This window comes from Glycine soja, chromosome 19, assembly GCF_004193775.1.
Source record: "Glycine soja cultivar W05 chromosome 19, ASM419377v2, whole genome shotgun sequence".
Lineage (NCBI taxonomy): Eukaryota > Viridiplantae > Streptophyta > Magnoliopsida > Fabales > Fabaceae > Glycine > Glycine soja.
Genome location: NC_041020.1, coordinates 19,660,070 through 19,732,158, shown reverse-complemented (window position 1 = coordinate 19,732,158; position 72,089 = coordinate 19,660,070). Strand labels below are relative to the sequence as shown.

Genomic DNA, 72,089 nt, shown 5'->3' with positions numbered 1-72,089 from the left:
GAGTCCACTGGCACGCGAAAACCCTCATGGTCATATGTTTTTCATTTGATTTCAAGACTATTGTAGTCTCTGTTGCTATCTAGAGACAATCGAGTCCGACGGCATGCGGAGACCATCATGGTCGTCCACTTTCATAACTTTCAAGGCCCCAAGGTTTTTGTTGACATACCTAATGCTTCATGTGCTCTTTCTTTTGACAGGTTTCACTAATTAAGCTAGTGGTTAGTTAGGTGAAGGGATCGCTCGAACGAAATTAGTGTCTTATCTTTACTTCCTTTTTATCTCCAATAAAAGATAAGTAAAGAGGGGCAACTGTCATACCCTAATTTCGTCTGGGGGCGATTGTTTGCCAACATGTGGATTTTTGCCAGCCGAGTTGAGCTGCTTAACAACAATTGCCACACAATCTGTAGGGTTTCGCGACGTTTCGGAAAGAAATGAGCAAAATACTCAAAATAGGGGCAAAATGGTCAATTTAGGGGCATTCTTCAGCCCCTGGGCCCACCTGGGCCCATTAAATAACTTAGAGGAGAAGCAACCAACTCACTCGGGCGAGCTATGTTGCAACCTCCTCCCCCTATTTTGCTATAAATAGGTGTGGCGGTTTGTAGGGAAGGGGTTCAACATCCTTAGTAAGCATATTTCACTTAAATTAGTGAGAGGAAGGAGAAAAAAGAAGAAAAATCTAGGTCGAAGAGCTTCTGTAATGCTTCTATAACGTTTCCATGATCAATTCCGTGGATGTTCTTCACCGTTCTTCGTTCATTCTTCATTGTTCTTCAATCTTCAACTGGTTAGCTTTCGATTTTGAAGCTTTGAATTCATTCTATGCACCCTTATGGGTTCATTCTTGCTTTGTATGTCTTCATCATCATTCTTTTACCATCGATATTATTTTTCTTTGTTTTAAGCGAGTTTCGACCAATCGTTTAACCCGTAACCTCACTTAATCAATGTTAAAATGAATTTCAATCGATCGTTTATGTTGTAATCTCGTTTAATCACCGTTAAAATAAAATTCAACTGATCGTTTATGTTGTAACCTCAGTTAATCATCAAAAAGGTAAGTTTCAACGGGTCATTTGCTTTGAAAGTTCGCTTTTAATGAGTTGATAAATAACCAAGTGAAACCAAAGCTAAAATCAACTCACAAATCAAGCTTTGTCCACAAGAAAATCATTTGAATTCGTTGAAAGGTCCAATGCCTTAATGGTTTCCCCTTTTTACTTTTATCGGTTAAAATGAACCGTTTAAAAGTCTAAAATCAACACCCCGCATAACTTTCTCGCTTTTCAAAGAACTACGTAGGTCTGAGTTCCTCATTGCAATTGAGGATACCTAGGAGCGAGAGCCCCGCTCTTGTCGACCCCAAAAAGATAAAAAAAACATAAAAAAGGAAAATAAAATAAAGATTGAAGTCATGATTTTGCATATTTTGATTAAAGATTGTCGTCCCTTGTGACGAACGCATGGGGTGCTAATACCTTTCCCGTGCGTAAACTACTCCCGAACCTTTTATTCTTAAAATTCGTAGACACTTTTTTGGGTTTGCTCGACGTTTTCCTCGAATAAACGTTGGTGGCAAATCCGCGTGTTTTTCCTTCCTTGGAAGACGTACCTATGAGCCTCGTGCCGCCCTCCCTCCGAAGGGTAGGTTGCGACAGTGGTAGGCTGGTTAGTGGTGGTTGGATGGCAAGTGTAGTAGTAGTGCTTAACATAAACATATTGGCTTGTTGCAGATTATGTAATAGCACAATGCTAAGATTAAATAATTGAGTGTTTATGGTGTTTTGCATTGAAAGCCAAAACTGCTCATTCTCTTGTCATTGTTTTTCCAACAAAATTATCCATTACCGATCATCTCTTGAACATGATCTTCAGTCAAGGAAACTGAAGGTGCATAGTTAATAGGCGTTGGACCAAAATTAGTCAAGAAGATGACTACCTCATCTAGTAGCACGTGTTCCTTGGACATAACTTCATGAGGTTTCTGACTGCTTGGACATAGGTTCAGATTGAGTTGAAGGAATTACCTCATTAGTTTTCTCTAATATAGGTTCATCTGCCACATTTTTAGTGGGAACCTCATTAATAATGGCATCGTCCACAACCTTTGTTGCATACACTTTAACTTGTTCTTTAGTTATTTTCTTTGTTTCAGCTCTTTGAGTAACTTGTTTGGCAACGAGTTATGCTTCAAACTGCTTCCTTCTTTGCTATTGAGTCTCATGGAGTTGAATCATGTGATCTCTAAAGACCCTTCATCCATCTTCCTAGTCACAAATAATAACATTGAAGATGATGGGAAGGTTTGTTAATCTACCAATGAAGTCATCATCTTCATCATCCTTAGTAAAACACATGTAGGCATCACCAAAATGATACGTCTTCACAGGATGTAGCACTTGAATGGAGTCCTAGCATCATAACTAGACGATGAGGCTTTTTTAGTGTCATTCTAAACCAAATGGTTCCAAAAGTCTTGACGTCAAACACATTCGAATCTTTTACTAACCTCTTTCAACTGAATAAGGAACTCCAATTCCTTGGGTAGTTTACCACTTCTTGAAGTACCTAATACACACTAGAAGGAGGGTTGAATAGTGTGATGGATAAAACTTTGTCTTTAAAAAACTTTGAAGACTAGTTCAATAGACGTTAGGTTTCATCCAAGGGTTCGAAATTACTTTGTGCTTCAAAACTAGCTCACAAAACCTGGACACAATAGTGTAGAAGTACACTATAGAAAGGAACTAGTTACATAGAAGCAGTACAGAAAACACAGAGGTTTAATACTTGTTCACCCCTACTCTTGGGCTACGTCCAGTTCTCCTTCAAAACTTGAAGGGTTCCATTAATCAAGTCTTTGATTATGACCAAGTATTCTTTATGCCACTTTTGGCTACAATGAGTACTCTCTAGGCCACTCTTGGCACTGCTCTTAATCTCTCCCTGAGATTAAGACCCAAGTATCTTTTGTCACGAACCCACTCCTGGCTTTCACAAACCATAGATGTTTGACAAAAAATGTATTCTAATAACTCAAAGAATGTGTACACAATAAGCTCGAATACAATGAAACTTGCTAACTTGGCAGAGCTAAGGTTTACTCAATTCGCTCAAGTTTCTTTCGTCAAATATAAACTGACAGCGCTATAGCACTTTATTCGTTGTGAGTCTAATGATTCTCTAGTGATTTGACAACTTTGTGACAAACATCCTCAAGCTTTATATAGACTTCAGAGCTTTGATCCATTGAGATAGTTACTTAATAGCTTGGGTGTTTTACATGAGGTTGTTACTATGTAGAAAGAGAGTGTGGGGCCACAAACATCTTCTGCATCATATCTTCAGAGGAGTACAACATGCCAGTGTCGCTTAGTGCTCAAATCTAACTTTTAGTGCACAAATCAAATATAACATTAACAATATAAGGCAAAAGGAATTAAGAATGTCAAGACAAGACAATTCAAAACTTCTCTTTTGTGTGCTATGGCACGAATTGCTTATTGAACCTATGGATGTTACTTTCTAATGATTACTTTGAATACTTGAGGATTAGGTAATTGTTCCATTGCCTTTGTACTGTGAGCCAAGTGCTAAAGCACTTGTCTTCTTAGGACTAGACGCTGAGGTAGTATCGTCCAATGACTGGTACTTTAGCTATCGTATAGAGCCTTTCTATTCATGCTTTTTGCTGGTACTCCATAGAGATAGACAAACCTATAACTTAAGCATGAAGGGTTAGCACATAAAATTTATACTTCATTAACATCAAAACCTTAGGGATTTAATTGTTTGGTACAATCCAATGTGACTTGGATTTAGCCAGTCTTAACATTTTCACCTTCATCTTTCTTCTAGGCATCTCAGCATTGTGATAGATCTTGAAGCCTTTTTTTTTCCATCATCTCGTATAGGTAGACAAGGTGATAGAGGGCTTGCATCACAAGAGCAGACTCTGTCGAGTACAATCTTTATATCAATGACCCTTGTTATATGAAGCTCAAGTGGATATGCAATTGCTTGATTTTGTGCTTACATTTGTGCATGGATTCCACCTATCATTTGATACTCAGAAAGATTAAGATCTAGATTAGCTAGATTAACTGGGAAGAGTCTTGTTGGGGATGTTGAGATACTAATCTTCTTCTGCCACTTAATCTCTGGAGGTTGAACTTCAAGAGATGGATCCAAATTTCTTCTATAAAAAAATCTCAAGAGATATGTAGTTTAGGGAATTCTTATTAAGCTTTTCTTCATCTTTCTTCTTGCCTCTTCAGGTGTTTCTTTTGTTGATGGACGCACACACTATTATGTATCTAGGTCCAACCAGTGTGGTTTCATTTTGACGAGATCAGGATACACTGACCTTATCCCTGAAGAAGTCTCAAAAGACTATATCATATAAAAGAAGAGCCAAGTAGGCTTCTGAAGGAGTATGCTAATAGTCAAACTTCGTCCAATCTGCTGTGAATGTAAAGGAATAGAGTCTTTAGACGAGTTCCTTGAACACCATTTCACTGGTTTCACACTTCCTATCCGTATTCTATGGATTCATGGAAGTGAAAGCTAGAGGAAATATTTGTTGATATGTTAGTGATGCCTTATGTGAATGTATATCATGCAGGTTTTGATGATGTAAAAAGTTTACTTGATGAGCACGGATTGAATCAAGTCAAAGAACAAGATCAAGAAAATCTAAATAAGGACTTAGTAAATTTTTTAAAAGAACCTCAATTTGATTGCTATAGTTTGGCCTCAAAATCTTTACTATCAAAATTCTTTTATTAAAATTAAATCAGTTCAGAAATCTCTTTTTCAATTGGTAAACGATTACCAGGTTCGTGTAATCGATTACTAGAGAGTTTGTAAAAATGGCATATTGAAAATTTTGAACTGATGAACCAACGACACAAAATTATTTGAATTTTGATCTGAGTAATCAATTACAAGAGTCATGTAATCGATTATCAGCGAAGAAATTTCAGAAAAACTATTGAAAAGTCACAACCCTTCAAAGATATAACTGTGTAATTGGTTACAATTGTCATGTAATCGATTACCAGTGAAAAAGTTTCAGAAAATCTTTTGAAAAGACACATTTCTTCAAACTATTTGAATAGGCACAATGGGCCTATATATATGTGTCCTTACTTCGAAAATAAGAGAATTCTGAGAGAACTTAACTTTCAAAACCTCTCTAAACATCTTTGGCCAAACTCTTGCAAATTATTGAGAATTCTTCTAGGAACTTCAAGTTGTATCATCTGCTTTAAAAGAGAGAAATCATTATGTTCATCTTATAAAACTCAATTGTAATCAAGAGATTGTTTGTCTCTTGGTGTGTGAGAAACTCGAACACAAGAGTGAGGGATCCCAAGGTGTGTTCAATGATCGTAAAGGATTTACAAGGATAGTGGACAATCTCAAGTGGGTTACTTGAGGACTGGATATAAACACAGGAAGTGGCCAAACCAGTATAAATTGAGTTTGCAATTCTCTTTTCCCTTATCTCGTTTATTTTATTGCAATTTACTTTGTCTTGTACATTTAAAGAACATTATTAAATTGATTGTTGCTTCTTCTACATTCTAAATCTATCACATATCATTTAAAAGGGGATTCAAACTTGTTAGTCGAAAAAAATTTAAGACTTAATTCACCCCCCTCCCTCTTAAGGCCACTTGTTCAACAAGTGGTATCAGAGCAGGATTCTTGTTTAAAGTTAAAAAATTTCAAGGATAATTATGGCCTCATCTAACTTTCTGTTTCCCGAGGAAAACTCTATTAATAGGCCTCCTATCTTTAATGGTGAGGGTTATCACTATTGGAAAACCTGTATGCAGATTTTTATAAGAGCCATAGATTTGAATATATGGGAAGCCATTGAAATTGGTCCTTCCATTCCTACAATGGTAGCAGGAAATGAAACTATAGAAAAACCTAGAGATCAATGGGATGAAGATGAAAGAAAAAGAGTTCAATATAAAACTTAAAAGCCAATAATATAATTACTTCTGCATTAGGCATAGATGAGTAATTTAGAGTTTCAAACTGTAAAAATGCAAAAGAAATGTGGAATACATTACAAGTAACACATGAAGGCACAACTGATGTTAAAAGATCTAGAATAAACACTCTCACACATGAGTATGAACTTTTTAGAATGAATCAAAATGAGACTATACAAGAGATGCAAAAGAGATTTACACATATAGTTAATCATCTTGTATCATTAGGAAAAATGTTTCCTAATGAAGATCTCATTAACAAAGTGTTAAGATGTTTAAGTAGGAAATGGCAACCAAAAGTAACTGCAATTGCGGAATCAAAAGATCTCACCAACATGTCTCTTGCCACTCTCTTTGGGAAACTTCAAGAACATGAAATGGAACTTATGAGACTCAACCAACATGAAGAGAATCACAAAAAGAAGAAAGAAATTGCATTTAAAGCCTCATCTTCTATTCATGAAGAAAGTGACAAAGAAGACATGAATGAACAAATTAATTTAGAAGAAGATGATGATTTCAGTCTCTTTGTAAAAAGATTCAATAAATTTCTAAGGAACAAAGGAAATCGAAGGAGATCGAACTTCAATCCAAAGAAGAAAGGAGAAGGTTCCTCCTCAGTTCCAAAATTCCATGAACGCGATCAACCTGGGCACCTGAGATTTGATTGTCCTATCTTTAAAAGAAGAATGGAAAAATTTGACAAGAAAACTTTCAAAGATAAGAAAGGAAAGAAAACATATATCACTTGGGAAGATAATGACATGGATTCATCAAGTGATTCAGAAAATGAAATCATAAATCTAAACCTCATGGCAAAGACTATGAAAGCGAAGAAGAGGTAACATCTTCTAACTATGATTTATCTATTTCTTTTAACGAACTTCAAGATGCATTCAATGATTTGCATAAAGAATCTATCAAACTTGCCAAATTAGTTTCATTTTCTAAGAAAACCATTTCAAATTTAGAAAAGGAAATTTTGAAATTAAATGAAGAGTTAGAAAATCTTATATCTGAAGTTAAAACATTAAAATCAATAGATAAAAACCAACCTTCTACAAAATGCTTAATACAAGAAAACAATGAAGCATCTCATTCATGTGAATGTTGTAATAAATTTAAAGAAGAAATTGTAGATTTAAAAAAAAGCTCTTGCCAAATTTACTCTTGGTAAAAATAACTTAGATATTATATTAGGAAGACAAAGAGATGCATTTCATGCTTTTAAGAAACTTGCCAAAGTCATTCAAAATAAGAAAAATCTTAACATTGCATCCATTAAAAGTGATCATGGAGGGGAACTTGAGAATAAAGACTTTGAATTATTTTGTGATGAAAATGGAATAGAACATAATTTTTTTGCACCTAGAACCCCTAAAAAAAATGCAGTAGCTAAAAGGAAAAATAGATCATTAGAATAATTAGCAAGAACCATGCTTAATGATACAAATCTTCCTAAATACTTTTAGGCCGAGGCTATTAATATTGCATTTTATATAATGAATAGAGTATTAATTAGACCTATTTTAAAGAAAACACCATATGAACTATATAATGGGAGAAAACCAAATATTTCCCATCTTCAAATTTTTGAATGTAAATGCTTTGTGTTAAATAATGGAAAAGACAACTTGGGCAAGTTTGATGCAAAGTCAGATGAAGGTATATTTCTTGGTTATTCTTTGAATAGTAAAGCTTTTAGAATATATAATAAAAGAACTATGACTATTGAAGAATCAATTCATGTTGTTTTTTATGAGACTAACTCTATTAGCCCAAGAAAGGATATACTAGATGATATTATAGATACTTTAGAAGATACACATATGCATGAAGAAGTCCACAAAGACAAAGAAGATGGAAATAGTAGAGATTCTCAATCCAAAGAAAATCAAATAAACGTGGATCTTCCAAGGGAGTGGAGAACTTCAAGGTATCACCCTCTTGATAATATCATAGGTGACATCTCAAAAAGGGTAACAACTCAACACTCTCTTAAAGATGCATGCAATAACATGGCTTTTGTCTCTTTAATTAAACCTAAAAACATAAATGAAGCCATAATAAATGAAAATTGGATTATTGCTATGCTAGAAGAACTAAATCAATTTGAAAGAAATCAAGTATGGGAATTAGTTGATAGACCTAATGATCATCTAATTATTGGAACTAAATGGGTATTTAGAAATAAATTGGATGAACATGGAATAGTCATTAGAAATAAGGCTAGATTAGTGGCTAAAGGATATAACCAAGAGGAAGGAATAGATTATGAAGAAACTTATGCTCATGTAGCTAGACTAGAAGCTATTATAATGTTACTTGCCTTTGCATCAATAATGGATTTCAAACTTTATGAAATGGATGTTAAAAGTGCATTTTTAAATGGATTTATTCAAGAAGGAAGTGTATGTTGATCAACCTCCTAGATTTGAAAATTCAGATTTGCCCAATCATGTTTTTAAATTGAAGAAGGCTCTATATGGTTTAAAATAAGCCCCTAGGGCTTGGTATGAACGATTGTGCAAGTTTTTTTTAGAAAAGGGCTTTACAAGAGGAAAGGTTGATACCACATTTTTCATTAAAAGAAAAATGCATGATATTCTCCTAGTTCAAATATATGTAGATGATATAATCTTTGGAGCTACTAATCATTCCTTGTGCAGAGAATTCTTTAATGATATGCAAAGTGAATTTGAAATGTCCAAGATGGGTGAGTTGAATTTCTTTCTTGGACTACAAATAAAACAAACCAAAAATGGAATCTTTATTAGTCAAGCAAAATATTGCAAAGAATTTCTTAAGAGGTTTGGAATGGAAAATTCTAAACAAATGGCCACCCCTATGAGCACTGCTTGCTACTTGGATAAAGATGAAGTCGGTCAATCAGTAGATATAAAGAAATATAGAGGTATGATTGGATCTCTTCTTTATTTATCAGCAAGTAGACCAGATATTATGTTTAGTGTTTACATGTGTGCTAGATACTAAGCCAATCCCAAAGAATCTCACTTAAGTGTCGTCAAAAGAATAATGAGATATTTACTAGGCACAATAAATCTAGGCTTATAGTGATGCAATCCTCCCTAGAAAGGGACCAGTCACTAGAGCCATGAGCAAGAGGCTCCAAGAGGATTGGGCTAGAGCTGCTGAAGAAGGCCCTAGGATTCTCATGAACCTCAGGGTAGATTTCTGAGCCCATGGGCCAAGGTTGGGTCCAATTATCTTTGTACATATTAGACTAGGATGTCATTATATTTGATCCTTGTATTTAGGGCTCCATAATGTAGGTAGGGTACCCTAGAAATATAGGATTTTTCAGCCCTTGTATTTTAAGGCACCTAGACTAGTTTTTGTATTAGAGGTAGTTTTGTAATTTCACATGAACTAAGTAAATATTTGATGTGTGTGTTGGGAAATAAAATTTAATTGAATTGGTAGAAGCCTAATCCAATTAAATTTTAGAGGGGGAGGTGAGCATTTGCTTACTACACCCCATTGCTACATCATATAGTCACACTTTGTGCATATCCTTCATGCTTTACATGCCTCATGACATCTAAGCACACTTAGTAGAGAATCTTGGAATTGATCTTGGATTAGTGGGCTGAACCATAACTAAAATTCACTAATCATAATTAGTGAAATTTTGGCTCCAAAGTTTGGCTCCACAAGTTCAATTTCAAATTCAAGTGAAATTTGAATTCAAATTCAAATTTCCCTCCAATTTTGTGGGACACTTAGGCTATAAATAGAGGTCAAGTGTGTGCATTTTTTCAACTTTGATCATTTGAATATTAAACTTCAGATTTCAGAGCTATTTTAGAGCACAAAATTTTGTGCTCTTCTCTTCCTCTCCCTTCATTCATCTCCTTCTTCCTCCAAGCTCTTATCCATGGCCTCCTATGGTGGTGAGCTTCTTCTAGACTCATCTTCTCCTTGAAGTGGCGTCTCCTCTCTCTCTTCCTTCTCCATTCTGCTGCCATTCATCTTCCAAGAAGCAAAGGAATCCATTGATGAAGAAGATCCTAGGCCTACAAGCTCCAATGGAGCTTACATCATATGGTATCCTAAGAATTCTTCTTATATCTTAGTAGGATACTCTGATTCTGATTTTGCTGAATGTAAAATCGATAAAAAAAAAAGCACTAGTGGGACTTGCCACTTTATTGGTTCCGTACTAGTATCGTGGCATAGCAAAAAGAAAAATAGTGTTGCCTTATCGACTGCAGAAGCGGAATATATTTCTGATGGAAGTTGTTGTGCACAAATCCTATGGATGAGACAACAACTCTCTGATTATGGTTTAATGCTTGATCATATTCCTATTCGTTGTGACAATATGAGTGTAATCAACCTATCCAAAAATCTTATTGTGCACTCTAGAAAAAAAAACACATTGAAATTAGGCATCACTTCCTTAGAGATCATGTTCAAAAGGGTGATTGTGTACTAGAGTTTGTTGAAACAAAAAATCAATTGGCCGGTATCTTTACAAAACCTCTACCCAAAGAAATTTTCTTTACCATTAGACGAGAATTAGGGATTATTGAGTAATCTGACTTAGATTCCTAGCCCATAAAATTATATATAATATTTTCCTCTTATATATTTAATGATTTGAGGGAATGTAATTGATTACATTAAGTCTGTAATTGATTACCAGGGAACAATAATGGTGTAATCAATTACCATAGGTTCGTAATCGATTACCAGTCATCCATGTCTTTAAATATGACTTTTCTCTCTCTCTAAGTTCAAAACACTCATCTCTCCTCTCTCTCTCTAACAACACCCCACACCCTAAAAACATCAAATCCTCATATCTTCTTCATTTCTTCACCAAATCGCTTCAAACAAAGTGCGAAATTCTTCTCTTCGAATCCTCTACAAAACCCACTGATTGAAATTTTCAGAAACTTCACCAAATGGCAGAATCGTCAAAGAGGCACAAGGGCTTATCATCCTCCTCCACCACTGCCGACCTCTGCTGCCACAGTCCTTCCGGTGACCTTCCGGCACCACCCAATCCATCTTTTTCCTCACTGCACTCTCTCACTCTATTTTCCACTGATGTCCAACGTGAGAGATATTACTCATCATTCTCAAATCGTGATATTATTGACCCTAAATACCTTGACTCTAAACTCTTTGAGGGAGAAAACATTGATTGCTATCAAGTGTTTCAAAATTCTGAACAAGTGGATTTCATGATTAAGAAATTGCCCTATTACCCTGAATTGGTTCGAGTGTTTTATAACAACTTGGAAATTCATGAAGGAGTGATATTTTCTTAAGTGAACAAAATACCAATTGTTGTTGATCAATCCTTGTTTTACTCCCTAACCAAACTGAGTAGTCAAGGTGTTCCTTTTGAAGGAACTTTAGTTAATGATTGGAAACCAATTTATTCTAGTCTTGATGCTTGTAAAATGGTTTATGTTGCAAATGCTGATATATTTGGTCACTTACTTGCTGGATCCTTTACTTTTGAATGTTGTATCATGCATTACAATCTCTATCGTGTGTTACTTCCTCGTTCTACTAACCTTGCTCAAGCCACTGGGGAAGATGTAATTTTGATGTGGGCACTGCAAACTGGATGCCAAATTGACTGGGCACATCTTTGTTGGATCAAGTGGCCTTAGAATAATTAAGAAGGGGAGGTTGAATTAATTATTCCTAAACCTTTACTAATTAAAAAATTACTCTTCTAAGGCTTTTACTAAGTTGTTAAGAGAATAAGGAGTAGAAGAGAAACTTAACAGAAAGTAAAAGCGGAAATTAATTGCACAGTGGAAATTAAAAGAGTAGGGAAGAAGGAGACAAACGCACAAGAGTTTTTATACTGGTTCAGCAACAACCCGTGCCTACATCCAGTCCCCAAGCGACCTACGGTCCTTGAGATTTCTTTCAACCTTGTAAAAATCCTTTTACAAGCAAAGATCCACAAGGGATGTACCCTCCCTTGTTCTCTTTGAAACCCTAGTGGATGTACCCTCCACTAGAACTGATCCACAAGAGATGTACCCTCTCTTGTTCTCAGTCAAACCCAAGTATATGTACCCTCTACTTGTACCACAAAGGATGTACCCTCCAATGTGTTAAGACAAAGATCTCAGGCGGTTAAACCTTTGATACTTTGTTAATGGGGATACAAAAGAATTCTCAGGCGGTTAGTCCTTTGAATACTTTTGTATAAGGGAAAAGGAAGAATCAAAAGAATTCTCAGACTGTGTCGTTTTGAATTCTTTGACAAGGGAGAAGGGAGACATAAAAGAATTCAGGCGGTTAGTCCTTCGTTCTTTTGGAAAATGGAGAAGAGAGACACAAAAAGAATTCAGGCGGTTAGTCCTTGGCGAATTCTTTTTGGCAAAGGGAGAAGAGATGAAAAGAATGAATAGCACAAGTTTTCAAGGTTTAGAAAACCAGAAAACTTTGGAAAGCTTTTGGCACAAAGAAGAAGAAGAAGTTCAAAGAGATTCAAGGCTTGTAAAGGATTGTATTGGATTGTTAGAAAAATTGATTGAATGAATTAATAAAAATACAAAACAAAGTCTTGCTTTTATAGACTCTTCATGTTTCGTCAAGAGGACCATTTTGAAGAGTTATAACTTTTAGAAAAACTTAAAACCAATTTGAAAAAGTCAAAAACCATTTGAAGAGTTACATCTTTTGATTTACTCAGAAACAATCACTGGTAATCGATTACCAAATTAGTGCAATCGATTACACAAGGCTTTTATGTGAAAGGATGTGACTCTTCACATTTGAATTTGAATTTCAACGTTCAAAGGCATTGGTAATCGATTACCAAAACATTGTAATCAATTACAACTTTTTGAAATTAATTGGAACGTTGTAAATTCAGTTTGAAAACTTTTTCAAATCCGTTTTGCTACTGGTAATCGATTACAATAATCTGATAATCGATTACCAAAGAGTAAAAACTCTTTGGTAAACATGTTTTGAGAAAAATCCATGTGCTACTCAGTTTTTGAAAAAAACCTTTTCATACTTATCTTGATTAAGTTTTTTCTTGATTCTTGAATAGCCTTTTCTTGATTCTTGAATCTTGAGTCTTGAACCTTGATCTCTTGAATCTTGATTCTTGATTCTTGAATTCAACTTTCCTCTTGAATCTTGAAGTGTTCTTGATTCTATCTTGAATTCATTCTTGTCATCATCTTTTTTTATCATCTTTGTTATCATCAAAACATCATTGAATCACTCTTGATTCACCATGAAGCTTTGCTTCTACAATCTTGTTCGTTACTGTATGCCCCTCTACCATATCCCCACCTGGTTACTCTATTTTTTAAGCACTTCAAATCCCTCTTACTAATGAACCATCTGTCAAGGTTAAGCGTTCATTTACAATAGGAGCCACTGCAGTTGCTTCTTTTGGTTATAAGAAAGATCTTGATGGACAATGGATTCGCAAATAGGATTACCAGGAAAATGCTCCTGACGAATGCACTCCATCTCCACCACCTTGGGATCCCTCCTCTGCTTTACTGAATGATGTTCTCAACGAGATTCAGGATCTTTGCGCTTTTTGTTGGCGAAATGTTTGATTCCATGCATTCTCGCATCACTCGTCTTAAGGATGACATGGGATTTATCCGTTGTTGCTTTGATCCTCCAATTGATCCTTAGCATTACAATTAGTATTAAACTTTCAGACTTGTTTAAAGTTACATTTGGATATTTAGTACTTTAGACTTTCAGACTTATTGCTTACTATTATTCTGCTTGGATGGTACTCTGAACGATAATATCTTACCTATTATAATCGTTGTATGCTTTTCTTCTCGCTACTCTTAATTTGATTTTGATATTGCCAAAGGGGGAGAGATAGATGAGATAGATGGTAAGGAGAATTATAAAAGACTCATTATTCATTTTTCTGTCCAAAGTATTGAAAAAATTTTATACATAAATTTTTCATCAAATCTTAAACTTTTTCACATAAGCAACCATTGAAAAATCAAGGGGGAGTGAACGACACAAATGGATATTATTATTTCTCTCTTTACTCCTTACCTAAAGATGGTTGTCATCATCAAAAAGGGGGAGAATGTGAATGTATATCATGCAGGTTTTGATGATGTCAAAAGTTTACTTGATGAGCACAGATTGAATCAAGTTAAAGAACAAGATCAAGAAAATCTAAGATAAGGACTTAGTAAATTTGTTAAAAGAATCTCAATTTGATTGCTATAGTTTGGTCTCAAAATCTTTACTATCAAAATTCTTTTATTAAAGTTAAATTAGTTTTGAAATCTCTTTTTGGACTAGTAATTGATTATCAAGTTCGTGTAATAGATTACTATAGAGTTTGTGAAAATGGCATATTGGAAATTTTGAACTGATGAACCAACGACACAAAATTATTTGAATTTTGATCTGTGTAATTGTTAGTCGATGAGTACGACTAACTTTTGTATATGAAAATTGTGTAAATTGTATCAAACTTCCCCCAATTTATGGTTGTTTTGTATTATTATAAGTACTTTCTGTTAAGTATAGGTAATAGACACTTAATACTTCTATTTTGTGTATTTAATAATCAATTTCTCTCAATTTCAGGTGAATTAGGTGATTTGGCAAAGTGTTGTTTTTCACCTCTTCGCTAAGCCAGCAGATTGGCTTAGCGAGCGTTGGCTAAGCGCAAGGAAGGATCTGAAAGAAGATGAGTTGTACAGGTTCGCTGAGCGCACTGCTTCATCTCATCAAGCGCACCACTTCAGTCCATCCGCTAAGCAAGAAAGGCACGCGCTAAGCCAAAATTCACTAATGTGCGCTAAGCGGTCCAGAATTGCGCTAAGCGCACGAGCACGAACAAGGCCACCTATTTAAGCCTGAAATCAGATTTTGTGAAGAGAGTTTAGGTTGGGATTCAGAGCTTTGCATGTCTAGAGATTCTAGAGAGAGAAAGGTCCAAGTTCTAGAGAGTTTTGAGAGATTTTGCTGTGTGAAAATCTGCAGAGACTAGAGCTTGAAGCAGGAGCCATTCTGAGAGCTTGAGATGAGTTTGTGAGTGATTGTGAGATCCTAGAGGTGAAGGAGACATCCTCACCACTTGTATTTTTGCAATCTTTCATCTTGTTCTTCTCTTTGTTGTAAAGAAGGCTTCCTGGTTATGGAAAGCTAAATCCTCTGTTGGATCTTCCTTGTAGGTACCTGATGTAAATATATTTCTATCTATTTAATGATGTTTTGTGTGTTCTCTATGCTATCTGCTTTTCACTCCAGTATGCCTTTACCTTGATCACGTAGATGCATGCTTTGTTAGGGTCATTAATAGTGGAAACTGGTCTGATTCTAAAGTCCTTGATAGTACAGGGCTAAGTTGTTGTACTATCACAAGGAATCGGGGTGCGATAATTTAGTTGTGTATGTGTGTCTTAATGCGGTCCTGGGAGTTTAGTCCAACAAGAGGAATTTGCGGATGATGCTTGATCAGGATTAGGCTAAACTATCATGAGAAATCGGGGTTTAGTATCTCAGGAGACACCATAGGAACACATGAGCATTGTTAGATAGAGAATATCTTTTTAGCATCAGACACCTATTAGGAAGGCCAACATGTTTTCTACTTGTTTTTACACATCATTTCTCTCGCGTGATTTTCCTTTTTGCACAGATAGTTTACACACCTGTTCATATTCACACTTTTTTACACACCAGACACCTATTTGCTGAAATAGCTTACCAAATAACACAAGTTCCCCAAGAGTTCGATACTCGGTTCTTACCGTTTTATACTACTTGTGCGATCCAGTGCACTTGCCAGAAGCGAACAGTAATCGATTACAAGAGTCATGTAATCGATTACTAGCGAAGAGATTTTAGAAAAACTATTAAAAAGTCACAACCCTTCAAAGATATGACAATGTAATTGATTACAAGTGTCATGTAATCGATTACTAGTGAAAAAGTTTCAGGAAATCTTTTGAAAAGACACATCTCTTCAAACTGTTTTGAACAGGCACAATAGGCCTATATATATGTGTGTCCTTACTTTGAAAATAAGAGAATTCTCAGAGAACTTAACTTTCAAAACCTCTCTAAACATCTTTGGCCAAACTCCTGCAAATTATTGAGAACTCTTCTAGGAACTTCAAGTTGTATCATCTACTCTAAAAGAGAGAAATCATTTTGTTCATCTTATAAAGCTCAATTGTAGTCAAGAGATTGTTTGTCTCTTGGCGTGTGAGAAACTCGAACACAAGGGTGAGGGATCCCAAGGTGTGTTCAAAGATTGTAAAAGATTTACATGGATAGTGGAAAATCTCAAGTGGGTTACTTGAGGACTGGACGTAGGCACGGAAAGTGGCCGAACTAGTATAAATCGAGTTTGCAATTTTCTCTTCCCTCATCTCGTTTATTTTATTGCAATTTACTTTTTCTTGCACATTTGAGGAACATTGTTAAATTGATTGCTGCTTCTTCTTCTACATTCTAAATCATTCACATATCATTTAAAAGGGGATTAAAACTTGTTAGTCGAAATTTTTTTAAGACTTAATTCACCCCCCCTCTTAAGTTATTGAGGTCACTATTTCAACACCTTAATCTTCTTATCTGACTTAAATTTCCCCAAGTTGATAGGAGATGGAGTTAGATGTTGATGCGGGGGAGTGGATGGACGAGTAGGTGGTGGTGAATCTAATGTTGTGGCTTCACTTGATGATTTAGGAGGAGATGATGGAATCCATTCATTTCCAATCATTTAGGGATTGACCTTTGTTGCCCTAGTTTTTATCTTTCTTGGTATGTTGGATGAAATGATTGGTACCTTAGTTGTTAGAGTTGCTTTGGTTACCTTAAGCCTTCTTTGGAGCAGGAGAGGCTCCCTTTTGAATAACAACCTTCATTTTTCCTCTACATCAAGGGAGCATCATCATCTTCACATTCACTCATGTCCTCTAACTTCTGATTTGTTATTTTTGCTTCATCAATCTTTGTTGGCACATCAGTAGGTTTTGGGATGTGTTGATCAACAGTGGATGTACTTGCTTGTTCATGCTTCCTAGTTATGTTCTCTTTGGCCAACAATTATTTTTCTTCTTCATCCCTTTATGTTTGCTTCCTCATTTTCTTTATTTTCTATTGTGTTCTAATGATCTTCTGAATCTTGTTGGCAATTTCGAAAGAGCTCAAAGCTTTATCCTCATCAACAATGGCTTTAGCAAGCCTTTTCTTCTATCTTATGCTTATAGTGTCCTTGTCCACCTAAGGTGTTTCTCTCTGAGCTAACTAAAGTTCAAGTTTCATAGCTTTTAGGTTTACCTTACTAAACCATTGTTGTTTAGCCATGATAGAGCCTTTTGACAATGATGTTGTACATGGAGTCCTTGTCCATCTTTTTAAAAACATGATAGACTCCATGATCCCACAATATCTTGTTTATTAGCACTGCATAGAAAATGTTGTCCATTCCTCCTAGATTTTTCAAATTTCAGAGAATGTTGATGTAGACTGTGTGTGGCATATCAAATGGAATATTTTCCATTAAGTGAAAGAGAGTGAACTTGTGAAGGTTAGACATAGTAGTCTTTAATTTAAGCTGACTTTGTGAAGAACACTCTTGTTGAGAATATTGACCCATATCGTTTCCCTTTCACACAAAAGGTGATATACCATCTTTTTTCGACTTCTTGCTTTTTCAATATTTTCCTTATATGTGTGAGTCATAAGTCTTCTCCCAATCTTCATGATAAGTGTTGCCTTCATGAAGACATGTCATTGCCCTTGTGATAGTATCCATGGAAAGAGTCACAATGACCCCTAAAACTTTGGACACAATAGCCTTGCACCACAGAACAACAAAGTCTCGTTGAGGTTAAGCCCAACATTTTCCAATGCGATGATGTCCAAGGGGTTGTGTATCGGGCAAGTAGTTTAGAATCTACGACCATGCGAGAGCTAAAGTAGAATACATTAGTGAATTAAGGATGGGCAAGATAAATGAGTAGAGAATTATGAAGTTACAGTGGATCAAACAAATTTCAAGTCCAAACCTAGACATTCATTCATTAAGATTGATGTCACCATCCAAATCTAGTATTTCTATCTTAATTATTTTATTGTCATTTAATTTTGTTGCAAATTATTTTATGTTATTTAATTTGTGACCATCACAAAACAAAAATACAAAAACCTAGTCTTAGTTAAATAGTTACATGAAATCCCTTGTTTATTCCTTTGGGAGATGACCTAGATGATCATTCGGTTATTACATCATGATTAGGTTACAAAAACACTTATTTTATATTTTCATAAGGGATGTCCAATGAAGTTTGAAAAGATCGTGTTAGCTGTAAAGGGAAGTGCATGTACGCCACTTTATTTGAATGTCATGTGTCTTTCTTTATTTGAATTACTAACATTTGAAATTAAGGTAAGGAATGACTAGAAGGGAATATAAGGATTTTGCTGAATATTCCTCAAGGATTGCTTTCGCAGAAGTAGGGCACATGCAATTATTTGTATCTTTATTCGAATCCTCTCAAATCAGAGTGTGCCACGTTGCACCACTTCCTTTAGGGAGACAATAGTCATTTCAAGACTCAGAGCTGATCTTATAACGAATCCTTTACTAAGTCTATAAAAAGGAGTCTCATGCTCACAATTTCAACAAGTAAATATATGAAGTGAAAATGAGCAAAAGATCTTTGAAGCGAAGTGCTCTAAAATCAGTGGCTGATACACCTTGTACTTAAACTTTTTTAATCTTTGCTAAGCAAAGTTATTTGTATTTGAACTTTATTGTTTATCCTCTCTAAGAGTGTTACTGAATCATTATATTCTTTCAAACTATTGTTTGTGAAGTTAGGAGTGACTTAGTGTCAAAGAATACTTGAGAACTCTTAGATTCAGGGGAAGTCTAGAGTGTGTCAGTAGTGGCTTTAAGAATACTATTGTAGCCAAGAGTAGCATATTTGAATACTTGTTTGTGGAACCCTTTGCAAGTTTTGTAAAGGAGAACTGGACGAAACTTTGTTTGAGTGAACCAATATAAACTAAGTGTTTCTACCTCTCTCTCTCTCTCAAGCTATTTAAATAATATTCCTTTAAGCTTAATTTGCCACATTTGTTCATCAAGTATTTGTTTATGAAAACCTTTGTGAAAACACTTATTTATCTTTCACTTGACGATAATTTTATGTTTTCATCAAAATTGTTATCTTCATCACTGAACAACACAGTCAATTCATGTGCTTTATATATTTACTTGTAAAAGAGTTTCTTTTGAGAAAAAATATTATATTTTGATGAACACACTATTCAATCTCTCTTTCTATGTGATATTTGATATTTCAAAGATAAAATGCAAGCAGATTCAAATTGAAGTTAAGGCTGCGAAACAAGGGATAAGATCAGTTACGCACTTGAAGTTTGAAAAACCCCATGATCTAGGAGTAGTTCCTAAGAAATAGGAACGTGGGATATGCATTGATCTCTTGGCCTAACCAAAATAAGGATAAAGTAGCCAAAACAATTAAGAATGAGTTTATAGTGGCTGAACGTGGTAGAGATGAGATCTGAATTAATTAGTTTAGATTTTATAGTATAAATACATGTTTTAGAAATGTTTGTAGGACCTTCAGGCTTCAACCAAAAAATCAATCATTGCAATTATTTTTTAGTCATTGTTCTTACCGAATTTATTTTTTTCTTTCAAATTTAGCTTTTATTTTAGTTATCTATTCAAATTTCTTTTAAATTCACCTTCTATCAAGGGTTTTCTTTAGTAACTTGAGAAGTCACACAAGATTAGGAGATAGATTTATCCTCTTGGCAATTAGATAATTTGATTCAAACATTCAAATTTTGGAATTATATTATAACTATTTTAGCCGACTTCTATTCCACTAAGTTTCAATTATTCACATGATAACAATATTTATTATGTAAAACATAAGAAAATAAAAAAAAATTATAAACAACATAATTTATACATTTTAATAATTTTTTAAAAAAATTTCAATGCCAAAATAATACTTATTAATATTTGTCTATTTAATATTGATCATCCATGAGACTACTTCGAAGACTTATCATTAGAAGAATAAAATATTACGGTATCCCTCAGCCGCAGCAGCACACAGGTTCGTAGTTCGTACCCGAACCTACCCAAATTGTGGGACCCATTCGCAGAGCGGCTTTAGCATGCCACATAGAACAGCTCACACGTGGCGTCACTGTGAATCCTTAGCTGTCGACAAAGAACAGAACAGTGATGAGGTCGAAGTTGGTAATTACACAACACAGGCACACCAACAACAACTACGTGGACGCCACTCTCCCTCCTCCTACCCCCTCCTCTTTCTTATAAATCCACCTTCTCCTCTCTCACCAACAACCCATCACACCACACGCCCTCAGCCGTCGCTCTCTCTCTCTCCCCCTTGTTTGTTCCTTCCTACTCAGTCTTGGTATTGTGTCTGCAACTTACGCGACAACCCTTTTGCGATTCGAATCTCTTTTAAGGTTTTAACCTCTTCAAAATTGTTACCATTTTTTCTCACAACCCCGTGGTTAATAAGCCACTTCACCCAAATCCGGATCTTATTAGAGCAATAATAAACCCAGATCTGTTTCTTTTAATGTGAAAAAAACCCCAATCCTTCTTCATTTTCTTTTTGGATATATTTCTTTTCTATTTTTACTTTTTCTATTTTAGGCGGTTGTAAGTTGTAACAGAATCTGGACGCTGAAATAAGAGTTCCCACTTCCCACAAACACTCTGAACATATTAAGAATTATTATTGTTATCGCAAAAAAAGAAACCCCAACACCAACAACAAGGCTTTTCCTTTTCTTTCTGTCTTTCTTTTTTTCTTGTTGTTGTTTTCTTTAAGTGAACAATGTCGAACGCGGTGTCGTTTACGCTCCCTTCTCTCAACAACCCTCAGCTAAACGCTCTGAATAGCCCTAACAAAGCGCGTCTGCGCCTCGGCCTGAGAAGCCGGGTCGTTGCGTCGTGCATAGAGAGGAAGAGGTTTCTGGGAACCCGGTTCCGACCGATCGGGTCGGACCGAATCCGGTTACTTCAATCGTGTCGGTTGCCGAAGCCGAGGGTGGCGGTGCGGTTGGCATTCTCGGCCGTGCCGGAGAAGCCACTGGGGCTGTATGATCCGGCGATGGACAAGGACTCGTGCGGGGTTGGGTTCGTGGCGGAGTTGTCAGGCGAGAGCAGCCGCAAAACGGTGCGTAGCGGGTTGGGTTGGGTTTGGTTTGGTTTTTGGTGGATGTGGTGTGGCGTGGCGTTTATGAATGAAGGTTAAATTGGTTTTTTTCTTTTTCTTTAATTTATCATTTATGTTCAATTTGATCTTTTTAACTTTTTAAATTGATTCAATTTCACCTTTCATCTAAATTAAACTGACATTTTCCAACACAGTTTTTTGTTGCGTTGTCTATGAGTAAAAAGGAAATGTGTCTTAGTGATTCATAGACAAAGAAGTCTCTCGGTGATTGTTGTCTACGAATAAAAAAGAAATACATATTTTGTTTATTTAATTTTGATGGTAGGATTAAATTGAATCATTTTTAAAAGATTAAATTAAACTACATCAAATTTAATCTCCCAAATAAATTAGAGGATATAAAAATTAATTTAACCATGACTTAATGAATGAATGGGGTGTGATTGTGTGTGTGCGTGCGCACTGCAGGTGACGGACGCGCTGGAAATGTTGGTGCGGATGACGCACAGAGGTGCATGCGGATGCGAAGCCAACACTGGAGATGGTGCCGGTATTCTTGTGGCCCTGCCTCATGCCTTTTACCAGGAGGCACGTTTTGTTCTTTGTTTCTTTTTAATTTACAAAATATCTTTCGGTATGTGCTGTTTTTGTTCGTGTGCGTGTGTTTTTATATATAAAAAAATGTTTATTAGATTTTTTGTTGTTGTAAATGTTAAGGGAGAAAAGGAAGAGGGTTGCCGGTCGTGGGTTCGATCCTCACTAATATTTGTTGATAAAAAATAGATTTTTTTGTTGTAAATATCTTTCTGTATTTTTTGTTCTTGTTTAATTAGTGTTCTTATGAAAGTATGTTCGATTTTAGTTTCGATTGACGATGGTTTAATTTACTAATTACTTGCTTATGATTGTTTTTTATTATACTTTTAATCCGTGAAAGAATTAATGTTTTTTTTATAGCGATTCAATTATAGGCATTAACTGTGGATGTGTACTATTTTCTTTCTTTCCTTTTGTATTCTTCTTATTCTTTTGATGATGTCTGCCGTTTTATTTTTTTTCCTGAACAATATTATTATTCGTAATTCATAAATAATATATTATTAATTATTATTTTTGTTATCATGGAAAGGAACATATTTTTCCTCTCAATTTCTGAGACCATTGAATTTGAATTATTATCTACTAAATAGTTTTTCATTAACTAAGGGGACTAGGATCGAATAGAGGGTTGCATTACTGTAAGTTCTGTTTGATTCATGCCTAAATCTATAGCCTCTTAATAGATCATAAAATCAAGAAAAATGTATTTGATATATTGTGACCTGTCTTTAGTATCTCTCCCCAGTAATGGGTTTGCCTTGTTGCAGGTTGTAGATTTTGAGCTTCCTCCGCAAGAAAAATATGCAGTTGGCATGTTTTTCTTGCCAAAGTCAAAAAAACGAAGGGAGGAAAGCAAAAGAATATTTAGTAAGGTAATTCATTTGTATTAGATTACATGATATTACATCTTGATATTATTCATCATATTGTATTTATTATTAGAATATTCTATTTCTTATTAATCAAAAATTGATTGATCATGTAATCAATTATTGATTCCATTTCTCTATTATAAATAAGATCATATGTGTGGTCTTAAGACACACAATTACACAAATAATGTAATATGGTATCAGATTAGGGTTCGATCCTTCCTTCTTTTTTTTTCTGTTGCGCAGTTTTCCTTCGCAGTGAACAGTACTGCACTGCGCTGCTGCCCTTGTATGGCAGCCTTCCCGACGCCCTTTTGCTGGTGAATAACTATGACCGCCATTGCCTACCTTTGATGACCCTGATGCTGCAATCACATAGTCGTCTGTCGTCACACGTGCCCCCATGTGTGGCAACTTTCTGGTGTGCATACTTCACGTGCGTGCAATAGAATGGCATGTGAAGCAGTTTCAGGCGACCCTTCCTTGCCCTCTTCAGCCTTTGAAGACCTTACTCAGCCCCCATTTGGCTGCTTTTCATACTGTTTGGCTCTTGTTTGGTTTTGTTTGGCCCTGTTTTGGGTTCGTGTTTAACTTTGAGTCTACCCTTTTCTTCTTGATGTCCACACTGCTCCTTTGGATACTCTACCTATCGTTCCAACCCCAATCGTTGTACCATGACAACCGACGGTTGTACCTGCTGATCCTCTAACTTCATCTTTTGCCACAAACGTCTCTTGCACATGAGCTTCCCATTATTGCCTTACGCAAAGGTATTCAATCTTCTTGCAATCTTGACCCTTTGTATGCTTGCACTATTCAGTGTCACCGTTTATCCCCTTTATATTTCTCTTTTATCTTCTTTTTGGATTCTGTCTATTCCTAAGTCTACAGGTGATGCCATGACTGATCCCCATTGGCAACAAACAATGTTGGATGGATGAAATGGCTGCTTTACATGCTAGTGGAACTTGGGAGCTAGTTTCCTTGCCTCCTGGGAAGACTATTGTTGGTTGTTGTTGGGTTTATACGGTGAAGGTTGGACCGGATGGGAATATTGATCGATTCAAAGCTTGTCGGGTGGCTAAAGGCTATACTCAAATCTTTGGCCTAGATTGTAGGGATACTTTTTCCCTTGTGGCCAAGATCACCTCTGTTAGTCTGTTTCTTGCTATGGTTGTCATTGGTCATATGGTTGCCATTGGCCATTGGCCGCTTCACCGGTTAGATATAAAAAATGCCTTCCTGCATGGTGAGTTACAAGAAGAGGTTTACATGGATCAACCCCCAAGGTTTTACTACTTCTGGTGGATCTCACCTTTTTTGTCGCCTTCGATGTTCCCTTTACGACTTGAAGCAGTCTCCTCATGTCTGGTTTGACCATTTTAATTTTGCATTACTTCTATTTGGTATGACTCGCTGCGAGGCTGATAATTTTGTGTTTTCACTACATTCTCCATCTGACCTGTGCATTTATCTTGTTGTCTATGTTGATGACATCGTCACTACTAATGATGACTTTGTAGTATCCGCCGACTCAAATCCCATCTGCACAACCAATTTCAGACAAAAAACTTGGGGCCGCTCAAATATTTCTTAGGCATTGAGGTTGCTCAATCCTCTTTTGGCATTGTTATTTCCCTGTGAAAGTATGCTTTGGATATACTTACGGAGACTGGCATGCTTGATTGTTGCCCTAGTGATGTGATCCTTATTAGGAGCGGATCGTTTGGTACAGGTCACGGAATCGGATGTCGCCACTTCCAGAGATGGAAGATAAGTCAGGGGTAGACGCCACAAAGGTTCAACCTTGATAAGTTCGGAATTGGTTTGATAAGGAACCCAGGGAGAAGCTCTCACGAATATACAAGGTATTTTCTGAAAAATGCCAGAAAGTCCCCTTCCTTCAAAATGAGTTGAATACATATAGTGTACCATTAAATTGCTAAATTAACTGAAATTGGTGCAGCTGAAAAGATAGGATTCAGCCACCAGTTTCTATAATTACAATTACAAATAGAAAATGTTGGATATAGGCCTTCAAATTAGATTGGGCCTTAAGCAATCAAGATTTTTGGGAGTGCCTCTGAGCCTTCGTCCTTCTCCACTTGGGCCTTGTCAAGTATGGCTGCCACCATTTGTTGGAGGGTATCCTTTGACTGTTTGGTCCTACCCCTTGTCATAGGTCCCTGTATTTGGGCAGCTTTGGGATTCTCATCAGATGATGTGATCCTTATTAGTGGCGGATCGCTTGGTACAAGTCACGGAATCGGATGACGTCACTTCCAGGGATGGAAGATAAGTCAGGGATAGACGCCACAAGGGTTCAACCTTGATATATCCAGAATTGGTTCGACAAGGAACCTAGAGAGAAGCTCTCACAAATACACAAGGTATTTTCTGAAAAATGTCAGAAAGTCCCCTTCCTTCAAAATGAGTTGAATACATATAGTGTACCATTAAATTGCTAAATTAACTGAAATTGGTGCAGCTGAAAAGGCATAGAATTCAGCCACCAGTTTATTTAATTACAATTACAAATAGAAAATGTTGGATATGGGCCTTCAAATTAGATTGGGCCTTAAGCAATCAAGATTTTTGGGAGTGCCTCTGTGATGCAATCCTACCCCGCAAGGGCATTGGATAGAAAACTCCAAGTAGATTGGGCCAGAGATGCAAGAGAAAGCCCTAGGGCTCTTATGAGTCTTAGGGTAGATTTCAGGCCCATGGGCTAAGTACGAGCCCACTTATCTTTGTAAATATTAGATTAAGGTTTCATTATTTTTGGGCCTTGTATTTAAGGCTCCATAATGTAAGTAGGGTACCCTAGAAATATAGGATTTTTCAGCCCTTGTATTTTAGGGCACCTAGACTAGTTTTTGTATTCGGGATAATTTTGTAATTTCACATGCACTAAATGGATATTTGATGTGTGTGGTTGGAAATAAATTTAATTGAATTGGTAGAAGCCAAATCCAATTAAATTTTAGAGGGGGAGGTGAGCATTTGCTTACTACACCCCATTGTCACATCTTATAGTCAAACTTTGTGGATGTCCTTCATGCTTTTCATGCCTCATGACACCTAGGCACACTTAGTGGAGAATCTTGGAATTGATCTTGGATTAGTGGGCTGAACCATAACTAAAATTCACTAATCATAATTAGTGAAATTTTGGCTCCAAAGTTTGGCTCCACAAATTCAATTTCAAATTTAAGTGAAATTTGAATTTCCCTCCAATTTTGTGTGACACTTAGACTATAAATAGAGGTCATGTGTGTGCATTTTTTTCAACTTTGATCATTTGAATATTAAACTTCAGATTTCAAAGCTCATTTGGAGCACAAAATTTCGTGCTCTTCTCTCCCTCTCCCTTCATTCATCTCCTTCTTCCTCCAAGCTCTTATCCATGGCCTCCTATGGTGGTGAGATTCTTCTAGACTCATCTTCTCCTTGAAGTGGCGTCTCCTCTCTCTCTTCCTTTTCTATTCCGCTGCCATTCATCTTCCAAGAAGCAAAGGAATCCATTGATGAAGAAGATCCTAGGCCTACAAGCTCCAATGGAGCTTGCACCATGTGGTATCAGAGCATCTTCATCTAGGTGATGTTCTTTTGCTTCCTCTATCTTTTTGTTCGGTGAATTCTCTTTAATCCCTTGTTCTTCATATTATTCTCCATGTATATCCTCCATTGTCTTGTGGTTTGATGCTGTTTAGAGTAGATTCAAAAAAAATAAACCGATTAAATCTTAGATCTACACTTGTTCTTGCATTTCTATGGTTCAAATTTTGTAGATCTACTCTTGAATCTTGTTTTTGTGTTGATTTTAGGTTCTATCATTTTTCATTCATAATATTCTTGTGCTGAACCTTAGATCTAAATTTTCTTCCAAAATATTGATTAGAAAAAAAAACACAAAAATCTAAGTGTAAATCACTTAATCCATGTTGTCTTAGAGTCATGTTTAGTCATAGTAATTGTCACATTATGTTCTAAGTTTGTGTTGAATTTTTATTTTGTTGATTGAATTCTAGATACATTTGTTCATGTATTCTTGTCATTCTTAGTCTATCTTTTTGAATTTTGAGTCTAATTCATGCATGTTATTTAGTTCATAACATGTTCTAAATCAATTCCTAGAAGTAGTCTTGTTCTTGAACTTTTTTTTGTTTTCTAAGTTTCCTACATGATGCCTATGATGAAGTTGAGTTGTGGTGCTAAGTTGTGGCTGGATTTGTGAATCAAATAAATCTTAAGCTCTCTTGAATTGTGTTATTCAAGATAATTGAGCATAAGCAAACACAAATTGTAACTATCCAAGCCTTAAGCAACATAAACACTACTCTTGATTTCTAGGTTGAAATCGCTGGTGTTGGCAGCTTGAACATACAAAATTGTATAAATTACTGGGAATTGGTCACTACGAGTTTTGAGCTGAAATTTTTACTGAATTTTCTAGACATCTGGAAAAAATTATAAAAAAAAGAACCAAGCGATTTGGATTAAAGGAAAAAATAAGAAAAATCTCACAAGTTGGCAGAAAAATCAGTGTCCAGGAAAAAAAAAAGTGAAAGGAAAGTGTGCTTGTTGTTTTGGCTCAAAATTTGTTCTATAATTGGTGCCTATTTTATACCAATCCTAGTTCTGAAATTTCAATTGAAAATTATTGTGAAAACAAGTGCCAAAACTAGAGGTTTCTTGAGTCTTTTTTTTTTAGAGTTTTTCTAATTTACTCTAGAGCCATTCTAGGTTTCTCTTTGAGTCCTAACTTGCTTTTTTGTGCTTTTCATTGCTTTAATTGTTGAATAATCCTTGAAAATTTGTCTTGTTAAAACTCTATTGGTTTAGCTTTCATTTCATTTTTTTTTGTCTTTGGTTATTGCTTGTCTCTTTGTTTCCTTGCTTGTGAGTTGCCATATAGGGAATTGGAAAGGAGGATTGATGCCATATCTTGAAGAATTTGAGTCAAGAAGCTAGGGGCCAACCACCTTAAGAGCTATTGGACTAAGAAGCACTCCAAATTGAGTGAAACACTAAAGAGAGAATAGCCACCACAATTGAGGACTTTTTTCTTTGTAATTTTGTAATTAGCAATTTGCTTTGCTTTCAAATTTTGTAACAAAAAGGCCTTTCATTGGAAGTAAGTTGGGAGTCTCCGCTAGGTCACCCTACTTCCATTTGTGTGTAATAATTTTAGGCAATTTCCCCTTAGGATAGTGAGTGCTTTGTTGGGAACCTTAAATGAGGTCATCCAAACACTCTTAGGATCCGCCTAGTTTGCATTTCTTGCACTTTAATTTCTTACTTATTTTCATAGCTTATTTCCTTTACCCTCCATTGTCAAACCGCCTAGATAGCTTGCCTTTTACCAATTAGTTTTTACCTTATCTTTCACACCTCTTTTAGTGTTATTTTGGCTAGTTTCAACCATAGTTTCTTTTACCTTTTGTTTTCAAACCCCCAACAAGAAAGAACTATAGCTTAGGAACCAACATGAGTCTTCATTCTTCATCTAGTGTTAATGGTGAGGGTTCTACTCCTAAGGACCCCTTGTATAAGATATTAGATGAGTTGAGATCCCTTAAGTTGTGGAAAGAAAAACAAGAGAGAAAAGATAAAGGTAAAAAAAGAGTAGAAAAAATAAGTCAAGATGAAAGAGAGAAAATAAGAGAGGAAGAAAGAAGAAAAATAATGAAAGAAATGAAAAGAGAAAAACATGTCTCCTATAATAGTCATAACTCTTGCAAGAGCCTAAGTGAAGAACTTCGTGACTATTATGAAGGAAGGCATAAGTCACATCTTAGACCTCACTCTCATAGGAGAGAAAATGAAAGAAAGCCTCAAGAGGTTAACATTAAACTCCCATACTTCCATGGGAAGGACAATGTAGAGGTTAATTTAGATTGGGAAATAAGGGTAGAGCAACAACTTAAAAGGAAGTCTACTTCAAAATCTTATGGCTCTCACTCTTATCCAAAGAAAGACCAAGGTCAAGGAATCTTAGGGGTGAGACCTTCTAAGTCCAAAGATGATAAGGGGAAGACAATAGAAAAGAAACCCCTTAAGGCTAGTATGCAAGAGAAGACTAGCTCCATGAAGTGCTTTAAATGTCTTGGAAAAGGACACATTACTTCTCAATGCCCCACCAAGAAAACCATGATTATGAGGGGCCAAGACATTTATAGTAGCCAAGATGAGGCTACTACTTCACCTTCCTCTAGTAAAAGTGAAGAAGCAAAAGGGGAAGAATCTAGTGAAGAGATCTACCCCCAGGAAGAAGGACAACCTTTAATGGTTAAGGAGGAGTGTAAGGAGGTAAGTGTCTCCTCCAAGAGGTTAGCTAAGAAGGAAAGACATTTTGAAATAAAGACAAATATTAAAGAAATTTCCCTTCTTAGACAACCTCCACATTTTCTCCTTTGTAAAAAGACACTTGTTAGCATTGCCACATCTCTTAGGCTTGAGTTTATTCCTCAAGTAAAGGAGTTGTTGGATGAGGGTTTGGTTTGCAAGAGATTAAATCCTTGTGCTTTGTTGGTGCCCAAAATAGGTATTATTAGGCACCAAATCCCTAAAATAGGTGGTGTGATGAATGCTTTGGGTGGTGCAACACTCTTTTGTAAAATCACTCGTGCATCCAACATCTTCATGATTTGTGTACATAGGGACTCATTAGGTAGGTTTGTTCTTATTTTTAGTTTCAATACAAACTTAGGCACTCATATGGGACACCTTAGGTTTGTCATACTTTTTGGTAGGAATAATCAACATGAAAATACAGAAAAAGGTATGTTCTATTGCTTTACTTTTCTTAATTTTTTAAATTGTGATCAAGGGGTGCCCATGAACCCTAAGAGAATAAAGGTCATTCCTGAGTGGCCCACTCCACCAAGTGTAAGAAAAATTTGGGGCTTCCAAGACTTAACAAACTTTTACAAAAGGTTTGCCCCATATTTTTCTATACTTGTAGCACCACTCATTGAGTTGGTGAGGAACCATGTTCCTTCATGGGAAGATGCCCAGGAAGCTCCATTGGAGCTTGTAGGCCTAGGATCTTCTTCATCAATGGATTCCTTTGCTTCTTGGAAGATGAATGGCAGCAGAATAGAAAAGGAAGAGAGAGAGGAGACGCCACTTCAAGGAGAAGATGAGTCTAGAAGAAGCTCACCACCATAGGAGGCCATGGATAAGAGCTTGGAGGAAGAAGGAGATGAATGAAGGGGGAGGGAGAGAAGAGCACGAAATTTTGTGCTCCAAATGAACTTTGAAATCTGAAGTTTAATATTCAAATGATCAAAGTTGAAAAAAATGCACACATATGACCTCTATTTATAGTTTAAGTGTCACACAAAATTGGAGGGAAATTCAAATTTCACTTGAATTTGAAATTGAATTTGTGGAGCCAAACTTTGGAGCCAAAATTTCACTAATTATGATTAGTGAATTTTAGTTATGGTTCAGCCCACTAATCCAAGATCAATTCCAAGATTCTCCACTAAGTGTGCTTAGGTGTCATGAGGCATGAAAAGCATGAAGGACATGCATAAAGTGTGACTATAAGATGTGGCAATGGGGTATAGTAAGCAAATGCTCACCTCCCCCTCTAAAATTTAATTGGATTGGGCTTCTACCAATTTAATTAAATTTATTTCCAACCACACACATCAAATATCCACTTAATGCATGTGAAATTACAAAACTACCCCTAATACAAAAACTAGTCTAGGTGCCCTAAAATATAAGGGCTGAAAAATCTTATATTTCTAGGGTACCCTACCTACATTATGGAGCCCTAAATACAAGGCCCAAAAATAATGAAACCTTAATCTAATATTTAAAAAGATAAGTGGGCTCGTACTTAGCCCATGGGCCCAAAATCTACCCTAAGGCTCATAAGAACCCTAGGGCCTTCTCTTGCATCTCTGGCCCAATCTACTTGGAGTTTTCTATCCAATGTCCTTGCGGGGTAGGATTGCATCACTCTGGGCCTTCGTCCTTCTCCACTTGGGCCTTGTCAAGTATGGCTGTCACCATTTGTTGGAGGGTATCCTTTGACTGTTTGGTCCTACCCCGTGTCATAGGTCCCTGTATTTGGGCAGCTTTGGGATTCTCATCAGATGATGTGATCCTTATTAGTGGCGGATCGCTTGGTACAAGTCACGGAATCGGATGACGCCACTTCCAGGGATGGAAGATAAGTCAGGGGTAGACGCCACAAGGGTTCAACCTTGATATATCCAGAATTGGTTCGACAAGGAACCTAGAGAGAAGCTCTCACAAATACACAAGGTATTTTCTGAAAAATGTAAGAAAGTCCCCTTCCTTCAAAATGAGTTGAATACATATAGTGTACCATTAAATTGCTAAATTAACTGAAATTGGTGCAGCTGAAAAGGCATACAATTCAGCCACCAGTTTATTTAATTACAATTACAAATAGAAAATGTTGGATATGGGCCTTCAAATTAGATTGGGCCTTCAGCAATCAAGATTCTTGGGAGTGCCTCTGAGCTTTCGTCCTTGTCCACTTGTGCCTTGTCAAGTATGGCTGTCACCATTTGTTGGAGGGTATTCTCTGACTGTTTGGTCCTACCCCTTGTCCTAGGTCCCTGTATTTGGACAGTTTTGGGATTCTCATCAGATGATGTGATCCTTATTAGGGGTGGATCGCTTGGTACAGGTTACATAAATGGTTGACGTCACTTCTAGAGATAGAAAATAAGTCAGGGATAAATGCAACAAGGGTTCAACCTTGATAAGTACAGAATTGGTTCGACAAGGAATCCAGAGAGAAGCTCTCATGAATACACAAGGTATTTTCTGAAAAATGTCAAAAAGTCCCCTTCCCTCAAAATGAGTTGAATACATATAGTGTATCATTAAATTGCTAAATTAACTGAAATTGGTGCAGCTGAAAAGGCATAGGATTCAATCACCAGTTTATTTTATTACAATTACAAATAGAAAATGTTGGATATGAGCCTTCAAATTAGATTGGGCCTTCAGTAATCAAGATTCTTGGGAGTGCCTCTGGGCATTCGTTCTTCTCCACTTGGGCCTTGTTAAGTATGATTCTCATCATATGATGTGATCCTTATTAGGGGTGGATCACTTGGTATAGGTCACGGAATCGGATGACGTCACTTCCAGAGATGGAAGATAAGTCAGGAGTAGACGCTACAAGGGTTTAACCTTGACAAGTTCAAAATTGGTTCGACAAGGAACCAAGAGAGAAGCTCTCACGAATACACAAGGTATTTTTTGATAAATGCCGAAAAGTCCCCTTGATTCAAAATGAGTTGAATACATATAGTGTAACATTAAATTGCTAAATTAACTCAAATTGGTGCAGCTGAAAAGGCATAGGATTCAGCCACCAATTTATTTAATTACAATTACAAATAGAAAATATTGGATATGAGCCTTTAAATTAGTTTGGGCCTTCAGCAATCAAGATTCTTGGCAGTGCCTCTGGGTCTTCATCCTTTTCCACTTGCACCAGGCCGTGGATTACTATATGAAGGCAAAGGCAATGCCAAGATCATTTGTTTTACTCTGATGCTGATTAGGCAGACTCACCATCAGCCACGAAGTCCATGATTGGTTATTGTGTTCTTATTTGAGGAAATTTGATCCCATCGGGAAGCAAGAAACAAAATATAGTCACTAGATCCAGTGCTGAAGCTGAATACCGTGCCATGCCTGCAACTACAAGTGAAATTACATGGCTAAGGAAACTTCTCCAGCAGTTCCAATTTGGAGACACTCAAGCCACCAATCTTATTTGCGATAATCAAGCCGTTCTCCACATTGTATCTAATCCGGTCTTCCATGAATGGACTAAACACAGTAGAAGACTATCATTTTGTGAGAGAGAAAGTGCTCTCAGGAAAAATCACTATTGAGTTTGTCAACTCTAGTGACCAACTGGAGGACATGTTCACTAAATCTCTCAAGGGGTCTTGCATTGATTATATTTTCAACAAGCTTGGTGCATATGACATATATACTCCAGCAGCTTGAGGGGGAGTGTTAAATTACATGAGATTACATCTTGATATTATTCCTGATATTGTATTTATTATTAGAGTATTCTATTTCCTATTAATTTGTAATTGATTTATCATGCAATCAATTACTTATTCTATTTCTGTATTATAAATAAGATCATATGTGTGGTCTCAAGACACAATTACACAAATACTGTAATAATTTGAATTGATTTCATGTATAATGACTGATTGGCTGTTGGTTTCAACATAGATTTGTTATAGCATACCGTACTTTTTATACTATTTTGATCATGCTGAAGTTGTCCACCAACAAGTAGTTTTTTTAATATATTTTTAACCATATTCCTTTTGTTATCACCGTTATTGTGATTTTGTATTTTACTGGCATTTGTTTGTAATTATGGTTTGCTGTTTTAAGGTTGCTAAATCTCTGGGGCATACAGTTCTTGGTTGGCGGTCTGTGCCTATTGATAATACAGGATTGGGCAAATCGGCCTTGCAGACCGAACCAGTGATTGAACAGGTGTTTCTTACACCAAGTGCTCAATCAAAAATTGATTTGGAAAGACAGGTACGTTTTCTACATGTTGACATGTATGGTGAGAGTTGAATTTATTGATAAAGAAAGTGGTCTTAACAAATTTTGTATTAGTGTATTAAGTAAGTTTTACTTTGTGATTCAGTTAGGACAGTTGTGGTTTGTTATTTCTGTTAGTTTGTTAGAAGCTGTTATTTTGTTAGAGCAATAACTATCTTTGGTTAGTTAATTGCCTTAGTTAGGTTATGTGCAATTATATTTGTTCTCTCTATAAATAGAGAAACAGAATCAGTTTGTAACTAACCTTTCAATTTTGAATCAACAATAATATCTTCCAGCTTTGTTCTTTTCTCTCACAAACTCTATGATGGTATCCAGAGCTTGAGGTCTATCCATGGTGACTAATCAGAATTTTGCTTCCGCTACTCCTTTTCATCCGATTTCTTAGAAGTTGGATGGTTCTAACTTCCTGCTATGGAGGCAACTGGTAGAACCTGTCATCAAGGCTCATAAAATTCAACGTTTCGTGGCAAGTCCTTTGATCCCAAAATCAGATTGTGAAGCTGGAAATGAAAATTCAGCATACACCGATTGGGAACAAGATCAGATTCTCTTATCGTGGCTCCAATCGACTCTTTCAATTTTCATCCTATCTCGAATTATCGGATGTGTTCATTCATATCAGCTTTAGGAGCAAATCCATGAGTACTTTCAAAAGCAAACACGTGCGAAAGCTAGGATTCTTTGAACAGAACTCAGAACTACAATGCTTGAGTAGAAAACAATGCGTGAGTTTCTTCTACGCATTAAATTCATAGTCGATGTGCTTGGATCGTGTGGAATTCTTGTTCTTCCGCGTGAACACCTTGACGCGATTCTTGAAGGCCTACAAGAGGAGTACGGTCTAGTGATCTCAGTGATCAAAAGTAAGTTTGAACCACTTCCGATTGGAGAAGTAGAGGGACTGCTGCTCGCACATGAGGCACGCATGAAAAAGTTTCAGAAGCACTTTGCTGATTCACCATCGATTAATGTGGCTGAAGGTTACAATTCACCTTCGAATTCTTACAATTCATCCTCGAATAATTTCAGTTCACAAAATCGATCCAATTATTCTGGAAATCGTGGTGACTTCAATCGTGGCAGTGGCTACAGTCATGGAGGCAGTGATTCTGACCGTGGCGGTGGCTACAGTCACACGGAGGCAATGACTTTGGCCATGCTGGAGGTCGTCGTCATGGCAACAGAGGCCACAGTCGTTATGCAAATTTTCAGTGCCAAGTTTGCTTCAAATTTGGTCATACAACAACGGTGTGTCATTTTCGCTATGATTTTGATTTTCAGCCAAACGCATCTCTCACGCTGATGGAACTAGTATTTCAAAGCAATTCTTCAAACACCTTCGGTTCAAAACATAATCAAGGAACTAATTCTCACAAAGACTCCCAACCTAGTGCAATGCTGGTTAATTCTGAAAATCAAGATCCTAACTCTACTACATGGATACCTGATTCGGGTGCATCGTTCCACGTAACTGAAGAGTCTCAAAACATCCAGCAGCTTGGTCCATTTGAGGGACCAGATCAAATATACATAGGTAATGGTCAAGGCCTTTCTATTAAGTCTTCTTGTTACACAAAGTTTGTTTCCCCTATTAATCCTAGAATCAGTCTGTCCTTAAAACAATTATTACATGTACCTGTCATCACTAAAAACTTAATCAGTGTCAGCAAATTTTCTAAGGATAACAATGTTTCTTTGAATTTTATCCTAATCATTGTGCTGTGAAATCACAGGGAACCAATGAAGTCCTACTTCAAGGGTTCACTGGTTCTTGATGGCCTCTACATATTTCCACATCTTGCACGCAAAGATTCTGCCTCAGCCACCTTCTCACTTTCAAATTCCAGTGCTGATTTTGCTGTTACTTCTGTTTATAGTGGTTCTAATACACAAATTTCTGATTCCTTTGTAAATGCTGTTTCTGATGTTAAAACAGCACCTAGCACTAGCTCTCAAACTATATGGCACCCTAGATTGTGCCATCCTAATGCTAATGTTCTAAGGCTTGTGCTTAATCATTGTAATATACCCATAGTTAATAAAACTATGTTCGAAATCTGTGCTGCTTGTTATGTTGGAAAGTCACATAGACTACCATTGATTTCAAATTGTATATTCTGCTCCTCTTGAACTTATATACAGTGATTTGTGCCACAAATGGTTTCTCTTATTATATCAGCTTTGTTGATGCCTATTCTAAGTTCACTTGGATCTATTTTCTTAAAAATAAATCAGAAACATTTTCTGTTTTTCAGCAATTTAAAACCATGACTGAACTCCAATTTGATACCAAAATTAAGAGTGTTCAAACAGATTGGGGAGGTGAATTTAGACCTCTTATCTCATTTTTTCAAACCCATGGGATCATTCACAGGCTAATTTGCCCTCACACACATCATCAAAATGCTGTTGTGGAAAGAAAACACAGACATATCATTGAGTTAGGCCTCACTCTTCTCAAACAAGCTTCTCTCCCTTTGAAATTTTGGGATTTTTCCTTCCAAACTGTTGTTTATTTGATAAACAGACTTCCCGCTGCTTCTCTTAAATTTCAAGTTCCTTATACTGTTTTGTTCAACAAGTTACCTAATTACAATTTTTTGAGGAACTTTGGATGTTCTTGCTATCCTTTTCTTAGACCCTATAATAAACACAAACTTGATTTCAGGTCACATGAGTGTTTGTTCCTTGGTTATTCCACCTCTCACAAAGGCTACAAGTGTCTCTCTCCTAATGGAAAATTATGTTTCCAAAGATGTTATCTTCGATGAGTTTAATCATTTCAATGATCTTTTTCCACCTTTATCCAACTCTGTCACCTCTTCTAAGATTGATTTTTTATCTACTGCTCATATTCCTCTTGTTTCACCTTCCCCTAATGAACTCACTCATTCTTCTCAACATGCTGAAACTAATTCTACTTCTGTAAGTGTTGATCCCTTTAGATCCCTAAATACTGAATTCCCTAATTCTCAAAATGTCACATCATCTTCTCCTCTTTCAAATGCTGAACCAAATTGTGTTACTAATGAACACTCTAGCACTGTTTCTGACTTAAATAGAAATCCAAGTAAACTGTCCAGTACCTCTTCTTCTCAATCTCACACTGTCAATTTTCCTTCTTATAATCCTGTTCTTCCCTCACAAAAAGTCCATCCTATGCAAACCGGATCCAAGTCTGGAATTCATCAATATAGGCTGCATCCTTCACTGTTTTTGGCACATTGTGAACCTAGCACTGTTAAACAGGCTCTTGCTGACCCTCAATGGTTTGCTGCTATGAAACAAGAGTATGAGGCTCTTCTTAACAATTAAACATGGGATCTTGTTCCTCTTCCCAAAGACAGACAAGCTGTGGGTTGTAAGTGGGTCTTCAGAATAAAGGAGAATGCTGATGGGATTGTTAACAGGTTCAGGGCTAGGTTAGTGGCTAAAGGATTTCATCAGATTGCTGGTTGTGACTTTTATAAAACCTTTTCTCCTGTGATAAAACCTGTTACAATCAGGCTGATTATTACTCTTGCCCTCACTAATAAATGGGATTTGTTCCAGTTAGATGTCAACAATGCTTTTTTAAATGGCCATCTTGAAGAGACTATCTACATGCAACAGCCACAAGGCTTCAAAAGTTTAGATAGAACCTTGGTTTGCAAGCTACAAAAGGCTTTGTATGGCCTTAAATAGGCCCCAAGACAGTGGTTCGATAGGCTCAAAGGAACTCTTTTACAGCTTGGGTTTGTGGCCAGCAAGTGCGATCCTTCATTGTTTGTTTATAAAAACAAAGGACACATTATCTACATTCTTGTTTATGTAGATGATATTATTATCACTGGTACCTCCAATGTTGTAATTCAGCAACTCACCACTAAGTTGCATTCCAATTTTTCTCTTAAACAATTGGGTATACTTGACTATTTTCTTGGTATTGAAATCAAATCAGTGGCTAATGGGACTATTCTACTGACTCAAACCAAATATATCATAGATTTGCTTCAAAAAACCAAAATGGTAGAAGCGCAGTCTATTCTTCCCCTATGACTGCTAATTGCAAGTTAACCAAAGCTGGCTCGGATTTATTCAGTGATCCATCTCTCTATAGGTCTGTTGTTGGTTCTCTTCAATACACAACCATTACAAGACCTGAGTTAAGCTATGTTGTTGTGAACAAGGTCTTTCAATTCATGGCTAATCCTATGGACTCTCACTGGACAGCTGTTAAACTGTTAAACGCATTCTAAGGTACCTTAAAGGCTCTATTCATCATGGTCTGCACTTCAAGGCTACTCCTTCCTCTCTGCCTTTTACTATCAAAGCCCTCTATGATGCTGATTGGGCCTTGGATCCAGATGATAGAAGGTCTACTCCTGTGCAGTGATTTATTTTGGTCCTAATTTGGTCTCCTGGTGGTCCAAGAAACAACAAATTGTGGCTGGATCTTCCACTGAAGCTGAATACAAGAGCACCTCAAGCCATGATTGAAGTTACGTGGATTCAAACTCTTTTAACAGAGTTATCTCTTCCGTTTCAGACCCCAGAGATTTGCTATGGCAACCAAAGTGCAGTAGCTATCAGTCATAATCCAGTTCTTCATTCCCGGATCAAGCACATGGAAATTGACATCTTTTTTGTCAGGCAGAAAGTCTTAGCTAAAGAGCTCAAATTGTATCATATTCCTGCTATAGATCAATGGGCTGATGCCCTCACTAAGCCTCTATCACCAACTCAATTTCTCTTTCTTAGGTCCAAATTCAATGTAGTTGAGTCCATTTTTGATTCCCAACCCCATTGAGTTTGAGGGGGGTATTAGTGTATTAAGTAAGTTTTACTTTGTGATTCAGTTAGGACAACTGTGGTTTGTTATTTCTGTTAGTTTGTTAGAAGCCGTTATTTCTGTTAGAGCAGTAACTAACTTCCGTTAGTTAACTGCCTTAGTTAGGTTATGTGTAATCATATCTGTTCTCTCTATAAATAGAGAAACAAAATCAGTTTGTAACAAACCTTTCTATGCTGAATCAACAATAATATCTTCCAGCTTTCTTCTTTTCTCTCTCAAACTCTGATTTTGGTTCAGCTCTTTTTTACATCACTGTATGATTAATTTTAAGTGATAATTAAATGGTGCTTAATAGATACTTGGTTTTGCAGATGTACATATTAAGGAAGCTCTGCATGGCTGCTATTACATCTGCATTAAACCTCCAAAATGATGGCATTGCAGATTTCTACATCTGTTCACTTTCATCAAGGTGTGTTCTCAAGAGGCAACCTCATTTTCTTGAGAAGTAAATTATGGTTACTGTCATTGTTATCAGATCAATTTCAAATTTCTGATGGTTATCCAATTTTGTTCAGGACTGTTGTTTACAAAGGTCAGCTAACACCAGCTCAGTTGAGGGATTATTACTTTGCAGATCTTGGCAATGAAAGGTTTACGAGCTACATGGCCCTGGTAAATATATTACCCATTAACCTATTTTCCTTCTTCACTAACTCTATACTCCAACAAACAGCATGGGAACAACCAGTAACTGAAGAGAGGCAAGGTTGGGGAATGACTTCTGAGGCATTGAGATTTGAATGATCTCTTAAGTTCTTCCGCTTCCTTGATTACTGTTTGAGTTTGGATGCTGGATTGGATGCAATGGTTGAGTTGGTAAGAAAGTTCATTATCAAGATAAATCATGTTTGCGGAAATTTCTGCTGATGCTTTCTATCGGTAGTTGATCTGGAGGTCAATTTCTTCCAAGTTGTGGAGTGAAAAACCATTTTTGGTGAAAGTGGATAGGATTTCTAGAATTTCTACTGGCAATTAATATATGCTTTGTATTGTACCTGGAAGAAAAAACATTTTTGCATTTGATTTTCTACACTATTTTATTTTGTTATAAGAATATAATCATGATTACTGACAATTTGGTATGCATATGTGCAGATACATTCACGGTTTTCTACAAATACTTTCCCTAGCTGGGATCGTGCTCAACCTATGCGTGTATTGGGCCACAATGGAGAAATCAACACACTCAGAGGCAATGTTAACTGGTATGTTTTTAATAAGTTTTGCATTACTGTAGTTTGATGGTATGTGACCTGTAAGAATGAATACTTATTGCACTGCAAATTTAAATGGTGTATCAGCATTATCCCAATGATGCTGAAATGAATAAATGGTAAATATTGTCTGCTAATTACATGATTGTATCTTTTTTCCTCCTCAAAAAATGCACTGTATCAGTTCAGTGTGCATCAAGCTTGGTGCTAGATGATTATGGGTGGGTATAACAGCGTTGGAAATTGTGTGGGATGTACTCATTGCATTTTGATAGATGTAGTGTACAATATATAAGCTAATGTTGTCTAATTTTGTAGGATGAAGGCACGTGAGGGTCTACTGAAATGCAAGGAGCTTGGTTTATCAGAGAATGAATTAAAGAAGCTTTTGCCGATTGTGGATGCAAATTCATCAGATTCAGGTGAAATTTTATCTGAATCTTATTTATTAGCACACTAGACTATGGTCATATACTGAATCCTAATGGGTAGTTTTTCTTTTGCAGGAGCTTTTGATGGTGTGCTTGAGTTTTTGCTTCATTCGGGAAAAAGTCTTCCTGAAGCTGTTATGATGATGATTCCTGAAGCGTGGCAAAATGACAAGAACATGGATTCTCAGCGTAAAGCATTTTATGAATACTTCTCAGCTCTCATGGAGCCATGGGATGGGCCAGCTCTTATATCATGTAAGATTTTGGGACTCTGGTTCCATCACGTGTTAATGTTCTCTTCATATTGGTTTTATGATTTGGCACTAATCCAATCTAATATCACTACAGTTACTGATGGTCACTATCTTGGAGCTACATTGGATAGGAATGGACTGCGACCGGGGCGTTTCTATGTCACCCATAGTGGACGGGTTATTATGGCAAGTGAAGTTGGGGTTGTAGACATTCCACCAGAAGATGTGTGTAGGAAAGGAAGACTTAACCCTGGCATGATGCTGTTGGTTGATTTTGTGAAGCATACAGTTGTAAATGATGATGCCTTGAAAGAGCAATACTCTTTGGCAAGACCCTACGAGGATTGGCTCAAAAGGCAGAAAATTGAACTCAAAGACATCGTTAACTCTGTTCATGAATCTGAAAGAGTGCCGCCACCCATAGCAGGAGTGGCTCCAGTAAGTATAACATAAATTGATGTGAACATCTCATAAATATCTTGTATTCAAGTCTAACTGTTGCATCTTCCATGAACTGCAGCTATCCAATGATGATGCAGATATGGAAAATATGGGAATTCATGGTTTATTAGTTCCACTGAAAGCTTTTGGGTATGCAATGACCATCATTAATATTTCCTCAATTTTATCTGCTGCATTTATGAAGGAAATATTTTTATATTATGCTTTATTCATGCAGATATACAGTTGAATCATTGGAAATGCTATTACTTCCTATGGCCAAGGATGGTGTAGAAGCCCTTGGGTCAATGGGAAATGATACTCCATTGGCTGTCATGTCTAAAAGAGAAAAACTCACTTTTGAGTATTTCAAGCAAATGTTTGCTCAAGTGACAAACCCTCCTATTGATCCTATTAGAGAGAAAATAGTCACTTCTATGCAATGTATGGTTGGTCCAGAAGGTGATCTTACAGAAATCACTGAGGAGCAATGTCACCGCCTTTCACTAAAAGGTCCCCTTTTATCCACTGAAGAAATGGAAGCCATTAAAAAAATGAATTATAGGGGATGGCGCAGCAAAGTTATAGACATAACTTATTCAAAGGAATGTGGTAAGAGAGGGTTGGACGAAGCCTTGGACAGGATGTGTGCAGAGGCACATGATGCAATTAATGAAGGCTACACCACTCTTGTGCTGTCTGATAGAGGTATTGCACTATGTTTTGCTTGTATTGGTTAAAGTTACTTTTTACAGTGAACATCCATCTAATTTATTTGTATCTGTGATAGCCTTCTCAAAGAAACGCATCTCTGTGAGCTCCCTCCTGGCTGTTGGTGCTGTTCATCAGCATCTAGTTAAAACTCTTGAGCGCACTAGGGTTGCCTTGATAGTTGAATCTGCTGAGCCACGCGAAGTGCATCATTTCTGCACCCTTGTTGGTTTTGGTGCTGATGCTATATGCCCATATTTGGCAATAGATGCAATTTGGCGCCTGCAGGTTGATGGAAAGATACCACCAAAAGCAAGTGGTGAATTCCACTCAAAAGATGAGTTGGTCAAGAAGTATTTCAAAGCAAGCAACTATGGAATGATGAAGGTTCTTGCCAAGATGGGAATATCAACTTTGGCATCATACAAAGGTGCTCAGATTTTTGAAGCTTTGGGTCTTTCATCAGAAGTGATTGAAAAGTGCTTTGCTGGGACTCCAAGTCGAGTTGAGGGTGCAACGTTCGAGATGCTTGCTTGTGATGCTTTTCAACTGCATGAGTTGGCTTTTCCTTCTTGGGTTTTCTCTCCTGGAAGTGCAGAAGCTTTAGCTTTGCCAAATCCTGGGGATTATCACTGGAGAAAAGGTGGTGAAGTTCACCTGAATGATCCCCTTGCTATGGCAAAGCTTCAAGAGGCTGCCAGAACTAACAGTGTAGATGCATATAAACAGTATTCCAAGCTCATTCATGAATTGAACAAGGCTTGCAATTTGCGCGGGCTTCTGAAATTTAAAGAGACAGCAGTTAAGATTCCTATTGATGAAGTGGAGCCTGCTAGTGAAATAGTAAAACGGTTTTGCACTGGGGCCATGAGTTATGGGTCAATATCATTGGAGGCACACACAGCATTAGCAATGGCTATGAATAAAATAGGAGGGAAATCCAACACAGGTTTGTTAAACTTATTTTAAGAATATCCAAACAGATTTTTTCTCTTCCATCATAAATGAGGGAAACAAATGTGTAGTCTTTTACTGAGTGTCAAGTATTAGAAATGGCTGTGAATAAAATTGGAGGGAAATCCAACACAGGTTTTTTTAAGAATATCTTAACACATTTTTTTTCTTCTCTTCCATCATAAAACACAAACAAATATGTGTAGTCTTTTACTGAGTGACAAATCTCAGCATAACATGCTTTCCCACATCATTTTTCCTTGAATATATCTTGGGGGTTACTTTCCTTTTGCACTTCTATTTCTACTAGATGAAGGTTAGTCTCATCAATTTCTGTGATTATCTGATGATTGGTTCTTGCATATTCGCTATAGGTGAGGGAGGGGAGCAACCATCTCGTATGGAGCCTCTTCCTGATGGCTCAATGAATCCCAAAAGGAGTGCCATTAAGCAAGTGGCTAGTGGGAGATTTGGAGTTTCAAGTTACTACCTTACAAATGCTGATGAACTGCAGATAAAAATGGCCCAGGTAATCATCATCATTAGTTTTTTGAATTGACATTATTGTCCTTTTACTGATATATCAGGAAATTTTATTGACTGGTCTCTGGACCCTTTTACTATTGGAGTTAAATTTCTATTGTTTATGAATTTATATTCAAGGAAGATGATGCTATATGATTTCAAGGCACCTCTGGGTGCTCTTGTGTTGTATCGTAAGTATACCTGCATTTGACCTTTGGTAAGGTTAAATAAAAGCTATAGTTTTTCACTTACCCATGGTAGTGTCTTGACATTATAATTGTCATCTTTAGGGAGCAAAACCAGGTGAGGGAGGTGAACTTCCTGGTCACAAAGTTATAGGAGACATTGCTGTCACTAGGAATTCAACTTCCGGTGTAGGACTTATCAGTCCACCTCCCCATCATGATATTTATTCAATTGAAGATCTTGCCCAACTAATTCATGATCTGAAGGTATTTTCATTTGTGTATTCTACTCTTTTGCAATCAATGTTTCTAATTGAATATTACTCAATTATGTTATTCCCATTTAATACTGTTGAGATACTGAAGGTTTTGTTAATTTGTAGAATGCCAACCCGGCTGCTCGGATTAGTGTGAAGTTGGTATCGGAAGCTGGAGTGGGGATAATTGCTAGTGGAGTTGTTAAAGGCCATGCTGACCATGTATTGATTTCAGGTCATGATGGAGGTACTGGGGCTTCCAGATGGACTGGCATAAAGAATGCCGGGCTGCCTTGGGAACTTGGCCTGGCTGAGACCCACCAAACTTTGGTTGCTAATGATCTACGTGGTCGCACAGTCCTCCAAACTGATGGGCAACTGAAAACCGGGAGAGATGTGGCCATAGCCACTCTTCTTGGTGCAGAAGAGTTTGGTTTCAGTACTGCTCCACTCATCACTCTTGGCTGCATCATGATGCGGAAGTGCCACAAGAACACTTGTCCGGTTGGCATTGCTACACAAGATCCAGTACTTAGAGAGAAGTTTGCTGGAGAACCTGAGCATGTTATCAACTTCTTTTTTATGGTGGCAGAGGAAATGAGAGAAATTATGTCCCAGCTTGGGTTTAGAAGAGTTAATGAGATGGTTGGCCGTTCCGATATGCTTGAAGTTGATAAGGAAGTTGTCAAGAGCAACGAGAAACTAGAGAACATTGACCTCTCTCTATTGCTTAGACCTGCAGCTGAACTGCGGCCAGAAGCTTCTCAATACTGTGTGCAAAAACAGGATCATGGTTTGGATATGGCCTTGGATAATAAGCTCATAAGTCTGTCTAGTGCTGCTTTGGAAAAAGGTCTTCCAGTATACATTGAAACTCCAATATATAATGTAAACCGTGCTGTGGGAACTATGCTTAGCCATGAGGTGACTAAACTGTACCACCTAGCTGGTCTTCCAAATGACACCATCCATATTAGATTTACTGGCAGTGCAGGCCAGAGCTTTGGTGCATTCCTCTGTCCTGGTATCACTTTGGAACTTGAAGGTGATAGCAATGACTATGTTGGTAAAGGATTATCTGGTGGCAAGATTGTAGTGTATCCTCCAAAAGAAAGTAACTTTGACCCTAAGGAGAACATTGTCATTGGTAATGTTGCACTGTATGGGGCAACACGTGGGGAAGCTTATTTCAATGGGATGGCAGCAGAAAGATTTTGTGTGCGTAATTCTGGAGCTAAGGCTGTAGTAGAAGGTGTTGGTGATCATGGGTGTGAGTACATGACTGGTGGGACTGTTGTTGTGCTTGGTAAAACTGGTAGAAATTTTGCTGCAGGTATGAGTGGTGGGATTGCTTATGTTCTTGATGTGGATGGAAAATTCCAATCTCAATGCAACTTGGAACTTGTAGATCTAGATAAGGTTGAAGAGGAAGAGGACATTCTTACACTTAGAATGTTGATTCAGCAGCATCAACGTCACACAAATAGTCTGCTCGCCAAAGAAGTGCTTGATGATTTTGAGAATCTTCTTCCTAAATTTATCAAGGTGTTCCCTAGGGAGTATAAACGTGTTCTTGCAAGTATGAAGTCTGAGGAAACCTCCAAAGATGCAGTGGTGCATGCTGCTAAACATGAGCAAGATGATGAAGCACAAGCAGTGGAGAAGGATGCTTTTGAAGAGCTTAAGAAACTGGCGACTGCATCATTGAATGAGAAACCGAGTCAGGTTAGTTTTTTAAATTTTTATTATATTCTTTTTATGGTACTTGTACCTTTGATGTTCAAAAAAAGCGATTTTTTTAAAAACCTGTAGATTGGGCATTCACACTTCCTTAAAGTAGTTATTGAGCTATTGCTTTTTCAAATGAAATTCAATGGGCGGTGTTAGATTGAATTGAGGTGAGTTTGAAAATGGAGATCTTGGTTAATTACAGGGAAGAATGCCTAGAAATTCTACTTTGAGACCGTTTCTCCTTTATGTGAAGATGGAAAGATCTTTTTAGTAAGGAAAGTTTTTTACTTCCTCTTTGCTGTAGGTATCCTATAAATGTTTTAAATTAACCTAGTAGATACTGTGCTGCATTTAATGGATGTTTAACGATATCTTTTGGTGGGGTGCAAGAATAGTATAGTTTGTTTATTGCATAAATGTGAATAACATACAGGGGAAATAAGCACCTAGAGAAATTTTTTCACAGTTTATCTTTGTTGATGTCTTTCGAATATCTGCAGGCTGAATCACCGAAGAGGCCAAGTCAAGTCACTGGTGCCATTAAACATAGAGGTTTTGTTTCTTATGAGCGAGAGGGTGTTCAGTATAGGGATCCTAATGTTCGCATGACTGATTGGAAGGAAGTGATGGAGGAGACAAAGCCTGGTCCCCTTTTGAAAACACAGTCAGCGCGTTGTATGGACTGTGGTACTCCTTTCTGTCATCAGGTGTGCTTTTCCACTTCCAACTTTTCATTTTTAATTTACAACTTACATCTTCCCTTCAATGGTTATTTGGACATGCATTTAAACTGAAGATATTTGCATAAAATTTCAGGAAAACTCTGGATGTCCTCTTGGAAATAAAATACCAGAATTTAATGAGTTAGTATACCAAAATAGGTGGCATGAAGCATTAGAGAGGCTTCTTGAAACAAATAACTTTCCAGAGTTTACTGGTCGGGTGTGCCCAGCACCTTGTGAAGGTTCTTGTGTCCTTGGTATTATTGAGAATCCCGTATCCATTAAAAGCATTGAATGTGCCATCATAGACAAGGCTTTTGAGGAGGGTTGGATGGTGCCACGACCTCCTGTCCAGAGAACTGGGTATGCTGTTTTTCTTTCTAATATCACTTCGGTTTCATTTTTGTTATTCTGCTGTTCCTTTTCAGCCAAACATGTACCCTCCAAGTTGATGTGCAGTAATTTTTCTGTTTTTAATCTGCTCAACTTTGTTACAATAATTAGATTTATTTAACTAATATCTTTACTGATACAGGAAAAGAGTAGCCATCGTTGGCAGTGGACCATCTGGCTTGGCAGCTGCTGATCAGCTAAATAAAATGGGTCATACAGTAACCGTGTATGAAAGAGCTGATAGGATAGGAGGGCTTATGATGTATGGGGTTCCCAACATGAAAACCGACAAAGTGGATATAGTTCAACGGCGAGTAAATCTTATGGCTGAGGAGGGAATAGATTTTGTGGTGAGTGCTAATGTTGGACATGATCCTTTGTACTCTCTTGATCGGCTTCGAGAGGAAAACGATGCCATTGTCTTGGCTGTAGGAGCTACAAAACCTAGGTGAGACAGTGACATGAGTCCTATTTATTACCTATGATTTAGTTCAATTTCTGTGTCAGAACGATGGTGTACTGAGAAATACATATAACTTTTCATGAAGGGATCTTCCTGTACCTGGTCGGGAGCTTTCAGGAGTTCATTTTGCAATGGAGTTTCTCCATGCAAACACTAAAAGCTTGCTTGATAGCAATCTCGAGGATGGTAACTACATTTCTGCCAAGGGCAAGAAAGTTGTGGTCATTGGTGGGGGTGACACTGGCACAGATTGCATAGGAACATCCATTCGTCATGGTTGTAGTAGCGTTGTAAATCTTGAACTCCTTCCTCAGCCACCACCAACTAGGGCTCCTGGCAACCCATGGCCTCAGGTTAGATTTGAATCATTAGTTAAAAGTCTCTGTTATGTATCTTCTTAGCAGTAGACAACCTAAGAGAAATTGGACACTTTTAATTACTAGTAATGGCTAAACAATTGTTTTCATATTAATTGTTCTTGACTTGGGTGGTTGAATTTAACCAAATGTTTCCGGAATGCAGTGGCCTCGCATATTCCGTGTAGATTACGGTCACCAAGAGGCTGCAGCCAAATTTGGCAAAGATCCTAGATCGTATGAGGTATTAACTAAGAGGTTTATCGGAGATGAAAATGGAGTTTTGAAAGGACTTGAAGTGATTCGTGTTTGCTGGGAGAAGGATGCAACCGACAAGTTTCAGTTTAAGGAGATTGAAGGGTCAGAGGAGATTATTGAGGCTGACCTAGTTTTACTAGCCATGGGATTCCTTGGTCCCGAGTCTGTAAGTATTCATCATAATAAATTAACTTCGTTTTGTATCTTCAGAAGTTTCTTAACTGAACTTTTAGTATATTTATGGTAAATGAAAAGTAAGAAATAAGTTGTTTCTGTTGTAAATAAATTTTAGGTTAAAATCTAATTTTCGTCCTTCTATTTTTCCAAATCCGTGATTTTAGTCTTCCTATTTTTTAATTGAGATATTTTATGTTCAACTTTTAAAAAATCTACAATTTTAATCATCCTATACTTTAAAATATCTACAATTTTAGTCATCCTATACTTTAAAAAATTTAAAATTTTAGTCTCCTTGGTCGATTTCAGACTTATCGACTGTATATTTTTTAAATTCTTTTTCAATAAATTAAGCTTGTTAACAATTGAATAATTAAAAAAAACATTTATCATGTGGATAATAAACAAACATGTGTCAGTCAATGTTTATAAAATACATAGATCAACATTTAAAATTGATCACAAGGACTAAAGTTATGGATTTTTTAAAAGTGGAGATGAAATATTTCAATTAAAAAATGGGGGACTAAAATCGCTAAATTTTTAAAAATAAGAGATGAAATGTCTCAATTAAAAAATAAAAGGACTAAAAACATAGATATGTTCTAGCCACGCTCAGACTTTGTAGTAATCTTCTTCCATCTGATGATGCTTTGTTTCATTCTGCCAGACAATTGCCGAGAAGTTGGGTGTGGACCGAGACAACAGGTCAAACTTCAAGGCTGGTTATGGCCACTTCTCAACAAATGTCAAAGGGGTGTTTGCAGCCGGTGATTGTCGCCGTGGTCAGTCCCTGGTGGTGTGGGCGATTTCAGAGGGACGACAAGCAGCAGCACAGGTCGACAACTACCTCGTCAAAGAAGACAAAGACCACCGGAATCAGGATGGCCTTGTCAAGAGACAGCAGGGCCTCTACAAGAAGCAGCATGGAAGCAGCAAACACACGGTGATGACTTATAGGTGGCTCCTCTGATTTTTCATACTCATAAAGTTCCAAAAGGAATTGCACAGAATAAAATTGTTCCAAGTTTGAGCAGGAGATTCATTGGTTTACTTTAAACGGGAAAAATAAGAAGAAATAAAGACAAGTGTAGTGTAGGGAAATCAAGAGGTTGTTTCGGTGTTTGGTGTGGTTTCAGGGTATAAAGTTGTTGCAGATTCGAGTGTTCAGTTGTTCATTGATTGTTTTATTCGGGCTTTTATTGTTGGGAAGGTTAGCTTTTAGTTGGTAATGGTGATGACGATTATATGTAATGAAGTGTACAGTTTGATAATTATTATTTAGAAGTGACATCGTTTCGATTCTATACTTTGTTTTTGAACGAGTAAGCTCTTCAATTTTTCATTTTTAAAGTTTTATTTGAACTTTAAAACAGACATGTGGTCATAATTCTCTTTTTTTTCGAACGCAGGACTTTTAAGTCAACTTTCCATTAGTTTTAAGATGGACTTTAGGGTATAAAGTAAATCTACTTTCACATCGTGCGAAAGTTATTTTGGTGCGAAAGTTATTATGGTCATTTTTCAACCGTTAGATTTAATTTATTTTAAATCAGCGGTTCAAATTTTTCTTTCTGTTTTTTTTTCTTTTTCTTACTTTTCTAGATTTACCCTTTTTTTCTTCGATTCTTTCCCCCTCCTCCACCTCTCCTCTCTCTCTTTCTTTCTTCCCCCTCTATTCCTTTCGATTGTAACATCTGCCTTTAGAACAAGGTTATTTGCCTTTGTGAAGGTGTAGTTTTCAACTTCATTAGCATACTCCATGTATTTCAAAGAAGGAAAATGCATGTGTGCAATGGCGTCGAGGTTCCCTCCAGGCGTGAGCACGATTGGGTTGAGAATCTTGCAAGCACGGTGGCAAAATATTGCGTTGTCGTTTTTTATTGAGAAACAAAACAAATAGATTTGTTCTGAATTTGATTATTTCTCCATTTTTTTAGGATTTGCTATGTAATTTAGTTTTGGATCTGCCATGTAATTTATTTTAGGACCCTCTTTTTTAAATCTGCTATGTAATTCATTTTTAGACATGTCATTGTTGTTCTCTTGGATCTTTTCTCATTGTAATTCATTTTCAGATATCCATTATGTTCTAGATCTGTCATTGTTTTTCCATTTAACGTTTTGAACTGCTCAATGTTCTCTTGGAACAGAAGGGGAAGAAAGAAAGAAAAAAAGAAGGAGAGGTTGACGGAGGAGAGGAGAAGAACTGAAGAAAGAAAGGGTAAATCTGGAAAAGTAAGAAAAAGAAAAAAAAAAGAACGAAAAAAGGAAGAAAAATTTGGACCGCTGATTTAAAATGAATTAAATCTAACAGTTGAAAAACAACCATAATAACTTTCGCACAATGCGAAAGTAGATTTACTTTCGCACCCTAGACTCCGTCCAATTTTAAAGTTGTAATCTAGTGTCGATTTTGGCATATTAAGTCAACTTTCCATCAGATAAAGTTGTAACCTAGGCATAGGGGTGGGAATAGGCCAGGCCGGCCTACAGGGGCCTACGACCTGGCCTACATAAAGCCTAACCTGAACTGGCCTATTTAATTAAAAGGTTAGGCTCAGGCTTTTTTAAAAGCCCATTAAATTAAATAGATCAGGCTTAGACTTATTAAAAAGCCTTATAAGCCTGATAGGACGGTCAATATATATATATATATATATATATATATATATATATATATATATATATATATATATATATATATATATATATATATATATATATATATACTTATATACTTATATTATTTTTTGGGTACCAATATATAATATTATTTTTTTGGATACAATTAATTTTTTTTTTTGAAACTATCAGACTTTGATTACACATTACTGCTCCATAACTTTTGTTCCTATCATCAAGTAAGACTTTAATTACAATTTAGGTATGAGTCATATACCCTTTTATATTCCTAATTATTTTTATTAACTTTCCTTTTTCTTTAACTTTTCTATTACGTTCCTACTCCATAAAATATTAAATATTTATTGTGAAGAAGACTTTTAAAAAGGCTATCAGGCCAGGGCAGGCTTTTAAAAAGGTCAGGCCAAGACAAAATAAAAGCCTTTGATAGGCTATAGGCCAGGCTCAGGCCTCAAAGATTCATCGTAGGCTAAACTCAGGCCTTTCAAAGTCTGGTCTGGCCTAGCCTATTCCCACCCCTACCTAGGCATAACCGACGCCAAGTTATTTTGGGGTCGGTAGAGTTTGAGCTGTTAGATAGACTATTTCAAATGAACTTGAATTCCTTGGTCCTTTATTTACACGTTTCAAAGGTTATTGGATCCTCTACTTCTATTATTGCATCTTGTACCTCTTATTACATTTTAGAAAGTTTATTCTGAAATATAAATTTGCATTCTGATATGAATTTTCCATAATGCAATAAAAGATGTCTCATACAATAATAAGAGTACAGGACATAAATGTCTGTTTCAAAGCGTTGGTTTCATGTAATCAATCTGTCTTTCATAAAAAAATGTAATCAACCTGTCAACCTTGCATGCAGGATAACACTGCATTTACAACTTGCCCTGTTGGTGAACTTGGCCTTATGGTGGTATATATAATATATTTGTGGAATTTAATATAGTATTTGTGCAATTGCATAGATCACATTATTTTATTTACAATAATCATAAGAACATTATTATATTTATATTTATATTTTTTAAATCAAAATCTACATTGAATTATAGATAAAATTGATCACAACTATTACAAGTCATCAAATAATTTATTCTATATCTTCTATGTGACACACTCTACCATCACAAATATAAATAAGTAACTAATTAAATCATACAAAATTTATATAAAAGTTTATAAACACATAATAATAAAAGAAGAAAGAAAAAAAATGCAAAATTAATTAATAATTTTTTTAAACACATTTAATTTAAATCAATTCAAAAGGATAAAAGGTTCACATCCACTTAGTGAAAACATAATAGAATTTTTTTTTGAATAAAGGATAAAATTATCCCGACTCAAAACAAGGTCGTCCACTCTAAATAAATAATAAAAGAAACTAAAATAGAAAAGTATAATGCAATTATATCATTCAGTAAATCATCACATGCGAAAATCATAATATGCGAATTAAAATCATATGCCCCAATGTCACACTTATCAGAGCATCTCTATCACAGACTAAGTCTCTCCATCTCTAGCATGTGACTTATCATATGAAGGCTCACCTAAAACAAAGTGGCAATCAACCCAAACACAAACACACACCGGGAGTAAGTTATCACATTCGTATATAATAAAACATTAGAGCATGTGAAACATATAATACTTAAAGCTGAATTTATATAAATAACATTACCTCACAACATCGCCCACATTATTCACATCCATTCAAGTTCACACACTCCATAAAATAACATGAACCACAATTGTTAACTCAATGAAATTCAAATACAAGTGTTATGCAACAATTATACTAAGACTTAAGCCTATATGCAATGTGGTACCATGTCAGTGAAAAACAACACTGGGGCGCTTAGGAGTACATGACAAGACACACCACACAATGGATATACTAGATCACTCTCACTAAGTAAAATCATAAGGTGATCAGTCAGGGTTACTCTGTTTTGCGAGAATGCCCCAACCACATGGGCTTAAAGGAGCACTCAAACCGAGTATCTTTACCCCCAAGGCCTAGACACCGAAGAATCCGTTTGGGCCTCACCTTCCTGATTCAGGTCCAACCCCTAAAATATTTTTTTTTTCTTTTGCACGCAGACACTATTCATGAGTTATATAATACCCACGACCTCACTCTTATATTTCAAACATATTTAACAAATTGCACTACAGTTTAACCCTTCAGGATCCTAACTATGAATCCTACAATTTCCTTTAACACTGCGCATACAAATTCTCTCAAGGTAAACACTGGTCGAGTTACTGTATAACTCATAACTCACAAGACAAGTAATATCACTACAAATATCAATCACACACTCATTCACAACCATATTTCATGTCTACAGTTTAACATTTCACACTTTAACTAATTACAAAATATACTCAACAATTAAATAACAATGTATCATAATAATAATAACATACAATATTTAACTTCAAGACTTATAAACAAATAACTATAAAATACACGTAAAACATATATATAAATATATTATATTCAATTCCTAAGGTACACACCTAACACAAGAACACACCTAACATATATTATAACTAAAAAATATATTATATCTAATTCCTAAGGTACACACCTAACACAAGAACACATCAATTCTACAACAAACTCGCAACAAAACACCAATTGGTTCATCAAACACACTCAATCCGCGATTAAACATGAAAACATAATTAAACTTCATAAACACCCCAAAATAACCCAAAAATTGATCCTCTAGGGATCCCTACACATGTTCATTCTAATCCCCAAGCGTGAGTAACTCATCCCTTACCTCGATGTAGTCGCTTAAATGTTCTCCGTTAGCAATTGTGGCGTCTCTGATGCTCTCTAGAGCTCTTCCTCTGGTTGCTCTGTTAGGATTCTTGTGCGTTAGAAAAGAAGAAAGGAACAAAATGTGTTTTCTAAAAGCTGCTCTAGGTTAACATTTGACTTATATAGTGGGAATTTATGACCTAATTATTTTTTTTACTTATTTATTTATTTATTAATTTATTAATTTCTTATTTATTTATTAAAAGTTACGGCTGTTACAATCCCACCCCCCTTATCACGCATCTGACCCTCTAGTTCCCAGGTGGCATCCTCGCCCGAAGCACTTCCCCATACTACCTTGACCAAGGGAATCTCTTTCCCCCTTAGCTGCTTAACCATATGATCGTCGATCCTCAGTGGTTGTGTTTCATATGTCAAGTTCTCTTTCACTTGGACATTGTCCAACTCGATCACATGCGACGGATCATGGACATATTTTATGAGCTGAGAGATATGGAAGACACTGTGGAGATTTGAGAGAGATGGTGGCAAAGCCACCTGATACGCAAATGGACCGACACGCTTTAGGATTTCAAAGGGACCAATGAATCTAGGTGTGAGCTTACGAGACTTCAACGCCCTGCCAACCCCAGTCCACGAAGTGACCGTCAGAAATACATGATCACCTACAGCAAATTCAAGATCCTTTCTTCTCTTATCATAGTAGCTCTTCTGCTTACTTTGGGCTATTCTCATCCTTTCTTGGATCAACTTGACCTTTTCAGTGGTTTGCTGAACTACCTCAGGTCCTAAGGCAATGCTCTCACTGGAATCTACCCAACATAGAGGTGTCCTACATCTTCTACCATACAATGCCTCGTAAGGCGCCATACCTATACTGGAGTGAAAACTATTGTTGTATGTAAACTCTATCAAGGGTAAGAAACTATCCCAACTACCCCTCTGCTCTAACACACAGGCTCTCAAGAGGTCCTCTAAGGATTGGATGGTGCGCTCGGTTTGACCGTCAGTCTGTGGGTGGTAAGCAGAACTCAACCTAAGCTTGGTCCCTAAGGCTTTATGAAGACTCTCCCAAAATCTAGAGGTAAATCTGGGATCTCTATCAGAGACTATGCTAGAAGGAACACCGTGTAGTCTAACTATCTCATTGACGTACAAACTAGTCAACCTCTCTAAAGAATATTTGATGTTAATTGGGATGAAGTGAGCAGATTTGGTCAACCTATCTACAATAACCCAAATGGAATCCAAACCTTTAGGGGTCCTAGGTAACCCCACCACGAAATCCATGGAGATGCTATCCCACTTCCACTCAGGTATCTCTAAAGGTTGCAACTTCCCTAAAGGCTTCTGGTGTTCTATCTTAGCTTTCTGACACACTAGGCATGCAAGGACAAACTCATTAACTTCTTTCTTCATACTCGGCCACCAAAACATCTACCTAAGGTCCTGGTACATCTTAGTCGCTCCTGGGTGGATACTTAGACTACTTCTATGGCCCTCTTCCAAGATCGTTCTCCTAAGCTTGGGTACACTAGGAACACACACCTTATCCTGAAACCTCAAGACTCCATCAGTTCCCACTCTAAAACTACTCTCTCCCCCTGTGACTATGGACTCTAATTGGGCTGACAAGAATGGGTCAGACTTTTGACCCTCACGGATCTCGCTCAAGAGTTTGCTGGTGACTCTCAACATACCCAACTTAATGCAACTAGAGGTGATCTCACATGCCAAACTCATGTCTCTAAACTGCTCTAAGAGGTCCAACTCTCTAACCATCAAAGCAGACATTTGAAGGGATTTCCTACTTATGGCATTAGCTACTACATTGGCTTTACCTGGGTGATAACTAAGTTCAAAATCGTAATCCTTAAGGAACTCTAACCATCTCCTCTGCCTCATGTTAAGCTCTTTTTGATCAAAAAAATATCTAAGGCTCTTATGGTCACTAAACACCTCAAATTTAGATCCCTAAAGGTAATGCCTCCAAAGCTTAAGAGCAAAAACTACGGTTGCTAACTCAAGATCGTGTGTGGGATAATTCCTTTCATGTATTTTAAGCTGTCGAGAAGCATAGGCCACTACCTGTCCCCGTTGCATAAGCACTCCACCCAAACCCATCTTGGACACATCACAGTACACCACAAAAGGTTCACTCGCGTCAGGTAACACTAAAACTGGTGCATAAGCATAGGCCACTACCTGTCCCCGTTGCATAAGCACTCCACCCAAACCCATCTTGGACACATCACAGTACACCACAAAAGGTTCACTCGGGTCAGGTAACACTAAAACTGGTGCAGTGGTCAACCTTTCCTTAAGGGTACGAAAACTACTCTCACACTGGGCATCCCACACAAAAACTTGACCCTTACGAGTAAGCTTAGTCAAAGGTAAGGCTAGCTTAGAAAACCCTCTATGAATCTACGGTAGTATCCTGCTAAGCCAAGAAAGCTCCTAATCTCAAACACTGACTTAGGACTCTCCCAACTCATCACCGCCTCTACCTTGGAAGGATCTACTGCTATCCCTCCCCTAAATATAACGTGCCCTAAGAAGCTCACCTCCTCTAGCCAAAAATCACACTTGGACAACTTAGCATACAGTCTATTGTCTTTGAGGGTTTGCAACACAACTCTCAGATGCTCCTCATGTTCCTCTTTAGTCTTGGAATATACCAAGATATCATCTATGAAGACCACTACAAAACTATCTAGGTAGGGGTGAAAGATCCTATTCATATAATCCATGAACACACCAGGGGCGTTGGTCACACCAAAAGGCATAACCAAGTACTCATAATGACCGTAGCGGGTCCTAAAGGCAGTCTTCGGAACATCTTCAGGCTTCACTCTAATCTGGTGGTAACCGAACCTAAGATCTATCTTATTGAACACACAAGCCCCTACTAATTGATCCATCAGGTCATCTATCCTAGGCAAAGGGTACCTATTCTTAATCGTTACCTTATTCAACTGACGATAATCTACACATAGCCTCATAGTCCCATCCTTCTTCTTAACTAACAACACCAGTGCTCCCCAGGGTGACACACTAGGCCTCACAAACTGTTTCTCTAAGATTTCCTCTAACTGTTTCTTAAGCTCACTCAACTCTACAGGGGACATCCTATAAGGTGCTATGGATATGGGTCCAGTACCAGGCACTAGGTCTATAGAGAACTCGACCTCTCTCTCAGGTGGTAATCCTGACACCTCCTCAAACACCTCTGGAAACTCTCTCACAATTGGTATATCACTCACAGGGGTTTTGGTCTCAACACTTATACTAGCTAAGATCATGTATACCTGTGCATCCTCCCTTAAAGATGCCTCAACTTGGTTAGCAGACAAAAACATATCACCTTCACTCACACCAGACTCAGGAAAGACAACAGATTTCTCAAAACAATTTAATAAGACATGATTGGAAGATAACCAGTCCATACCAAGAATAACATCAATCTGACTCAAAGGTAAAACAACTAAATCAATCAGAAACTAAGACAGGACATTGCAAGCATACATCAGAAGTTAAAACAGACCCACTAGCAGGTGTATTCACAATCAAGTCAAATTTCAAGGAAGACACAGGCAAGGAAAGTTTTCAACACAGACACGAGAAATAAATGAATGGGTCGCACCTGAATCATACCATACAACCAAGGGAATTTAACTTATGAAACACATACCTTGGATAAGTTCATCAGACTGTGCGGCATCAACACCACTAAGAGCAAACACTCTCCCTGTGGTCCTTGGTCATCCACTCTGGTTATTCAGACTTCCACTCTTCTTCTCCCTCCTCGGATATAGGCAACTGGTACTGAGGTGGCCCTTACCTTGGCAGTTAAAGCAAGTCACCTCTCTATCTGTGCACTCACGAGCAATATGCCCAAGCTGACCACACTTCCCACACCTAAGTGGTGTAGTAACAATAGCAGGAGCACCACTACCACCACTACCTCTACCCGCAGGCTGAGACACCCTGTTAATTGGCTGAGAACTCCCACCAACTGGTTGAAGTCCTCCGCTGGTCCTCTGTCCCCCAGAATGGTTTCCATATTTCCCGGGAGGGACAGAATATGACTTAGCATGACTGTGAGTCACATGCTTCTTCTCTTTCCCATGACTAGCATTGACATTGTTGTAGAAAGCAGTCGTTTCACGCTGATCTTCATCAAAGATTCTACACATGTTGATCAACTGTGCAAAGCTGTGAATACCGTGATAATTCACCTTCATCTTTACTTCTGGTCGGAGGCCATTGACAAATTTCACACACTTAGACCTCTCCCCTGCTTCCCCCTGATAATGAGGAAAATACCTTACAAGGTTCTCAAACCTCGTCGCATACTCTGCCATCGTCATACTTTCCTGTTTCAGCTCGAGAAACTCCATCTCCTTCCTATTCTTCACATCTTCTGGAAAATACTTCTCCAAAAAAGTTTGTCTGAAGGTCTCCCATTGAACAACAACACCACCTGCTCCCTCTAGACGTGGGCGAGTGTTCTCCCACCAGTACTCCACCTCATTTGCTAGCATGTGAGTAGCAAACAACACCTTTTGATGGTCCTGACATTCCATCACACGAAAGATCTTCTCAATCTCCCTCAGCCAAGCCTCAGCACCCTCAGGATCATAACCCCCTTTGAAGGTAGGTGGGTTGTTCCTCTGAAAGCGATCTAACCCATGGTACATAGTTGCTCCTCCACCGCCTCCCTGATTGGCCATAACTTGCGCCAAGTTGTTCAAGGCCTCGGTAAGAAGTCATTCTCGCTCATTTCTCGCAGCCATTACTTCCTATGTCATGCAAGAAACAAAACTTTGAAAAGAAAAAAGAAATATACCAACACAATAGAGTACACCTCTAATCAAACAAAACAAACACAACGCATCAGAGTACACAAGGAAACACAGAAAGCTCATAACACACATAGCCGAAAGGTCCGACCTGTTCTGATACCACTAAATGTGACACCCTCTACCCTCACAAATATAAATAAGTAACTAATTAAATCATACAAAATTTATTTAAAAGTTTATAAACACATAATAATAAAAGAAGAAAGAAAAAAAAATGCAAAATTAATTAATAATTTTTTAAAACACATTTAATTTAAATCAATTCTAAAGGATAAAAGGTTCACATCCACTTAGTAAAAACATAATAGAAATTTTTTTTGAATAAATGATAAAATTATCCTGGCTCAAAACAAGGCCGTCCACTCTAAATAAATAATAAAAAAAACTAAAATAGAAAAGTATAATGCAATTATATCATTCAGTAAATCATCACATGCGAAAATCATAATATGCGAAGTAAAATCATATGCCCTAATGTCACACTTATCAGAGCATATCCCTATCACAGACTAAGTCTCTCCATCTCTAGCATGTGACTCATCATATGAAGGCTCACCTAAAACAAAGTGGCAATCAACCCAAACACAAACACACATCGGGAGTAAGTTATAACATTCGTATATAATAAAACATTAGAGCATGTGAAACATATAATACTTAAAGCTGAATTTATATAAATAACATTACTTAACAACATCGCACACATTATTCACATCCATTCAAGTTCAAACACTCCATAAAATAACATCAACCACAATTATTAACTCATTGAAATTCAAATACAAGCATTATGCAACAATTATACTAAGACTCAAGCCTATATGCAATGTGGTACCATGTCAGTAAAAAACAACACTGGGGCACTTAGGAGTACATGACAAGGCACACCACACAATGGGTATACTAGGTCACTTTCACTAAGTAAAATCATAAGGTGACCAGTCAGGGTTACTCTATTTTGCGAGAATGCCCCAACCACATGGGATTAACATGGGCTTAAAGGAGCACTCAAACCGAGTATCTTTACCCCCAAGGCCTAGACTTCGAAGAATCCGTTTGGGCCTCACCTTCCTGATTCAGGTCCAACCCCTAAAATATTTTTTTTTTCTTTTGCACGCAGACACTATTCATGAGTTATATAATACCCATGACTTCACTCTTATATTTCAAACATATTTAACAAATTGCGCTATAGTTTAACCCTTCAGGATCCTAACTATGAATCCTACAATTTCCTTTAACACTGCGCATAAAAGTTCTCTCAAGGTAAACACTGGCCGGGTTACTATATAACTCATAACTCACAAGACAAGTAATATCACTACAAATATCAATCACACATTCATTCACAACCATATTTCATGTCTACAGTTTAACATTTCACAATTTAACTATTTACAAAATATACTCAACAATTAAATAACAATGTATCATAATAATAATAACATACAATATTTAACTTCAATACTTATAAACAAATAACTATAAAATACACGTAAAACATATATATAAATATATTATATTCAATATATATATATATATATATATATATATATATATATATATATATATATATATATATATATATTAACGTATACGTTGTTAACATAAGTATATTAAACAAAAACTTATTAATCTATGTATATATAATATATATATTAACTTAAGCGTTAAGCTTATTATTATTTATACATACTAACAATAAGGTACTTTAACTCGGTAAATTAAATTATCAGCGTAAATGTACATCAATACAAATATAATATAATAAAATATTAACGTAAACGTACATATATTATATATATATATATATATATTAATATAAAATAATCACAATAATATCAAACATATCATTAAGTAAATACGAATTATATATAACAATAAAAATATATACTCATATTGATTTATATGAACAACATGTATACCTATATTCTAAACATATTTCAACTAAGTTACCAATATCAAGAAAAGAAGAAAGGAACAGAATATGTTTTCTAAAAGCTGCTCTAGGTTAACATTTGACTTATATAGTGAGAATTTATGACCTAATTATTTTTTTTACTTATTTATTTATTTATTTATTAATTTCTTATTTATTTATTAAAAGTTATGGCTGTTACATTCTATATTTAATTTTACTTTGTTTGCTCAAATAATTTTTGCATTATAACATATATAAGTAGGGTTAATTAAGTTTTTAGTTGCTAAACTTTTGTTTATCTGGTTAAGATTTTTAAACTTTTTAAAATTTCAATTTAGTCCATGAACTTTTGAAAAATTCAGTTTTAATTCTTAAAATCTTATTAAATAAATAAAAATAATATGTTCAAATTTTTATTTAGGGACTAAAAATTGAAAATTTTAAAAGTTTAGGGACTTTGCTCAATCAAACAAAACCTTAGAGACTAAAAACAATAATTAAAAAAAACTAAAGGGATCTTGATCAACCAAACAAAAGCTTAGGAATTAAAAAATGAATTTTGAAAAAGTTTAGAGACTAAAAATTTAGTTAACAGTATAAGTAATCTTGATAATTGATTCTTATAAGCCGAAAGTTACTTTCAGTTTGGTAGAAGCCCATTCAAAGTAATAGTAGCGTGAACTTCTGGTTAATCCAATTAATAGAAGTTAAAATTAAAGGATTTCCTATCCTTGAATGTTTCCACTTTCAGTCTCTACTATCAAGTAATATTAACTGATAATAATGATGTTGATAATTTAGTGACTTGCTACATCATCAAAAAGTTTGACAGGATAATCAAGTGCAATTATACATCAGAAGAGTTGATGAGAGATGATGCAATCCTACACCCCAAGGGCATTGGATAGAAGACTCCAAGAAGATTTTGCCAAAGATGCAGGAGAAGGCCCTAGGGTTCTCATGAGCCTTAGGATAGATTTTGGGCCCATGGGCTCAGTATGAGCCCACTTATCTTTGTACATATTAAATTAAGATTTCATTATTTTTGGGCCTTGTATTTAGGGCTCCATAGTGTAGGGAGGATACCCTAGTAATATAGGATCTTTGAGCCCTAGTATTTTAGGTCACCTAGACTAGTTTTTGTATTAGGGGTAGTTTTGTAATTTCACATGCATTAAGTGCACTATTTGATGTGTGTGTGTTGGGAGATAAATTTAATTGAATTAGGAGAAGCCTAATCCAATTAAATTTCAGACCAGCCTAAGGGGGAGGTGAGCATTTGCTTGCTAAACCCCATTGCCACATCATATAGTTACACTTTGTGCATGTCCTTCATGCTTTACATGCATCATGACACCTAAGCACACTTAGTGGAGAATTTTGGACTTGATCTTGGATTAGTGGGCTGAACCATAACTGAAATTCACTAATCATAATTAGTGAAATTTTGGCTCCACAAATTCAAATTCAAATTCAAGTAAAATTTGAATAGAAACTCAAATTTTCCTCCAATTTCGTGTGACACTTAGGCTATAAATAGAGGTCATGTGTGTGCATTTTTTGAACTTTGATCATTTCTTGACTCATCTCTCCTTGAAGTGGCGTCTCCAATCATCTTTCTTCCTTCTCCATTCCGCTGCCATTAATCTTCAAGAAGCAAAGGACTCCATTGATGAAGAAGATCCAAGGCCTACAAGCTCCACATGGAGTTACATTATGTGGTATCAAGAGCATCTTCATCTAGGTGATGTTCTTTTGCTTCCTCTATCTTTTTGTTCGGTCAATTCACTTTATTTTCTTGTTCTTCATCTTCTTCTCCATGTGTCTCCTCCATTGTCTTGTGGTTTGGTTCTGTTTAGAGTAGATTCAAAAAAATAAACCGATTAAATCTTAGATCTACACTTGTTCTTGCATTTGTATGGTTCAAATTTTATAGATCTACTCTTGAATCATGTTTTTGTGTTGATTTTAGGTTCTACATTTTCAGTCATAATCTTCTTGTGCTGAACCTTTAGATCTCAATTTTCTTGCAAAATATTGATTAGAAAAAAAAAAACACAAAAATCTAAGTGTAAGTCACTTCATTCATGTTGTCTTAGAGTCATGTTTAGTCATAATAATTGTCACATTATGTTCTAAGTTTGTGTTCAATTTTGATTTTGTTGATTGAATTCTAGATACATTTGTTCATGTATTCTTGCAATTCTTAGCCTATCATTTGAATTTTGAGTCTAATTCATGCATGTTATTTAGCTCATAACATGTTATAAATCAATTCCTAGAAGTAATCAATTCTTGACATGACTATTTATAGAAAAGAGCCAAGAGGTGCAGTTGTTGCTTAACCCTGAAGGCATAGACTCGCCCAAGTGAGTTGTTTACTTATGCTTGAAGTAATTTGATTATCCCAGGCGAGCTGGTTGCTAGCGTGGGTGAATGGATATTTGGAATCTTGGAAAAATAACCATCTTGTCCTTCATTTTGACTTTGTTTCTAGATCTAACAAAAAATCATCAATGCCTACAAAATCATGAATGAATTTTTCATATTTAAACACAAACATTAGTAAATGTACAATATATAAAATAACTAAATTTAAGGGTAGTTTATAAGATAAGTGCCTCACATTTTAATTCCAAAATTAACTGAATATGACACTTATCAGTATTTAATTACAGTAGTTATATACTTTTAATTATTGATTTTTGTGCTATGTGATGCAATCTTACCCCCTAAGGACATTGGATAAAAGACTCCAAGAAGATTGAGCCAGAGATGCAGGAGAAGACCCTAGGGTTCTTATGAGCCTTAGGGTAGATTTTGGGCCCATGGGCTAAGTATGGGCCCACTTATCTTTGCACATATTAGATCAATGTTTCATTATTTTTGAGCCATGTATTTAGGGCTCCATAGTGTATGGAGGGTACCCTAGTAATATAGGATTTTTGAGCCCTTGTATTTTAGGGCACCTGGACTAGTTTTTATATTATGGGTAGTTTTGTAATTTCACATGCATTAAGTGCACTATTTGATGTGTGTGTTGGGTAAGAAATTTAAATGAATTGGGAGAAGCCCAATCCAATTAAATTTCAGACCAGCCTAAGGGGGAGGTGAGCATTTGCTTGCTACACCCCATTGCCACATCATATAGTCATACTTTGTGCATGTCCTTCATGCTTTACATGCCTCATGACACCTAAGCACACTTAGTGGAGAATCTTGGACTTGATCTTGGATTAGTGGGTTGAACCATAGCTGAAATTTAATAATCATAATTAGTGAAATTTTGGCTCCAAATTTGGCTCCACAAATTCAAGTAAAATTTGAATAGAAATTCAAATTTCCCTCCAATTTTGTGTGACACTTAGGCTATAAATAAAGGCCTTGTGTGTGCATTTTAGAACTTTGATCATTTGAGAAATTAGACTTCAAAGTTCAGACCTCATTTGAGGCATAAATTTTGTTCCCCCCTCTTTCCATCTCCCTCCACTCATATGCTTCTTCCTTCAAGCTCTTATCCATGGCTTCCTATGGTGTTGAACTTGTTCTTGACTCATCTTGTCCTTGAAGTGGCATCTCCAATCACCTTTCCTCCTTCTCCATTCCACTGCCATTGATCTTCAAGAAGCAAAGGACTCCATTGATGAAGAAGATCCAAGGCCCACAAGCTCTACATGGAGCTACATCACTATGTATCTGTGTGTGTGTGTATGTGTGATTGGTTTAGTAAAGCTTGGTAGAGATATAAAAACTGTTTGAGCTAGATGTTTATCTGTTCAAGAATTGCACTATGCATTGAGTTGCAATGTAATTTGTCTCTATGTGAGTAGACTTTGTGCTAGGTTCACTCTAAGTACACTTATCCTAAGGGAGGTTAGCACATTAATCTAAAAGATTAGGATACGATTTACCCGTTTTAGTAAAGGCAAAATTTCCAATTTTGGCAAAACTCTCTTTTAGCCTTTTTAAGTAAATTTTTTAAAATTGAAGCACACCACACTTGGTAGTGAGGTACACGTTTTCCATGGCTGAGCAAGGTTCATTCATGGATTAAAATTGAGTGATTAACATAAGCCTACAAGTCCATTTAAACACCAAAACTCACTAAAGTTGCTCATTCTTCCTCTTCATGAGCTCGTCAAGAGGGAACGAGAGACCATTTCCACTCTTCTTCCAAGCTTTTCCATGTATTTTTGTGCCCTTCTTTCATCAAGATTAGGTAAATGACCTCCATTTTCAACTCTAAGCTTGATTTTCACAACATTTTCTTGCTTTATTCTTGTAGTTTCAAATCTTATTTTTGCAATTTTGAAGGTTAGAAACTAAAGTCTAAACTCCCTCATTCTTCATTATTTAAACAATGAGTTCTTTGAGTGTTAAAATATACAATTAGCCTTACATTTCACTTAAATCAAAGTTTTCTAGCATAAGTTATGAATAAAACTAGTTTTAGAACATTATACTGAATAAAATCTGTGACAAAAATAATCTGGCAGTGAGAGTTGTATGAACTAGTTTTATTTAAGTTTTGACCTTAAAAATGAGTTTATTAGGTATGAAAATGTAGAGTAGAATATAAGATTTGTGAAAAACTAATTCCTAGAGCAAAACTTTGTAAAACTGACCAACACAGTGATTTGAGACAGTGGACGGCTTAACATTGGAAACCGTGCATCTGGATAAAATTACCTTAGAATTATTTATTTTTGGAGCTTTGATTTAATTGTTATATGATTGCTAAGATAAACTGCAAACTCTGACGACTGATGCATTCTCTGAAATTGTGATGATTTTTCTACTGATACATTTTTTCTAAAAGGCCTGTATATTATTATTGTTGTTGTTGAATGATAAGACCGACAGAGTATGAACTCCAGAAATAATATCTGTGGCGTGAGAATTTATATTCAATTATATATATTTGTATATTTTCATTTTATCTATACGCATTGTGGTTTGGGTCTGGGGGTGTTTGACCCTCGACAAATTTCTTGCTATAAATTTGGGATGTTGTAAATATAGTCGTCATGCTGCCAAAATTTTTGTAGATTTGTGCCAAAAGTGATTTGTATCACTTGAAGGATCTAGAATAGTTCCCTGAGAGTAGTACTTAGGCTTGAGCCTCCCCACCTCTCTGTGTGATGTATGGAGCATGAGGGCTACACACGCAATGCAGCGAAAAGATGCAAGATTGATGGAAGAGTAAGGAACTGTTAGTTATGTCCCATCTATGAGATGGTGTGTTTGTTATTAGGTTTCTTCTATGAGATGATGTAGTTATGGTTTGATTTTGTCTATGAGATGGTGAGGTATATGATTATGGTCCATCTATGAGATGATGAGGTATATAATTATGGTTCATTTGTGAGATGCTGAGGTATGTGGTTATGTTTCATCAATGAGATGGTGAAGTATGTGATTATGGTCCATCTATGAGATGCTGAGGTATGTGTTTATGTTCCATTTGTGTGATGGTGAGGTTTTTGTTGAGAAATTGATGATTTATAGGGTACACTGGGGTATAACGAGCAAAGAGGTTCAAAGAACCTAGGGGAATTAGCGAGTAGTGACTAACTGGCATTTGAGGCACACATTTGGCGCGGGGAACTCACAAGCCTCACTTTACTACTCATGACGGGCTTTGCGAATATACTTTTTGGAGTTGGGATCTTGGAGATTGGTATACGTCGTACTTGTATGTGGTGTTCACTCCCAACTGTCATCCATGTGGTTGTGTAAGAGCACCAATACCTGGGAGGCTTTGTGGCATTGTTGGGCCCTGTTATGTGTCAAGTGTGACAGTCAATTTTGTCCAGTGTGATTGTCAATGATGTCAAGTGTTGTATTTGACTGTCAAGAGTAATAGTCATCGGTGTTAACTACTAAGGACATTTATGTCAAGTGTGATAGTTATGCGCTCTAGGGCCCCGAGAGTATTGTTTGCCTAAAAAAAACATATGTCATGGTTATGTAAGTTGTATGCTGTGTTTTGTTTGTAGCGTTTAAGGAGTAGAGGACTCACCCCTACAACCAATAACTTTTAGAGTCAGGAGATGTCGAGGGAATTGCACCCTCTACGAGCATGGCATAGTAGGCAGATAGAAAGAATGAGGCCATGCCAGGAGATATGCACGTCAGTTTACAAGTGTCACACTCTGGTGCATATTGTGCTAGTAGATAGACCAGATGCCACACCCATCACCATCAGTATTGCTACATTCCTTGGGGATTTACATCTGGTTGACAATTGGGTGGTTTGAAGACATCAATTTTTATATAGGTATGGAAGTGCCACACGATGCTTAAGAATTCCAATTGACCCCAGTGAGGTTCGATGCGAGAGGTAATGTCTTGAGTTGGAGATTCGAGTTAGTACATCCTGTGTAGGTCAATAAGGACCGAGGAGATCACACCAACATGACGCCGGAGGAGGAAGAAGTGTATCACTAGCTTCTAGGATATTTAGAGCCTTTAGTTAAGAAGTAGAATTGATTACCTTCCTGTGTTTATACCTTAGGCGTAGTTCAATACTTTTAGTTGGTTGGTTATTTGCTCGGTTTTGATATTTTGAAGTAATTTGAGGGATGAGATCTTCACAAAAATGTTTTTTTATGTAGCAGATGTGTATCGATGGTTTCACTACTGTCATACCCTAATTTCGTCCGGGGACCTTGGCTTGGTGGCATGCAACTTTTGTTTGGTCCTTGTGAGGTGCTTGGCACCCATCATTAGGCAATTTGTGAAGTTCCGGGACATGCCGGAAATCAAAAGAAGGTATTGATGCACAATCCGTAAGGTTCCGTGACACACCAGAAATCAAAAGGAAGCATCGTTGCACAATTAGTGAGGTTCCGTAACATTCCGTAAGTCAAAAAAGGGGATGATTATGTAATCCGCAAGGTTCCGTAACATTACGGAAAGAAAACAAGTATCGTTGCGAAATCCGTAAGTTTCCGTAACTTTACGAAAAAAGAATCACCAAAAAAGGGCAAGGGGGGTGTATTTAGTAAAAATAGGGGTGCAAATAGCAACCAGGCCCACTTGGGCCCTCTAGAAGATTCCTCCAGAAGGCTGTTGCTTCTGGAGGAAGCAACCTTGTTCGCCTGGGCGAGCTGGGGGCAAGCTTCTCCCCCAATTTTCTATAAATAGGGGGAGAAGTGAAGTAGAAAAGGGTTCAGCCCCTTAGGCACTTCTCTTTCTTTCGAATTTGCTTAGGAAAATTGTTTCCGTGAAGAAAATCCAAGCCGAGGCGCTTCCGTAACGTTTCCGTGAGTGATTTCGTGAAGGTTTTCGACCGTTCTTCGACGTTCTTCATTCGTTCTTCAGTCTTCAACGGGTAAGTACCTTAAACCAAGCTTTTTAATTCATTCTATGTACCCGTGATGGTCCACATTTGGTTTCATGTATTTTTATTCTCGTTTTCATTCACTTTTTATACCCCCTTTTTACGTGCTTAAACCATTTATTTAAGTCATTTCTCGCTTAATCTAAAAATAAAATAAATTTCCACCGATCGTTTGAATTGTATCATCCGTTAACTTTGGTTGAAATGAATTCCGACCGATCGGTCGTGCCGTAACCACGTTGGAACTCAAAAAAAGAGGTAAATAATAATATAAATAAAAAGTACCTTTTAGTAAAATAAAGCGAAAAATCAATCGGACGTTTTCTCTTTGGGATTTCTCATTCTTAATTGAATTGACTAAATAACTAAAGTGAAACTAAGGCTAAAATCGACTCGCCTAGTCAAGCTCGTCCACAAAAATAGGATTTTGAAAGTTTATCATTTCTGTTTCTTACTAAGTAAAATGGATCATTTTCAAGGTCCAACGCCTTAAAATGATCACCTTTTAAGTAAAAAAGAATCACTTGATTCACGCATAAGCAAGAACTACGTAGGTCTGATTTCCCCATCATAATTGAGGAATACGTAGGAGCAAAGGGGAGCACCCTTGTCGACCACAAAAAAAGAAAAAAATATAAAGGGTATAAAAGACATAAAAGGGAACATAAAAAATCAAAGTCATGTTTGCACATTCGATTAAAGGCTGTTGTCCTTCGAGACAAACGTGAGAGGTGCTAATACCTTCCTCAAGTGTAAATACAACTCCCAAACTTAGAATTTTCTTTTTGACCGGTTTTCCTTCGGTTTTTCCGACGTTTTCCTCAAATAAACGTTGGTGGCGACTCCGTGCGTATTCCTTTCGTGGAACACGCATCCCGCGAGTCACGCGTCGCCTGCCCGCAAAAGGGCACGTTGCGACAGTTGGCGACTCCACTGGGGACCTTTTTTAGAGAGTTAGGCCATTTAATCTTGTGCAATGTTTTATCATGACTTTCTCCTTTGTTGGTTTCCCTTTATTTGTCTTATGTTCTTGTGTATATAAACTCTTTGTTGCTTTTAGTGCATTTTTTAAATGTATGCATGAGGTAAATATTTATTCATTTGACGCACACAAACACCAAACACTATTTGCACACACTGTGAGTTGAAAAAGGGCCCTATACCCGGGTTCATGGGAACATAAGGAGTGGAGGTGAATCTGTGATCATGCTAGGTCCCCGACTTGCTTGATTACAGTGAACCCTCATCTAGAGTTTTTCTCTTTGAAAACATACTGTTGCTAGTAGTCCCTACTGCTGCTGTATGTTCTTCGAAGGGGATGATACCTCTAGAAACCATCAAGAGAGATATGACTACTTTGGGGGTTATCACTAAAAGCCTAGTTAGTTCTCTCCCTTATAGGGGCACGGAGCAAACACGCTGCGTGCCATTTTTTCACTGCCATGCATAAGTATCATATACCCTTTTGCTTATATTCAGTAAGTATTGTCATACTGTGTACATTCCCGTATTGCACCTTTTTGCATATGCATCGCACACGGGTTCTGTCTTGATCCCCTCTATAGACAAATCAACCGAGGGTCCGGGTCACCGTCTTAAATACATGCGTTGGGGCACTTTGCTACCCCTAGACGTTGTGTCTAAGAAGGGGACAGTTCCCCGGGCTCCCGCATTCCTAAAATACATCTGTGTCATATGAATTCCTTCATGCATTCGTCCATTCCACCCATGAGATGTCGGAGTTTTGATTTGCACCAGCTTTTTGTCTCACTTTAGTAAGCATGGGGACAAATCAAACTAGCAAGAGGTTTTACCAAGTCAAGGTTAAAGGCCTAGATACCACCAGCATCAAGGAATTAGGGCGGTTGATGGAACCTCTCCAAATGCAAGCCTTCCGCAAGACTTACGGAAAGATCTTAGATTTGACCATAGTAGAGGTATTCATAGAGGCCATTGCGTCACTCACCCAATACTACGACCAGCCTTTGAGATGCTTCACGTTTGGGGACTTCCAATTGGTACCAAACATTGAAGAATTTGAGGAGATTCTAGGATGTCCTCTCGGGGGAAGAAAACCATATCTTTTCTCCGGGTGTCTCCCCTCTTTGAGCAGAATTGCAACTGTGGTCAAGGATTCAGCAAGGGGTTTGGACCGCGTAAAACAGACTCGAAACGGCATAGCGGGCCTACCACGGAAGTACCTAGAAGATAAGGCGAGGGATATTGCAATTCAAGGAGATTGGGTCCCGTTTATGGATGTGTTAGCATTGCTAATTTTTGGGGTTGTCCTCTTTCCAAACGTAGATGGTTTGGTGGACCTAGCAGCAATCGACGCTTTCCTTGCATACCACCATAGCAAGGAAAGTCCGGTGGCAGCTGTCTTGGCAGATTTATTTGACACATTTGACTGAAGGTGCGAGAAGAGTAGCGCATGGATCATCTGTTGCTTGCCCGCTCTCTGTGTTTGGTTGGTTTCACACCTGTTCCTGCAAGACACTAGGCATCCATGTCCGCTCCAAAGCCATCGCTCGTGTGCTGAAAAGAGAAGAATAGATTGGGACCAACTTTTGGCTGGTGTAGGAGGTAGAACAATCAATTGGTTCCCCCGATGGAAGGAAGGAAAGGAGGGAGTCCTTTTTCTCATGTAAAGGGTACCCAAACATTCCGCTAATAGGAACGAGGGGTTGTATTAACTACAACCCCGCGCTTGCTATAAGACAACTAGGGTACCCCATGAGGGGAGCACCGATGGAAGAAAGCATGTCTCCTTTCCTTGTAAGGGATTTCGGCGCGCAAAATTTCAAGGCTATACAAAGAATCCATAAGGCATGGGAAACCCCGTTAAGGAAAGATCAAGAACTTAGGGGCATTCGTAACGGCATCATTGGTGGTTATCATGAATGGCTGAAAGTTCATATACGAGGTTTAGATTGGCTCGCCAAGTTAAAAGTCGTTAGCGAAGACAGTTTCGAAGCATCGGAAGAAGACGAAGAAGTCCAAGCTCTCAAAAACGAGTTAGGAAAGGCGAAACTTGCCAAGGAGAAGTTCAAGTTAGCCGCTACACACATTCGGAAGGAATGTGCCGGATTACGGGAAGAGAATGCAACTACCGCAAAAGCCCTTGAACAAGAGACTAAGAGGGCTCGCAAGGAAGAGTATGGCCGTAACAAATTTCGCGGAGCTCTGTGTGGTAGAAACAGTGAACTCAAGCTGCGAAGGGAAGAGAGGGACCGGTCGCGAGCACATAGCATGGTCTTGAAAGAGGAGTTAGTTGCCTGTTCGAGGTCCAAAAAAAGCTTGTCTCAGCGTTTATGCGAGACGGAGACCAACATGCTAGCTATCATCGCCAAGTACCAAGAAGAGTTAAGTCTAGCCACGGCCCACGAGCATAGGGTCGCGGACGAGTATGCCCAAGTATACGCGGAAAAAGAGGCTAGAGGAAGGGTGATCGACTCTTTACACCAAGAGGCAACCATGTGGATGGATCGGTTTGCTCTTACCTTGAACGGGAGTCAAGAACTTCCCCGATTGTTAGCCAAGGCCAAGGCAATGGCGGACACTTACTCCGCCCCCGAAGAAATTCATGGGCTTCTCGGCTATTGTCAGCATATGATAGACTTAATGACCCATATAATTAGAAACCGCTAGGAAACTTGTATGGTCTCTCAGATCTTGACTAGATACGACTTTGTTTTGAAATAAAATGAGTTGGTCCCATGTTTCTACTCCAAAAAGCTTGTGCGAATCAAATCACTCCTGCATTTCATCTCTAGCATGCATTTTTTCTTTCTTTACCCACTCCTCATGTTTGGTTTTTTTTAGAGAAAAACACCATAACTAAACGCGCCACAAGGCATCCCTATCGCACCAGATCCAAATCTAGAACGATGGGTGATCAAGAGGAGACACAGGAACAGATGAAAGCCGACATGTCAGCTCTGAAAGAACAGATGGCTTCCATGATGGAGGCCATGTTAGGAATGAGGCAGCTCATGGAGAAAAACGTGGCCACCGCTGCCGCTGTCAGTTTGGCTGCCGAAGCAGACCCAACTCTCTTGGCTACCGCACGCCATCCTCCCTCAAACATAGTGGGGCGGGGAAGGAACACGCTAGGGCATGACGGCAACCCTCATCTGGGATACAACCGAGCGGCTTACCCTTATGGATTGCCGCCCAACTACTCATCACCTGTCCTGCAAGACGATGCGGGCCATATTGCTTCCCGTATCCGTACTTGGAAGGATCTGATTACTGCCTTCCTAAGGCAATATCAGTATAATTCCGATATGGCTCCCGATCACACTCAGCTGCAGAATATGTTCAAGAAAGAGGGCGAAGCCTTTAAAGAATACGCACAGCGGTGGAGAGACCTGGCAGCACAAGTGGCTCCTCCCATGGTCGAGAGAGAGATGATCACTATGATGGTAGACACGTTGCCAGTGTTCTACTATGAGAAGCTAGTAGGTTACATGCCGTCCAGCTTCGCGGACCTAGTGTTCGCCGGGGAAAGAATCGAGGTAGGATTGAAAAGTGGAAAGTTCAATTACGTTTCCTCCACGAGTGCGAATGCCAAAAGAATCGGGACAACGGGAGCAAAAAGGAAGGAAGGAGATAACCACGCTGTCTCTTCAACGCCCGCATGGGTCAAACCCCCGCAGACACCTCATGGTACCCATCAGTATGCGCAACATCACCCAAGCTTCTCGGCTCACACCGGAAACGCCTCTAGTTCAGCACCTGTGCAGCCTAAGGCACCCACCCAGAGGGAAGCTCCCCAAGTTCCAACTCGAAACACAACTCGCCCGGCCGGCAATTCCAACGCAATAAGGAACTTCCCTCCGAGGCCATTTCAAGAATTCACCCCACTCCCAATGACGTATGAAGACTTCTTGCCGTCCCTCATCGCCAACCAATTGGCCGTGGTAACTCCCGGAAAGGTCTTCCAACCCCCTTTCCCAAAGTGGTATGACCCTAACGCGACTTGCAAGTACCATGGGGGTGCCCTGGGGCATTCCATTGAAAAATGCTTGACCTTTAAACACAAGGTCCAACATTTGATAGATGCGGGATGGCTGACTTTCTAAGAGGATTGGCCCAATGTGAAAACCAACCCGCTCGCCAATCATGGAGGGGGAGCGGTTAATGCCGTTGAGTCCGATAGGCCGCGCAGGTCTAAACCTTTAAGGGATGTGGCAACCCCTAGGAGGTTTATCTTTGAGGCCCTACAAAAGGGAGGTGTGATTCCCCATAGTGGGCGTAAGGAGGATTCCTGTTTG

At 37.4% G+C, this 72,089-nt stretch overlaps 2 protein-coding genes across 4 annotated transcripts; one reads left to right on the top strand and one right to left on the bottom strand.

The window, feature by feature from the left end:
• The first annotated feature begins 20,320 nt into the window (after positions 1 to 20,320).
• On the top strand, positions 20,321 to 48,541 carry LOC114400135 (glutamate synthase [NADH], amyloplastic-like). 3 transcript variants are annotated; one of them, XM_028362432.1, is made up of 22 exons: positions 20,321 to 21,238; positions 21,707 to 21,826; positions 22,606 to 22,710; positions 33,139 to 33,291; positions 38,467 to 38,567; positions 38,674 to 38,770; positions 39,254 to 39,363; positions 39,691 to 39,794; positions 39,879 to 40,058; positions 40,152 to 40,495; positions 40,578 to 40,648; positions 40,737 to 41,206; positions 41,289 to 42,158; positions 42,538 to 42,692; positions 42,979 to 43,140; positions 43,257 to 44,855; positions 45,362 to 45,568; positions 45,678 to 45,946; positions 46,119 to 46,424; positions 46,525 to 46,792; positions 46,962 to 47,219; positions 47,901 to 48,541. In XM_028362432.1, the coding sequence occupies exons 1-22, from the start codon at positions 20,897 to 20,899 to the stop codon at positions 48,201 to 48,203; spliced, it is 6,594 nt and encodes a 2,197-aa protein (XP_028218233.1). In that variant the 5' UTR covers positions 20,321 to 20,896; the 3' UTR covers positions 48,204 to 48,541. The 3 variants fall into 3 exon arrangements, with proteins under 3 accessions (XP_028218233.1, XP_028218234.1, XP_028218235.1); XM_028362433.1 differs by having other exon boundaries at positions 21,203 to 21,311; XM_028362434.1 differs by lacking the exons at positions 20,321 to 21,238; positions 21,707 to 21,826; positions 22,606 to 22,710; ... (1 more) ...; positions 38,467 to 38,567; positions 38,674 to 38,770 and adding an exon at positions 38,835 to 38,974.
• Positions 48,542 to 55,081: 6,540 nt separating this feature from the next.
• LOC114398639 lies at positions 55,082 to 57,415 on the bottom strand. The gene is made up of 3 exons (XM_028360816.1): positions 56,524 to 57,415; positions 56,374 to 56,430; positions 55,082 to 56,046 (listed from the first exon to the last, which is right to left on the bottom strand). Exons 1-3 carry the CDS (start codon positions 57,413 to 57,415, stop codon positions 55,082 to 55,084), a joined length of 1,914 nt encoding a protein of 637 aa, XP_028216617.1.
• Positions 57,416 to 72,089: the final 14,674 nt, after the last annotated feature.

Bases quoted from the DNA above. Each gene is read 5' to 3' on its own strand.
- LOC114400135 (XM_028362432.1), top strand. From the start codon at position 20,897: ATGTCGAACGCGGTGTCGTTTACGCTCCCTTCTCTCAACAACCCTCAG. The intron at 40,496-40,577 runs GTAAGTATAACA...CATGAACTGCAG, and splicing joins CCATAGCAGGAGTGGCTCCA to CTATCCAATGATGATGCAGA. The intron at 47,220-47,900 runs GTAAGTATTCAT...TCATTCTGCCAG, and splicing joins GATTCCTTGGTCCCGAGTCT to ACAATTGCCGAGAAGTTGGG.
- LOC114398639 (XM_028360816.1), bottom strand. From the start codon at position 57,415: ATGGCCAATCAGGGAGGCGGTGGAGGAGCAACTATGTACCATGGGTTA. The intron at 56,431-56,523 runs GTAAGGGCCACC...CAAGGACCACAG, and splicing joins GACTTGCTTTAACTGCCAAG to GGAGAGTGTTTGCTCTTAGT. The intron at 56,047-56,373 runs GTATGTGTTTCA...GTGTGAGTGAAG, and splicing joins GTCTGATGAACTTATCCAAG to GTGATATGTTTTTGTCTGCT.